The 72,089-nt window shown below is 41.3% G+C and overlaps 4 protein-coding genes across 7 annotated transcripts in view; 2 read left to right on the top strand and 2 right to left on the bottom strand.

Moving 5' to 3' along the window:
- capn5b (calpain 5b) overlaps positions 1–7,628 on the bottom strand; it is a 31,424-nt gene extending 23,796 nt beyond the window's left edge. For both annotated transcript variants that reach the window (XM_084029124.1, XM_084029123.1), the window contains exon 1: positions 7,494–7,628. The gene's annotated coding sequence lies outside the window, so the exon portion shown is untranslated. The remainder of the gene's footprint in view (positions 1–7,493) is intronic.
- A 3,212-nt stretch (positions 7,629–10,840) lies between these two features.
- Positions 10,841–24,104, bottom strand: LOC311026005 (cullin-5). 2 transcript variants are annotated; one of them, XM_084029276.1, is made up of 19 exons: positions 24,033–24,104; positions 21,835–21,944; positions 21,641–21,740; positions 20,771–20,947; positions 19,960–20,101; positions 19,597–19,742; positions 17,985–18,065; positions 17,397–17,490; positions 16,420–16,550; positions 15,811–15,918; positions 15,655–15,719; positions 15,439–15,571; positions 15,051–15,182; positions 14,821–14,944; positions 13,873–14,048; positions 13,141–13,302; positions 12,918–13,036; positions 12,245–12,368; positions 10,841–12,066 (listed from the first exon to the last, which is right to left on the bottom strand). In XM_084029276.1, the coding sequence occupies exons 1-19, from the start codon at positions 24,054–24,056 to the stop codon at positions 11,872–11,874; spliced, it is 2,343 nt and encodes a 780-aa protein (XP_083885402.1). In that variant the 5' UTR covers positions 24,057–24,104; the 3' UTR covers positions 10,841–11,871. The 2 variants fall into 2 exon arrangements, with proteins under 2 accessions (XP_083885402.1, XP_083885401.1); XM_084029275.1 differs by having other exon boundaries at positions 17,352–17,490.
- A 1,431-nt stretch (positions 24,105–25,535) lies between these two features.
- On the top strand, positions 25,536–31,111 carry LOC311026096 (solute carrier family 35 member F2-like). Its single transcript, XM_084029430.1, has 9 exons — positions 25,536–25,655; positions 26,272–26,379; positions 27,192–27,364; positions 27,771–27,898; positions 28,277–28,436; positions 28,837–28,993; positions 29,626–29,678; positions 29,756–29,910; positions 30,474–31,111. Exons 2-9 carry the CDS (start codon positions 26,291–26,293, stop codon positions 30,693–30,695), a joined length of 1,137 nt encoding a protein of 378 aa, XP_083885556.1. The 5' UTR covers positions 25,536–25,655; positions 26,272–26,290; the 3' UTR covers positions 30,696–31,111.
- A 1,574-nt stretch (positions 31,112–32,685) lies between these two features.
- On the top strand, positions 32,686–40,124 carry elmod1 (ELMO/CED-12 domain containing 1). 2 transcript variants are annotated; one of them, XM_084029003.1, is made up of 11 exons: positions 32,686–32,756; positions 34,826–34,971; positions 35,241–35,269; positions 35,412–35,509; positions 35,791–35,920; positions 36,144–36,277; positions 36,394–36,462; positions 37,482–37,502; positions 37,969–38,019; positions 38,741–38,874; positions 39,111–40,124. In XM_084029003.1, exons 1-11 carry the CDS (start codon positions 32,740–32,742, stop codon positions 39,284–39,286), a joined length of 1,005 nt encoding a protein of 334 aa, XP_083885129.1. In that variant the 5' UTR covers positions 32,686–32,739; the 3' UTR covers positions 39,287–40,124. The 2 variants fall into 2 exon arrangements, with proteins under 2 accessions (XP_083885129.1, XP_083885130.1); XM_084029004.1 differs by lacking the exon at positions 37,482–37,502.
- Positions 40,125–72,089: the final 31,965 nt, after the last annotated feature.

The raw sequence follows: 72,089 nt of genomic DNA on the forward strand, positions 1-72,089 counted from the left end.
ACATCTATATGCACATCGATACAGACTTACGGGCTTCAAGGTTATTTAGCTCTTTCTAATTTCTTAATAGATGAATTACAATCAGTTGGAGGACAGAAATACCAATTCTTGGTCACAATTGTTTAACAAAAGAAATATAAGGGAACTGAGATGTTTATTTATGTTTTTTTAACTCTTGAATACCAATATTGGCTTAAAAAAAACCTTTCTTCTTTCTTTTTAAAGTGAACACAACCCTTCCTTTATCTAAACCAAGTTGTTTTTGTTATCTAAATGAATGTATTGATCAGTGAAAAACAATGTACAGGATAAAGCTGAGGGATGGCTCCTCTAGACCTCCTGCTAAGCTCTCAGACGTGATGTTCCTCCGTCAGTCACGTTAATAACAAAGCAGGCGCGTCCCATTTAAACACTGGTATTTAAACATGCTGTCTTTATCGGGATATCTTGATAGGCAAAAAAACGTTGTAGATGCACCAGAAAGCAATCAGATCTCAGTGAGGCATAAAGGGTATCTGTGCAGCATGACCTCATTCTTAAAAAAGAGTTCTCCACCTTCTTTAACATGATTGGAGTTAAAAGAAGAATGATTAAAATCGATTCAGCAGGTCCAGATATTGTCTCATATGAGCCACACAATCTTCTTACTTATCAAAACCTGGTGCCGACATTACCCACAATGCAACCTGACTGGCGACGGTCAGAGATTTGAGGGTGTATTATGGTAGTAAAGGCTAAAGTAGCCTGGAGGTGCTGGATGAGGAGCTACAGAAGTCTAGTAAACTTGCTTTTTCTCCCCCAAACTCTACGCCCCCGGATGTTTCTCAGAGTTCACACAGCTCCCTCTGAATCTCACATATGCAGCAGCTCTCCTCGTGACCTGCTAACAGACTTTGATGTGTGAAAAATGGAGTAGCCCTAGTAAAAATATCCCAACGTGTTGAAACATCACCTAACTCCTTCTCCGCCTATCTGCTAAAAAACAAATACATCGAGTCTTGAAGGGACTGTTTCAATGTGCAAGACGGGTCACATTCTCACAGTATAAGTAACGTTAGCCTATCAGCCACCGAACAGCCTACAAATACCATAAACAAAAAACAACACGTGCATTTGGTACATCTTAATAGAGTATGATTTAACTCCAGCAAACCAATAAAACTAAATCCAGATGGAGTCTCTTGATGCCACATTAATACTGACTAAAATCTTTTTTTTTAATGGGCTTGGTTGACCGGTTTACCTCCCATCGGTGCTCACTGACATCTAATATCTGGGAAAGATTCAAATGTACGGATGCAAAATCAAAAGAACAACAGAACCAACTTGAAATCTGATGAAAATGTGATTATAATTAACTTGAGGGCATTAAGAACTAACTTTTCCTAACAATTCTGTAGACTCATGTTGAATCCAAACAGGCTATGGAGCAGCATTATAACCTCTAACCTGCAGTCAAAACAGCTAAATTCCAATATCTTCTTAAATATAATAATTACACACATTCAAAGTGCATTAATCAAATATGTAAAGGGATGCAGAAAAACTGGTCACAAAAAATAACACCTGGTCTACATTGTAACCATGAACCCAAGCCTCGAGTCCCTAATACTAAGTATTACTACTAACTTATACAGTAAATTCCTGCGAGAACGATGGAGGTCGCAGTTGGGGAGCCTAAATGTGACAGATGGCCCCGGTGTCTTGGCTCGTGACTGCAACGGGGAAAACCATGCTGTCATCTGGCCTCCGTGGACCGCCGACAGCATCACCTGCAGAGGGTGAACCCTGAGAAGCTGCTGCACTGGACGCCTTCACGACTGCATCAAGCAGGAAAACACACGCTGCTCCGGATTCAAGCTGAATCAACACAGTAGTATATAAACTGTATTATACACACATTCTCCAAATGTCCCCAATCATCCTATGCACCAGTCTTAACCGCCACTGCACAATATCTGGCATTATATGACAACAGTTTCTGTCAATCCAATAAATGCAAGTCCATTATTCATGATGTTTTTACCACATTTTGGTCTCCACCAGCTCCTGACCAAAAAAAAATCACTTTTTTCACCACCTAGTTATTAATGTGCTGAAAACTATTTAGCTGAAATAAACTCCCTGCTGCTGCTGGAAATGAGGAAAACAAAACAATGACATAAAAGGCGCTAAATATTTGATTTGTTTGTAATTGGTTGAATGGTATGCTGTCTCTGCTCCCTCTGAAAGTATTTTTTAGGATAAATTCCCCAAAAATCAATTGTTTTTAAATTGTTAACATGTCTCCATGCTCACCGTTTTTTTTTTGACTTGAGGAAATAATAAAGTTTGTCATCTTGGTTCAAACCATTCAACCTTTTAGTTGACAATGATCTTATAATCCTTACTGAGAATAAATTGGAGGAAAAGAAGAAAAGGCCTTCACACATTGATCACACTGTTTAATTAACGCGTTTACAGACTGTGTCAACATCTCTGCGATCGCTTCTGCAAACACAGAGAGGTCTCCTCCCCAGAAAGAAGGCCGAGATGTCACCAGAAATTCAATAACGTCGCTTTGTATCAGATGGATGATATAAGCGTGGCAAAATGTGAAAGCGCAAACAGTAATATAAAGTGGGCACAGATGCTTTAAGGTGGAAAAGATGCTGTTGGACTGCGGACAGATGTTTGGGAGGACGTGATCTGCGATGATGTAAGACTTCAGCACACATACAACAAGTAGGGGAAGCTGGGAAAAAACAGATGGAAAGGAATGAGGTGGAAATACATTTAAAAACTGCCCACGTTAAGAAGGAGAACGGGACTGCAGCAACCCCCCCCCCCCCCCAGGAGACCAGAAGGAACCTATTAATCACAAAGTGGCTAAAAGTGGCCAGTTTGTTTACGACATTTTCAGAGCTAATGGCCAATAAGGACGGAGGAGAGACTCGGGAGCTGGGAAAGTGTGGATGTTGGCAAGATGGCATTCCCATCATTCATCATAGAGTCATTCATCATGCAGGTGAACTTTATATATATATATATATATATATATATATATATAATAAAGAAAGGAGTGAGTGAAGTACGTCTATGATGGGTATTTAATTGCACATCATAACTGTCAATGGGAAGACTGTGTTTAAAGGAAAATGTAGAACATGAGAAATAATACGTTGCAGACGAGGAGAAACTTCTGCCGAGGATGAAACGATTATAAAACGTTAAAGAATTCATGAGTGGCAGACTGTCTGCGCCCCAATTGTGTTTCAGAAATGACAGCAACTGCAATGGAGAGAGGTGAGGGGAAAAGCCGATCAATCAATGATCGATACTCTGGGAGGAAACAGGAGAAGGGAGCAAAGTGCCTCTTTCCAGCAAGACGGGAATGTAATAACACAGTGTGTGATATTATTAATCATCCGCTATCACTTCGGCTCCGACGTGTTGATCCGGGTCAACAAATAATTCATAATGCTTACGCTCTCGTCATTTCCAACTGTGGCAAAGCTTGTGCTCGGCTGATTGTTTGCTGAGCAGTATGAAGACGCCTGAGCAGTCTTAATAAACCACGATCCGCGATCTTCGCTGCAACTAAATCTGAGCCATCGGGTCCAGACTGCAACCTGCCCTCGCTTCACCCGGCCACGCCTTTCCTGAGCAGGAGTAACCGCCGGTCAGCAGATGTCAACATTCATCTCATTCCACGCTCTGCACATACCGGCAAAATGGACCAGAGTTTTGATGACGGAACAATGGCAGATTTTTTTTTTTTTTTGCAGAACACGACTGTCAAACTGATGTGTGGCTAACAAGCAGACTTTTCTTTCTATAACGAGCTCGTACAATGCTGATGTGACAGTGCCGGTGTGTGCGTGCAACAAGCAGTGGGCATGTAGACATGCAGAATTCACAAACTAGACATGAAGAGGTGACAGAAGAACCGCCGTCCTAATCAAGAGGACGCCTTAAATACAACTCGACGGCCTCAAGACACAAGTTTGCTACAGGATCTCAGAAGATTGTACATTTATATTTATTTATATCGCTCATTTATGTCGTTAGGGCTGTTGGCAACTGTAAACACAACTGATGTATCTTCTAAAAGTTGACAGCAATGAGTTGCTCACATCCAGCAGTTACAGAATAACATTAACATTAAAAATTCAATTAATGATTTAGTTCATTAATTCTCCTTTTAGCTTGTTTTTTCCCCTCGAACAAATCCTGAGGCAAATATCGAACTTTGTAAACTTCTGTAAAGTCGCTAACTTTTCTGTCTGGGGTTCACAGAGCATGTTTGCTGCAAACTGTTTCCTATTGTTGATGGCAACGACACTATAAATGTGCTGATGGGAATCCAAAACAGCACTAAACTGCAAGGAATTAAAACTTTTTGACTAAAAACATGGCTGCCCACTCAGGTCCTTTCAAACTGTTTGATTTGAGGAAGAATTCTGACGTTACGAGGACATTTTACTGGAAATGTTCAGCCAAGAATGTGTCGATCAAAAAAAAGAAAAGGTTTTTCATCCAATAGTCAACATGAGCATCCAAAACAAACTTAATGATGATGTCATCGCTGCATATTTCTCTTAAAAATCCTTTCCTTTTCCGACACCATTGTTAACAACCCACAAATTAGAGAACAGTTTTCCTGTTTTTGGTACAATATATAAATATAAACACACAACAAATGGACAGCAGAACTTAGCAAACATGCACTGCAAATATTTGTTTGTATATTTGTTGATTAGTGATTCAAATATTGCTGTTAAAGTCAGGAGCATTTACTAAAGTGAGCACAGGAATCCTGCTGACTAAAGACGGCAACCATATTTTACATTTTTAGCAACCAAACCTAATACCCATTTTCCAGCCGCACTTCACTGACTTTTAAAAAGTAATTGTTGAACCCTGCAAATCGTAAGTTTGCCTGAAGAGGTTGTACAATTAAAGTATGACATATGACACCATACCGATTGCTACCATGGTAACAAGGCTCTTGAGTTCAGAGTTAGCCTGGGGGACGGGTAACTAACTTTTCATGCCTTAAAGTAAGTCTGTTTTTGTGCCACAGCGTAACTTTCATTAGATTCATCCAAAAACATTTAGGACCAGTCCAACGTGACAGACCAGACTACAATGCATTTTTTGGGGGGTGAAAACACCTGATGCAGATCATCAGGTGTGGGTAGAGAGGGGAAAGCTAGGAAAAAAAACAGTGGTGGGACTTTTCAGGACCACGGAGAGCATTTCTCTAAGCAGCACACTGACCAGTACCACGGACAGCTCCTGTGCTTACAACGCCTGAATGGGAGACTAATGTCCCCGCGGGCATCCAACCTTCCTCTTGACCAATAAATGGGGCAGGAAAAAAAAGTCAAACCTACTTATCCCCCTTGGAGGAAGTATTACCAGAGGATAATGGTGGGGCAAAACAGTTTTCTCCACACTCTCCCTGGGATCACGAGGCGAGAGCCTGTTACTTTAACTGTTTTATTCTGGGTATGGTGTTGCCATGTTGTTGCTAGAGGCTTCAGGCTACTGAGTTTCTCCGGAGTGACCATTTAATACTGATGTACAGTGAGCGAATCAACGTTAACTCACACTAAGAAATCACCACGGAACAAACAAATCAAGCAGTTAGATCTGCACGTTTAAACAGCATGTTGGCATGCGGGAGGATAAAAATTAAATAATGATGCAAATAGACAAAGCGTGTGAATATTTGGCTGCAATAACAATGATGTCATTAAGGGTAAAGAACACCACAGCTCTGTAGAGTCCCCGGAAAGGAATATTACAGCGATCTGTTGTCGGGGGAGAATGTGTTTCCTGATTAGATATAATGATGATAACTGCTCACACAATGGTGTAGCACATCATTAATGTGAACCACTGGCGGCAGCAGATTCTGGCAACTGGTCAGAGATCAGGGGGGGGGGGGGGGGGGCTGTGTTCGGGTGGTGTTGGTGGAGGTGACTGATTGAGTCTGCTACTGCTGAGAGACTGATTACACTGTGAATAGTGAGCAGTAATGCACCAGTATAGCAGGGAGGAGAGAGACAGAGCCAGAGTGGGAGAAAAGAGAGAGAGAGAGAGAGAGAGAGAGGGAAAGGGGAGGGAGGGGTGCGCCAGACCATCCTTCATTCTCCCCCCCCCCCCCATCCTGCATCAGGGAGGAGGCTATCCCAGCTTCGTGATTTCCTCTCTGCGGTATCTTCTCCACGCTGTCAGCCACACCGCGGGCTCGGCCATGACATAGCCCCCCGAAAAAGTCACTTTTTTCACCTACCAAAGTCCACTCGGCTTGATTATTATTATTTTGTTGCATTTTAAATTCCCATTAGCACATAGTCCTCTGGCATTATCCACCCCCCCCCCCCCCCCCCCCCCCCCCCCCCCCCCCCCCCCCCCCCCCCCCCCCTGATATGAGCTCACTCACGTGTTTACAGTTCTTATATATAAAAAAAAATGTGCAGGAAATACAACAAAACATGAAGTTACTGACTCATTGGAGTCTCATCCTCAGTATAACGCATTGATTTAACAGTATAACGCATTGATTTTTCTTCAATCACGTGGGATGTTATTTTCTCTCTAATGAACAATAATGCCAAGAGGCACATATTGGGGCGAGACCATTATGTTTTCACATTGTTTTATCTTGATATAACTTAATGTGCACTAAGAGGAGGGGGAAATGACTGCAGTCATTTTAGCCAGCCATTATACCTGGTTTATAGCAAGTGGCCCAAACTGGAGCCTACACATGGGATAGACTGAACTGTGCATCACCCCCCCTTTATGTTCTGCAGAACAATGCACTTCTTGAATCTATTAATGTTGCAGAGGGGGGAAACGGGCTGCATGGCATCAGACAGAGGCAGTAACGTCCAAAAACACAGAAAAAAATAAAGTCCATGTTTGATTTCTGCTCACAATAAAAAAAAAACGTGCAAATGATTTGTAGTGCATGCAATATTTTGATTTTTTGTTCCTCAACTAAGAGCTGGCTGCTGGATGCTCCACTGGTGTAATCCTAGAGGCTTTGCAAGTGTGTGTTTACGTTTGCTATAATAAAAAAACATTGTGATCATGTAAAAACGAGATCCGTGGACGTGAAAACAAAATCTCGGCAGCATTATAGCAATACAAACAGCACACAGCGGGAAAAGCAGCGCTCCGCGTCCAATATGCCGCTATTTTTTTTTTTTTTTGCGCAACGTAGAAACGTATAACACATTTTAAACAGTGGTTTAAAAAATAAATATTCGCTTTCATCAACCTCCTACACGTTATCGGCTCAGCCGACACCCGGTACACAGAGAGAGAGGCCATGTAAGGCCACGACGGTAAGTAACGGTTACACGGATCTCGGATCTCCGGAGATTTCGGGAGCCGCTTCGTGCGACCGCCGCCGCCGCCTCTCCATCTCCATCTCCGGCATGCCCGACCTGCCTGTCCCGGGGAAGCAGTATGAACCAGTTCCACAGCGCGGTTACCTGGTCGGAGGCCTCTTCCGTGGCAACGCGATTCACTCTCGGGTCCTCCTCCGGGGGGTCCAGCCGGTCCGGCTCTCGCTCTCCTGGGGGGGCTGCTGGGATTCCTCACCACGCTCTCTCTCTCTCTGGTCCGCGCTGGAGCTCCACTCTCTCTCTCCCCCCTTCTCTCCCCCTCTCTCCTCTCCTCATCACCGTAGCAACGTCAATCTGCCGTTGAGGAGACGACAAGGAAAGCAGGAAGTTCCGTTTCCCACCTTTCAAAATAAAGTTTTATATTAACGACTGTAATGTTGACGGGTGAAATTCTACAATTTATTATATCAAATAAATCAGCTTTAATCGACTTTGTAAAATCCTACACATAACAAAATAGTGATAAACGTAGATTCTCAGGTCTAAGCTAGCTGTTTTCTAGCTAACGTTAATCGTGTATGATTCTCCACCCTTGACCATTTATAATTTTAGTTCACTTTTGGCATGTTTTTTTCCGGCAAAATTTAGCTAGGGCTACAGTCTCAATACTTATCTCTAGAGTTAACGAAATATATCAGCTAATAGAGCTATACAAAATTGTGAATAGTGTACTTACATTTGCAGAATGTGCCAACTCCAACAAGAATGCTAATGTTTGACGTGTTAATACATGTTAGCTAACATGTTACGTCTGTCTTTTCAATTTAAAAGCCTTGTTCACAACTGCTTCCGCCCTCAAGTGGTTAAATCTATGGCGGTAGATTTATGTCTTTATTATTCAATCAAAAAAAAGGTTGCTTCAATCAAAATATTTATTTTCAATAAAAAAAAACCCTTTCAATCAAAGAAAAAAAGTGTTTGAATGCAAAAATATGGTTGAGACTAAAAAAAATTGCATTTGAACACTGTTGGGTCACAGCGACACTGTTATTATGAATTACGCATTAGAAAAGCTGTAACGTTACATTGGACACCGTAGTTACACATCCCTACTGAGGTGCCTACATGCATGCAAATAAAAATCACTAGGGGATTGCACCATTTATTTCCCCGCATGTTTTTTTTTTTACTTCCCATTCTCCCCTTATTCCCCCGTGCCACATTCGTATTCTGTGTTTCACATCCTTTTGGTACACTCGATTGCAAACTTTTGAAGATGTTTAATTTTGAAGGTGGGAACAGGAAGTAAGATATGTCCTATACAAGTACGTGACAGTGGTTTTCAGGAGGCAGGGGGGGTTGCTGCAGACTGAGCATGCGCCCAGTGAACAGGACTGCTGTAATCCCCTTTGTCACAAATAACAAGAGGATGCAATACACTGTAATTAAGAAATAATAGATAGATAATTAACCTTTTAAAATGTACCGTAAATAATAGCCATGTCGTGTGCATGTGCAGCTGCTCATGCATGTGGTAAATGTGTCGATGTTGTCATGTTGTTCCACTAATTATAAGGTAATGTTCATAAATATATAAATAAATAAATGCACATACTTTAAAAGTAAAGAGCTCCTGTCTGTAACTGATGCCAACTAGTCACCCATTTCACTTTTCAACAACCCGCCTCGAAAAGCTAATAGCAGGTTTCTCATGATGTGTGATGTGAATATTCATGGTCCACAGATAATAATCCACATGTTATGGTGAGGGTCGCCCTAACTTTTCCTCCTGAACCCCAAATATCAGCTTGAACACATAGGGGAATACAATAAATCTAATGAATGGTATTTGCCGAGTACGTTCATGTTTTTCCCCGGAGGATAAACAGACACACATGAATTGTAGGTGACGCTGGTGGATTATTGTATAGGCAATATTGCCAAGTATAATCATTATCAGATGACAGAATGTGACAGGTGTAACACTAATAAACATATATTATTATTTTATAGCCAAGGTTGTAAAATGAGTTATTAGTGGGAACTGCTCAGATGGAAACTCAATGTGTATAATTATAATTATTATATCTTTAATGGATACAGTGTAAGTATCTTATTTCTACTCAATGCAGACTGTTTAATAAATATTCTGATTAGCATCAAATCAGATTAAAGCCGATATTCACGAGTCTTATCTTTCATATATGATCTTTTCAGACCTTTATGCAGTACAATAAGAACATATTAATATATTTACAAACACATGAATTTGAGATGTTGCGTTTGATTTGTTCCCGTTAACAATCAATATAGTATTGAAGAACTCTACAATAAAAATGCTATCAATGGAAGTGCATCCCATCTAAGAGGTGACCTACAGTAAACGGGGTGTTTGCAGGTCAACACATCGGGCAAATAGGAATCTGTGTAATCGACTACAATCCTTAAAAATGTCCAGACGGAAAATCCATATCTCCAGCTTTCTTATAAAATCCATATCTCCGGCTTTTTTTAATAGTTTATAGTATAGTAAGTTGTACTAAGTTAATTTAAGTTACTGTATCCATGTTTAATTGTGTTGCTTTTCAAACTAAAGGTTTGTGGCGCCATCTGCTGGCCAGCCATCATTTAGAGGAGTTCTCATCTCCATAGAGAGAATTATTTATCATTTTAAATAAAGATGTATACTTCTCTGCATCTCTACGGGTGCAACGTGGCACTGTGATTCAGGATTAGTCAGGAACCTTGAATCCTTCATGGTGATGCTGTGATTTCAGTCACTGTACTAAAATACAGTACATTTTAAATACTATCTGAACTGACAACCACTGTGTGGCTCATTTCTAATAACTAATGCCTCTATTGAATGTATGAATCCTGCTGAGTGTAGAGTTAAATGTCTTGACAACTATTGGACTGACTGCCATAATTGAGCTGAATTCTGACACTGAAATAAGGTTCACATTTATGTTAACATTTAGTGTGGCTTAGTCTTGTTTTATATGTGGATCATTATGGGTTTCCTCCCCCAGCATGCACTAGACTTTTTAGATGTTTTGTTTAAAATGGTTTCTTATCCCCCTACTGGTTATTTTACATGACTTAATAGCTTTAATGTCCCTCTGTAAGAAGATATAGCCGGGACGGTAGTGAGCATATATGTGTACTTATACAGAGAAGTATGCACGCCACAGAAATCATGATGGTCGGATGGTCTCCGAGGGTTACCGTTCAGCTCTAAACACTTTCCTGTAGAAATAAGCATTCATCAAATTAAATTGCACCTCTGAATCTCGACGACAATTTGCGAGCAACGCTAGCCGTTTCCCCATTTCCCAAGCTTTATGCTAAGCTAAGCTTAAGCAGTTAATTATCACTCATTCTTATCTTGATGGAGGTGCCCTTTAAAACGCGCCCTGAAAGAGACACACAAACGCATAATAAAACAAACATTATGGGGACCTGTTGACCTGCGCCAGGATGAAAGACAAGCCTGCATGATTTTTGATTTTATTTTTTATAATAAGGTGCTGTTTATTTAATCATTTCATTATTCACATCTCATGGTACACTCTGCTAAAGCTCTGACCTGTAGTATTCACCATCTGTAATACTGACCTCAGCCTCTTCCCTCAAGGCTTCCTGCAGAAAAAGAGCTACTGCAAACATGAGCTGACCTCCCAGTGCGACTCCCAACACCAGCACCTCGGTCCCCGGCTTCAGTAGAGGGAAATCTAGATCATAGCAAAATGCTATTGTTGTGTTTTTTGTGTGTTTTTTTTGTAAACCCCAGGGACGGAGGACTCGACAGGTTTGGAGTTGGCTCTACGTCGCTGTCTTGGTTCAGTCCAAAAACTGTGAAGTGCTTATCTGGCTCTACACACACACACACATACACACACATACACACACACACACACACACACAGAGAATGTCCGGATTAAGTGCTTGATCACTGTAACGATGATTGCAGAGGGTCAGGGGTCGTATAGGGCCGTATCGCCCCCCCAAACCAGCTTTGAGTGAAGAGGGCAGCGTTTTTTTGTTCAGGTGATTCTGGTGTTTTTGACGTGGAACACAACAGATATTTTGAGATCCAGAGCTCCTCTCAGCTGCTCCCGTCAGCGTGTCTTTTAGAGTTGCACAAGCATCGAGTGTTGTAGAAGCTGCCCAGATGACGAAACCATGGCAACAAAAACAGCTGGCAGCCTCATCTGGGCAGCAGAAGGAAACTCCCTTGGACTAAAAACAGTTATTACCACTTGGTGCAGACTCCTGCTGCAACTTTTTTTTTTTTTTTTTGTACAACTTTAAGGCAGGAAGTTCCACTTTTTTTTTGTTTTTTTTTTTTGTTTAAATAGGTCTGAGTCTTAAATTCATGCCTCCCTGCACAAGAACGGATTGTATTATTTCTTTTAAATAGAGGACGGGGGGGGGGGGGGGGGGGGGAGCCTGGAAGTATCCGAGTGTCCATCAGGCCTAATCCACAGGAACCAAAGTCAACACGAGTCATCGTCCCGCCGTGCTACGCCATGTAGATGAAGGTGTTTAAATCGGTCTCATCCCGCTTGATGTACTTGTGATCTATCAGCCACTCGATCTGCTCCTTGATCATCTTCTTCTGTGGTAAAAACATGTTCTTTAGGATCTCCACCAGCTCCGTCTGCAGCTGGGCGTTGTTGATGCGCTTCCTCATCTTCATGATCTGGATTATGGCCTCCTGGAGGTGGGAAGCACACACAGACACACACACACACAGTTATATATATTATTGGGTTAATACAAACACAGGTGTCGGTTGGACCTCAGTGATGGGAAATGGAAGGTGAAACCGGTTACCATCAGCGGGTGGTGTTGAACAACAGCAGATTCATCGCCTGCATGCTGCGAGCTCATACCTGCGTTCTTAGTATCCTGAGCTGCACGATGCCCTCGTTCTCCTCCTCTCTCATTCGCTCTGTGGTGAGCTGCAGCCGGCCAATCAGGTTAATCTTCCCTCTCTTCTGGACCTTTGAGTTCTTTCTGCGAAGTTGAATTTAAAAGCACAATAATCAATGTCAAACACAGGGTTATAGATCTTCACCTTAGAGGTACATTGATGTTGAAACAACCGTCTGTCGAAACTACATTAAAAAGCATGTTTGTGGGGTTTTTTTTAAAGAAAAGGTACAAGAAAACAAAATTTGACCGATATAGACGAAGACAACTGAGTCTGATCATTGATCAAAGAAAATCACAGTGTAAAAATGTAGGTAATTATAGAATTGTACTGTTTATTTATTAAAGCATACATATTTGTTTTTTGTTTATGACATATGACGTAAAGTAGGGGATTTTCTAATATATAATATTATAAATAATTCTATAATATTCTGCTTCTGTCAGCTCCTTCTCAATGCGTTTGATTTCTGAATGAATCTGATTCATGTTTGTATTTCTTTTTCTTTTACAGTAAGTTGAATGCTTGAGATAAATAAAATAAAATATTGCAGAAAACGTACGTCTTTTATAAGCCATGTTTGGCACACAGTTTAAAGGTAGAAGAGGCATCCTACAGGCAGGTTTGCTTACATGAGAGAAAAGTCCTGGTTGACGTAGAATAGCGTTCCTTCTGCGAAGTCTTTGGGCGACGACACCGTCGGCTCGTACGACAACACCTGCCGCTTGAGTTTGGGAAACGCCACCAGAGACTTTGGGAGGGAGGGAGAAGCATAATGGTTCAGAGGGAAACGAAAACAAGCGTCCGACAATCACGATGGAGCCAGATTACCAGTTTAAACATCGAGCTATTTACCCAGAGAGTGCGTCGCAGCTCAGCATCCGGCAGCTCGGTGGCCAGCTTGAGGTTTTCGAAGCTGATCCTCTCCCTGGGCCTCTGGTTCCAGGCAAACAGCACGGCCAGCTGGAAGGTGGTCACCTCCAGGTCGTACTGGCCCACCTCGTTCTTGAAGGTGATCTGGAGGAACCAGGAGCAATTTGGTTTAGTCCCTTTTCCCCCAGCTTCTATGCCAGAGACATAAGCATAGATATAACCCTTCTTTGAAACTATTTCAGGGATGTTTTATTTTAAACTCTAAACATCCACCTTCAAAATGTGTTAGATGTCTGAACCATCTGTAAAAAAAAACAGAAGTTCTGTAGAGTTGGTTGTTCTATGTTCTCCTTTCATATTACAGTAGTTTGATCCAAAATACAGATTAGTTGCTTTCAGCTTGATGCTAATGAAATCTCCTGCTTGACAGACACAAATCAAAGAATAACGGCATCCGGGTACAGGAAAGATATAACAAAACTATTTAATTAAAATCTGCGTGGAATTGTATTAGTAATTTAATAGACAAGTGATGAATACATTATTGGGTTTATTGCTACCCAAGAAAAGGCCGAAAACAGGATGTATGAAATAAGGATCTGTTGGTCCTGGCAGTTACATATATCTGCTTGGCATGTTTTAGTTCAAGTTCTAGTAAACCAACTGCAACGATGTGATTTAATCTTTCTAAGGTTTCATGTCTGCTGTACTCACGATGCCGTTGGACATGAGGTGATGCCAGTGCAGCTTCCGGCCGCTGTGGTTCTTCTTGTAGAAGTCTTCTACCTCCGGTATCAAATCTTCCAGCTCGGTGGGCAGAGAGACGAAGACCTTCTCGCTGCTCCTCGACCACGCGCCGGCGTTTAGGATCTTTATGTTGACAGAGTCGGCTGCAGAGGGGAGGAAGAGGAGGGGGGGAGACATACACGGACATCGTAGTTACAGTTTGGCTTAAATGGGTGCAAGAAACAGTGGAGTTATCTCATTAATTTGCCTGTGTGGAACTATTTTTGGACTACTTCTATTTTGATAATATGCATGTTTGCTTTCCTCCCAGGAGGGAGCCTAATTAACATATCTGTTCATAAATGTAAAAAAAGCCACATTATATATATATATATATATATATATATATATATATATATATATATATATATATATATATATATATATGGTTGAAAGCACTTATGGAGAGTTGTAATGGATGAAAGTGCCAACTAAATGATAAATGTAATTAAATGTAAATGTGCTGCGTTATTTCTTGGCGGGGCACAGAGACCGTTTATGTAGGAATGAAACAAACTGAGGTATAACATGTTAATTAGTGAGCTTCAGAAGTGTTGCCAGGTTTGTTTTTTGTTTTTTGTCATTTAAGCAGAGCCGAGTACGCTTTACGCTAAACTAGGCTAATCGCCTCCTGGCTTCATATTCAGCACACAGACATCAGAGTGGAACAGATCTTATGGTGGGTTGAGAGATTTATAGTATTAAATAACCACATATTTACTGGTTACAGCTGCTCAAGGACAATCCCCTGCAAAACTGGTGTACAAATAAACATGACCTTCTGCTAAAATACATGAAACCATCTACTGTAATTTACTGAAACTACCTCATATAACCACCAACTTACACGCTCTTACACGCTCCTCTCCCTCTTACCTGGTAAAGCAAGCTTGTTATGTTTGTGCATTTCTTTGAACGATTGGTTGAGGTCCTCCGACACCTTGATGTCTTGAAACATCCGGGCCAGCTTGTTGACGTAGTCAGCTGGCATTCCTACTTCCTGTTGAATACACACCACAGGGAGACCGTTTAATGCTTCTGATGCAAATAAATAAATTTAAAAAACTACACACACATATATACATAGCCATCCACCAGAATCGTACCCTGAGCCACTCCACCATGTTCTCCTCTATCTCGCTGTCCGCCGAGATGTCCAGGATGAGTCGGCGGGTCAGGTGGGCTTTGTGGTAGCGCATGAACACGTCTTTGTTCTGGACGTACTTCAGCACTAACAGCTGCAAAGAACAGCTGGTTACCGAAGCTCAGATTCAAGATTCAAAGATTATTTATTTATTATCAGATGCACAATAAAAAACAACAACATTTATGTATAAAAATAGATAAATTACATTTTTTCACTTGTATTTATTTTTGTAAAAGAAAAAGACAATTATGTATATATGTTGTATAATGTACTCAAATAATACATTTTAATGATTCAAATGATCTTATTCAAATCCAATAAGAAGATGAAGGCGCCCCGGAACGTACCACTTCCTTGAGCTTGGCTTCGATCTCCTCAGACGTGAGCTTCTTGCTCAGTGGGGTTTTCCTCAGGAGCATGTCACAGTAGTTGGCCAGCAGCTCTGGACACTTGGACTCTGGTTGAGTTTTCAGACCGACCCTGTGAACACAGCAGAGGGAAAGAGTCACACATCATCGCCTTCAGCAGACAACACTGGATTTCATACGAGGAGCACCTCTTACCCTTTCTGTTTCAGTGGAAGCTCTAATTTAAATATAGTGGCGTCGTTCACAACGGCTTTATATGCCTGCAAAGAAACGTGAAGATCTTAATAAAAGCGCTTCCTTCAACGACGCCATGTTGTTCACGGAGGAGTTTAAAGTAAAGGTTGAGCTCACTTTGTCTCGAGCCGTCAGGAAGCGAGGGTCGTCCTGAAAGGCCTCTTTCACCAGGCGACTGAAGCGTTTAAACAAGGTGAGCAGCTGCTCCACATATTTCTCTGAGTCCTGCAACGGAAAGGTGATGAGTGTGAAAGTTCGTCCTTGACCTCGGAAATATTTACCTTGGACAAATTATCTTTGTGTGGCTTTTTAAACTTCATGTCACAGGTTTCATCATTTGATCATGAGGTGCGTTTGGAAGCGCCACAAAAAGCTAGTAAACAAGGACTTTGAGTTCGGTGAGATGTGATAATTCCACTAACAGATCCACAGAAATATAATCACCACCTATTTTCATCATCAAAAGTCATTTTTCATGCAGAAATGTCAGAAAATGCTGTTTTCAGTCCCTCAAATATGGAGATCTTCTTTTCTCTGTGTTACATCATATGTCATCACATAGAACAGATATTTCAAGCACTTTATTCTAAATCCAAGCACTTTTCAAACCTTGAAAACAACTGAATTATAGTGTGGTGGATTTCCAGCACCCGTACCAACCCTGTAGATGACACTCAGCTCGTATTTCTCCACCCGAATCAGTAAATGTGTGAAGGTAAGACTCACGGAGGTGATGGTCTCGGCTGTGGCCACCATGTCAGCGAGGCCAGCGCTCATGATGTGCTCCTCCAGGTCCTTCAGCATGGGCTCGATGCCGCTGGGCACTTTGTCCATCAGAGAGAACATCAGGTGAAGCTCTGTGATGGAGGCAAACGCAAAGTTGTCACTCCCAAGAAGTGGAAGCAGCACATTGAATGTGAAAAGCTTCAATTTGGGGAGCTGCGTCATAAAACTAACAAGAGATGAGCTACTTTAAAATCCAACACACACACACGTAATGTATCAAGGAATATTTTTGTATCTGAGATGTACCGTTTCTGCTATCAAAATCTTTTCAAGAGTCTTCCTCCTTAAAATTTCACTAATAATATACAACATTGTAAAACTATCATTTTTACTATAATCTTTATTTACTATTTTTCTCAAAAACTGAAGTTTACGAATGCTGGAAGAAAATACTGGAGAGAATATTGGAAAACATGCTCATACATTCTAGAAATCTACGAGCCTAGGTCAATTATTTTATAATAAAAAATTAAAATTAAAGAATAGTCAAAGTATCTCAAAAAATACTGCAGCAGAAGCAAAATAATAAAAAAGGGTTCCCGAAACGCATCAACTTTAGCCTGTACTTATTATTTTTTTATTTTATATAAAAATATGTAAAAATAGCTACAAGCAGTTCATGTTTGCAATGAACTCATGGATGTACATGCAGCTATCACTGGATTGTTTTGATAATGAATAAATCAAAAATATGATGATTCTAATGCAGGTTTTGGAGTTTCTCTCCAGATTATCAAGGACCCTCTTGGACTCTCCTCGGGGCATCGTCCCACATTGCTTTGAGAGGAGGGGGGGGGGGCAACAACACATGGATTACGACAGGCATTCACGTGCTGGGTAAGGTTTGGTCAGGGCTATTTCCTGGTGCAAACCTGAGCTGGCTGAGCCTTTGGTGGGAGCGGTCCGGCCGTACTCACTCTCTGTCTCATTTCGCTTGATCATGCCTGGACACTCGGCCAGGATCGTCTCCTTGAACGAGGTGACCAGCGCATTGACGCAACACTCCATTAACTGGGAAGACAAACACAGGAGACCATTCAGCAGAAATACGTGAGATGTGTGCAGTGCATTCATGAAATGGAACATTTTGGGAAATGCGTTGAATCGTTTCGGACAGTGAGATGAGAAGATCGGGTCTGTTTGTTGTAAAATAACAATGTGTGGCTTTAGGGGGAGTTGAAGAACTAGAACTTGAAGAATATTTTATCCCTTCAATCAGCACTTCTATGCAGCAGCTCCTGCTATAGTGCAAGTTTCCAGATTTGTGAGCAAAGCTTTTGGTTTACATGGGTGCTGGCCATTATTTTTACCCCTTGCAAAGGCATCGGTTTATGTAAAAAAAGTATAAATATATTCATAAGCATGATAATCGTTAACTAGTCCCATTTCTTTCCTTACTGAACAAAAGACTTGTACTTACCAACAGATCACAATAGGCTTTTAAACCGAAATCGAAAATGCCAAATAAATAAAACCGCCAGCAAACGGAGATATGCCGAACTCACCGCTTGTACGGAGTTACAGTCGCGCCTCGTCTCCAGGTATCGCAGCGCACGTTTCTCCTCTTCCCTCAGCTTCGAGTCAGCCTGGTGAAAACACGTTTATTCAATATTTAATACATTTACTCACACAAAAACAACACCATCTCAAACCTGATAATAAACATTGACACTGAAAAATAAGGGAACATTCAGAAGTTAGGAAGCTGATGAATTCTCCTCAATCACTCATACAAGCAACTTAAGCACAAATCTGTTGGTACAAGTTGGTTCTTGCATGAAGTGGATCCCATAGAAACGCATGAAACCGATCCAAAGCCAACAATAAGACAAGAATCCAAATTCATACTAAAACATTCTTTAACAGGGTAACTTCAAGGTTGCTGCTGTGGGAAAATTCCTCCAGAAAAAAGAATTACAGGGTTCAATGTTCACTGAATATTTCTGGACCATGCTGTGCTTCAATAGACACAATGCTTCACTTTTTGTTTGAGTAAGAGAGATAATGTGAAGAACACAAGATAACGCTCGCTGTCTGACTGTTTCTCTCTTTTGATTCATCCAACTGGCTTATTTCCAAGATCGTCAAAATAAAAAACGGGGTATAGGAGCCTCAAGTTTCTGCTCGGTGTTGTTAAAATGCAACTTTAAGACGGCCGGTATTATCTTTGTTACGAAAGAGAACTAAGTGTGTTTTCTTTCACACAGCAGCAGAGAGCATGCTGGGAGCACCTGGATCTCAGGAGAGCCATACATAACAGTGGAGAATTCAGCATTTCAAACCTTTCACATTATCAGCTGACTAGCAGGAGATGATTATTGTAAAAATCTAAAGATTGGCAGGAGAAGAACATTAATCAACAAAGAAATGCACATTTCAAGTCCATAACTGAGGTGAAACTCTGACTTTATCACAGCTATAAGATGATACACTGACACATCGGCCAAAAGAGAATCATCTTTCCTCGACAAATGAAGTGGTTTAATAAAATTTGGCATGTCTACAAGAGCCGAGCACATGCTCTGGAACCGGCTCAGCTGGAGGCCGACTCCGGTCTCTGAGGCTCCACTGGCCCAGAGAACCCAGAAGCGGGGGAAAAAAGACCTGTGGAGATTATTTTTGGCAGATAAACCCAGTGAGCAAACTTTCAAGAGGAAGGGAACGGGCCGTCATGTTGGAACACATCATCCAGGTCTGCTTACAGATGTATAAAAAGACCTGGATGCAGCGTTGGAGGGCTCATTGCTATGAAAGTTGCTGAGTGGCACATTTTGACTGCCAGGTATAAAAATATCCTGATCTTCTGTATCCATGAGCACACAGAGAGTAAGCACACGCCTTAAGCTCCGCCTCCCAGCCGCCGGGTCTCTCTGCTCGCTCACATCAACAGCATTACTTTGGGAAATAACGATTTCATTCTACACCTTTTTGATTTATTAAGGGATATTTAAGTTTTTATTCTGGGGAGCTAAAGTACCTAAAAGAAAATGATCCATTAATTTGCAGATGTCTCATTCCCAATGTTGCTTAAAGCCAAATAAAAAGTAAGGTATCATTCATTAGGGTGTGTTTAACAATAAATAAAACTCTGCTAATGCATCCATGAGTCACACTCACATATTTCATGTAGTTCTGGACCCCGTTTTGCTGCAGGTAGGCGGGCGCCTGTGTTCTGTAGAACCTCTCCGTAGAGTCCATGTACGCCTTCTCAAAGTTGTCCCTGTAGATCTGCAGCTTGTCGTCGGGGTTGGAGCACAGGTTCACTGTTCAGAAACAAAGCAGTGACATCACAGAGGGAGAAAGTAAGAAAAACAGAACGATTGTTAGTTTCACGTGACGATACTCGAATGAAAATAAAGTTATATTCTATTTGTGCTAAAAGATCCCCCTTAAAATGCTGCCCACTTCCCTTTAAACATCCAATTCAGGTGGTAAACCGGGAATGAAAATCCAGTCCATGAAATATTTTTAATTTCTCACCGTAGGATTCTCGCACTCCGATGACCAGCTGGGAGTCGAAGGCCTCTCCCAGCCTCTCGGCGTGGACGAGCTTCATGGCGCTGTCTTGTAGCCTGTTTTTGATGTTGGAGAAGATTGACTCGTTCCACGTGTCCAGCATCAGCTGAAAGAGAGAAGACAGAGAGTCAGGGGACAGAGAGTCAGAGGACAGGGAGTCAGAGGACAGAGAGTCAGAGGACAGAGAGTCAGAGGACAGAGAGTCAGAGGACAGAGAGTCAGAGGACAGGGAGTCAGAGGACAGAGAGTCAGAGGACAGAGAGTCAGAGGACAGAGAGTCAGAGGACAGAGAGTCAGAGGACAGAGAGTCAGAGGACAGAGAGTCAGAGGACAGGGAGTCAGACGACAGGGAGTCAGAGGACAGGGAGTCAGACGACAGAGAGTCAGAGGACAGAGAGTCAGAGGACAGGGAGTCAGAGGACAGGGAGTCAGAGGACAGAGAGTCAGAGGACAGAGAGTCAGAGGACAGAGAGTCAGAGGACAGGGAGTCAGAGGACAGGGAGTCAGAGGACAGGGAGTCAGAGGACAGGGAGTCAGACGACAGAGAGTCAGAGGACAGAGAGTCAGACGACAGAGAGTCAGAGGACAGAGAGTCAGAGGACAGGGAGTCAGACGACAGGGAGTCAGAGGACAGGGAGTCAGACGACAGAGAGTCAGAGGACAGAGAGTCAGACGACAGGGAGTCAGAGGACAGGGAGTCAGAGGACAGGGAGTCAGACGACAGAGAGTCGGCGACATCCACTAACATCGCTTATTAACTCCGGCCCCTCCTCACCTTGCGGACGATGCTGTCCTCCACGTTGGACTTCTTGTTGCTTCCCTGCTTGCCCATCAGAGTGATCTCCAGCTGGCAGAAAGGCTTGGGCAAGATGTCACACTGTGTGAAGAACTTCCTCCACTCTACGATGTAGGCCTTCAATAACGCCGTGTCATCCTGGTGACTCAGCACCCGCTTAGAAACAGTTAGAAACACAAGAGAGGGGCTGATTAACACCTGCAGAGTCTAACTGGCATTAAGAAATGTTATCAAGAAACACAGGGTTCCTACACCTTCTCCAAACTCAAGCTCTTAAGCATTTCAAGGTGCGTTTCCATGCTTTTCCAGCCCCTTCCAGCTGTGGTAAACTACATATTTGTATCAATCCAATCCTCAGTATTCAGTCTACTTATTATGTCACTTGTTCATCACATTAAATGAGATGTTATTGTCCTCTAAACAACCAACATGATGTTTGGAGACAGCTTTTTACAGAAGGATCACAAATGAAAGGAAAACTAATTCCACTAACAGATCCACAGAAATATAATCACCAACTATTTTCATCATCTGTTCATCATCAAAAGTCATTTTTCATAAAGAAATGTCAGAAAATGCTGCTTTCAGTCCCTCAAATATGGAGATCTTCTTTTCTCTGTTATATCATAGATGTCATCACATAGAACACACATTTCAAGCACTTTATTCTAAATCCAAGCACTTTTGAAACCTTGAAAACACCACACTAAAATCCAAGTGTTTTCAAGCACCTGTATGAACCCTGAAATAGGAATGATTTTTAAGGAAGAAGAATATTTTGTGACACGCAGCAACAGCATCAGTTACTTGATCGTTAGGAAAAACATGTAATCATCATCATAGTCTTACTGCTTGTGCTTGTTTGATGAAATCTAGGATGTCCTCTTTGAGGGCCTGGTGGATCTTAGCTGGACCTTTGTCGTCCCACAGGCACACGGCGTGGACGTCTCTGCAGAGACGAGGGACGGGTTAAAAAAAAATGAGGAATTGACAAATTGACACGCTTGTCCGTTTTGCCTTCGGATGCACCGCGGTGAACTTACGAGAAGAGGTCAAACCACTGCTGTTTGGTGACGGACTCCTGCCGCAGCAGCTTCAGCACTATCGGACGCATCAGGTCCCATTTGTCCTCAAATTGAAGGGAGCCTTTGTTCTGGAAACAGACAGGAGGGACGTGAGCTACGTGCTGAGTTGCTGAGGTAAGTAAAAGGTGTTCATGCATTTGAAACATTAACACAAAAGGCAAAACACATGAGGGCAAGTTCCAATTTAAGTTTACAAATTGATATTTTATAATAAACAGTGTCAGAGTTGTTCCAAACTCTCTGTGACAGCTGTTTTTGGCTATTTGCCTAAATAGAAAGTGAATTCTCCAATTTGAGAAGCTGCTTGAAAAAGAAAAGTTCAAAACCGATGTCGGACTTGAACCCCCCAGGACTATGGACCAGGCTCCAAAGACACTGAATCCTAGACTACATTTCCCACAGTCCAACATTGTTTCCAAACCATCCCTTTCTGGTAAATGCCAACAGCTTTGTCCCCTGTCATACAACACACTCAATCTTAGTTTAGTGTGTTCACTGCAAAAGTAACTCATTTAAGTTAATTAAAAACAGTCACATGCAGCCTATAAAACTTGACTTTTGAGTGTTCAGTTGATGCACACAACCCTCTCACAGACAGACCGTAGGAAACATAAGTATAACACTATTGAGTATGTTGACTTCTTCTATAAAACTGCAAAAACTATAAACCGTAGCTTAGATAAGAATCAACTTCAGTGTCATTTCTCACAGTAAGTGTCAGTACAATGAAATGCAGTTTGGCATCGATTTAAAGAGTGCAAATCAATAAAAACAAATGTAAACAATGAACAATAGAGGAACGAGGGTTTCTGTAGAGAGAAGGGATTTAACAGTGATATAAACAAAATAGTGTGATAAACAGTGTGCACAGAACTACAGCTATAACAGAGTGAGATATTTTATGTGCTTTAATGCTATTCCAGCCTGTTTTCAATGCAAATCAATTTGCAAGTGTGATACAGGATTTTCTAAAATCCTGTTTCATTATTCTAGTGCAGTGAAGTGCCTTATACACGCTTGTTTTAGGACACTCAGTTTATTTTAATTAAAAACTGTTTGTAAATCGCTACAGGGTTATTTTACTCACGTGCATAGGTCTAGTCACATTATTATGTCAATAGGCTCACTATTTACTATATTTATAGGCTCTTTATTTACTGTTTATAGGCTCTTTATTTACTGTTTATAGGCTCTTTATTTACTGTTTATAGGCTCTTTATTTACTATATTTATATGCTCTTTATTTACTATATGTATAGCCTCTTTATTTACTATGTCTTAGTCTCTTTATTTATGAGCACATGCGTTCTCTCTCTTCCTAACTCTTACGGAGCAGCTGTACAATTTCCTGTGGTATTCAAAAAAAGTTTTCTGATTCTGATAAAATAAATTGGTTTATTGGTTTAGGACCCAATCCTGTAGCCAGAATGGCGTTTTGCTCTGAGGCTCTTTTAACATCTCTGCTGTTGATATGGCTCTTTAAATTATTATTATGTTATATAAGATGACATACATCTGATGTTGGTGAAGTGCAGTATAGTAACCGATGCACTGATTGTTTAATGTAACCGGTAACGTTACACACAGCTAGCTGCTCCTACAGCTGTTGTGTGGCTCTCCTGCTTGACGTGACGTCATACATATACATATACATATATATATATATATATATATATATATATATATATATATATATATATATATATATAATCGTTTCTGCTGCTTTTGGCAGCGTGTCATGTTGTGGGGTTGGTCATCTCCAGATTGCTGTCCCACTGAAGTGACAGATGATATAAGAGCCAGCGTATGAATACGTAATATTTATATATTTTTGTATCGCAGCGTTAAGCTAACGATATAGCTCTCCCTCCGCCGTGTTCCTCTCTATTTCTGTCCGCGTCTGCTTCCCTTTCACATGTACGTAGCTGTGCTGTAGCTACTCTTATTTAGCTTAAATCAGTGGTAAGTAAGCTAATGTTAGCAGAGATTGTAAGTTAACCGCCCGCAGATCAAGTCGACGCCGGCAGCGTAATCGCGTACGGTCGCTGCGTGGCGTTCGTTAACTTTGTAGCTAAATGCCGACTCCACGCCACGCAGGTGACACGCACTTTAGCGGGCGTTAAACGCAATAATAATTGAATCGAAGTGGATCCTACCTTTAGCAAATTAGACGTCGCCATGTTCCCCCCTCAACTTATCCTCTCGTAAAATCTCGCGTGAACTGCGCGGAGCTCGAAGATTATAACATCACATCATCGACTCTCTCTCGAAAATATACATAACAAAATAACTAACGAACTAAATAAGTAAATAACCGTCAGAGCCATAGTGTTGATTTGTTTCTTTTATTTGTGTCGCTTTATTTATTATTAGAAATGAAATAAATAATAATGATATATAAATAAATACATAATAAATAAATAAATACATAATAATAATAATACATCAATCATAAAAACAAATAACAATAATACATGATAATTTATTTATTTATTATTTTATTTATTTTTATTTTCATTATTATTTTATCACCATGACTTATTAAATTGATGTTTTCACATTTAAGTTTTATTATTACGTAGTATGTCTATACATAATAATTTTGCAGGCTAAATATAAATTGTTCTTCATTCCTACATTTCCAACAGACAATGTGGTGTAATGTATTATATTTCAGTACACATTTGAAAGAAAGTACACATTTTATGTTATGCTATAATATTTCAGAGATAAATAGAGTACATTTTCCTCCAGTACATTTATTTGACAGCTTTATTTGCGTTTTCATTTCTTTATGGCATTTATATTCAGATTAAAATGCCACATAAAACACATTTCATACACTTTTAATGAACTATAAGAGAAGGATCTGAATACTTCTTTAACTACTGAGCCGTTATCACAACCAGTACTTTGCTGCTTTACCCCATATTCTTATTTTCTTTTATATAATTTAATGACCTTTAGCCAACTCTCAGCACCATTTGTAGGCTGTGCTGTACAGCTGGAGGCAAGAAAAGGAGTATGTGCATGGCTTCAAGGACAGTTATTGTGTTTGACAATCAGTGTGTGTTTGTTATCATTCTGTTCCTGTACGGCTATCTTTGTCAAATGAACCGGTGCACATTAGAAGGGAGGTTTTTTGTTCAACAGGGCACACAAACATTTTACTTGAAGAAATGTTTTAACAGCATTGTTGCAGGTTTAGCTAAGCTTTAAAAGCACGGTGTAGTGTTTTTTTTAATGTTGCTCTGTGGTCATTTTGAGTCTCTTCCTGTTAGGTCTCTGACACTTTGGGCCTCTGGGCAACTAAGTTTGTACTACAAGTGCTACACATTTGATGTTTACAGGCAACAAATGCACCATAATTCAAAAAGTGTGACATGAAAACTCGTAATTAGTTAAGTAACTACAGCTCTTTTAAAAAGTGCAGTAAAGAGTACGCTGTGATATAGCATACTTGAAGTATAAAGTAGCATACAAATGGAAATACTCAAGTAAAGTACCTTTGAAAATGTACTTAAATCAGCTTCCTTCCACCGTCGATTCTCATCAGCACCAGACCAAGTTTGACTGCACGGCGCCGACGTCATTCAGCGTCATGTTTCGACCAATCAAGAGCACAGGAGGCGGTGCTTGGTGACACGGGGCTAGGTTGACTCGCGCGGAGAGTTGTGGTAAAGGCGGATGTCGGCGCTACTTCAATAAGCAGCATGGGGAATTCATCGTAGCTGAAGCGTTTCCCCGCACTCTTCATGACTGAAGAAGAAGAGCGAAAGGTTCGTACACTGCCATTGTTCGTACACAATAGAGCTTCCCCTCGCGTGACGATTTATATCCTGGTATTTGTAGTTCTGGGGGAAGCCAGAATGTATGACGCTGTCACTCGCGCGCAGCTAAACTACCTTGATAAATAGATAGTTTCATATAACTGTTGTTAATGCTAGTCGTTCATGCCTGTTTACGCATTATTATCGCCATATAACAACGTGAGACGGACGACATTCAAATTCGGCGTACATTACATGTCGTAAATAGGTGTAATTCTTCCCCAAAACGTGCTTACCTGTATATTTTAAATACCTTTATTGTAAGCCAAACCTATAAGTTAGATAACGCACACTGCTGTAACTTATGCCGAACTGCTCGAAACAAGGTAAACCAGGTTGTCTGATGTTTTTTTTTTTAACTCATAATCCTCCTCTTTGACGTGGACCATTATTTTAAATATAATCATATCAAGAGTCACATGGGGTTTGGGTCACATCACATTCATGTGGGGATTTGGTACCATGTTATCCGTGAGTAATCTTAGTCTGATGAAGACACTGAGCGCCAAGGACACTAATCCCATCCCCGATGGTTTTCATCTCTCATACTTTCACTAATTCCCAGGTTTACAGCTCCCTAAGATATGGACGTGCACGGTGAAGAGAGACTGTGTGGGAAATGGAGAGTTACCTGCGGTCTGCACAGTTACAACCTGAGGGATGTCTTGACATGGTGAGTACTTATCCGGCTGTCTGCTGCTTAAAACCCGCCAGTTACTCACAGAAGACATTTCAACGGGTCGCGTTGAGAAGCAGGTGTAATAAAAAATAATCATGGCTGAATTCCATTTAGATGCTTACATTTCAGGGTCCTGGTAGTGTGCATCATGCACGCTAATGCCTCAGTTTAGAGGGACACTTGAATGTAACAGATGCTTTAATATCATTACTAACAGCTGTGGGTTTCCTATGACACATTAAAACGTCTGCTGAGGAAAAAAAGCATGTATTTATTGCAATTAGTTCATTACAATATGTGCTAATGTTTATTTTTTTAAGTGAACGCAGGAAAATAATGTGACCAAAACAAGATAAAATTGAAATTCTTGTGCCAGAGGTCAATCACACAGGAGAGGAAAAAAGAAAACACCATTAAGTAACAGCATAAACCAATGGAGTAATAATATAAAGTAAAGTTTATGACAAGAGAAAGTCCAGCAGTAAATGAATATACATTTAGTGAAATAAGTAAACTATAACAGAAGAAGTAAATTACAACATCATAAGAATAAAAATATGCAAAACCAGACGGAAAGTGTCTGTTGACAGTATTAATCTCGTTACAATGATGAAGTGTACTCTGGGATCATTCGCTACACTGTGACATCACAATGTGAAAGGAGCACCCTTCTGCCAGCACCCACATTAACTCTGGGATGTAGGTTGACTTGTGAAGAGCTTCACACCCTCACGACTTTGACAAAGAGCCACCAGGTGGGGCTGTTGGGACGTAGTTGACCACGATGCTCTCCCTGACGCCCCCAGGCACCTGCTGAAGACCATCGTCATGGGGCAGGTCTTGTCCCTGCTGATCTGCGGGACGGCGGTGAGCTGTCAGTACCTGGCCGACGCCCGGGTGCAGACGCCCATGCTGCAGAGCTTCCTGAACTACACCCTGCTGCTCCTCATCTACACCCCCATCCTCTGCACCCGCAAAGGTCAGAGGACCCCGACTACTCCTTCTCTCTTTACAGCTCCGATGCAACGTTTGAGAAAAAACTCCTGAGAAAAATACCTTTAGTCTCTTTAGTCTTTAGTGGTTCATTGTTTCATTGTTAGCAGCTTTAAATTGAATGGTAATTACATCATAATATAAAACAAAAACGGTTGGAAATTTTATCACAATTTGATGGACAAGCTGTTACAAAAGCTTCATTTTGGCCTACAATAATCACAAAACAACTCAGCAAGGCCGTGGAACTGGTTAATGTCATTATATTTGCAAATCTATATTTAAACCCATGAAAAGGACAATTTGGGCCATTTTCTTACCAATTTTTTTTAAATTAAGTGTGTTACAAAACACTTTTCCTCCTCTGAATCAAACCGTCTCGGTTTCTACAGGTGACGGGAACATCCTACAAATTTTAAAAACCAAGTGGTGGAAGTATTTGGTGATGGGTCTGGCAGACGTGGAAGCCAACTATACAGTTGTGACGGCTTACCAGTTCACCACCCTGACGAGTATCCAGGTGAGAGAAAACGGTCTCGATGCTGCTGCTTCAACATAAACAGGAAAGTAATCCGCTGAACTAAACATAAGTCATTTTTCTTTAAAAATGGCACTTGCTCTAATATGATTATTTGCTGTTTTTTGTGTTTTTTCCTTCCTCTGAACTACCAAAGCAACAAATTACCTGCTTTTTTATTGAGTAATGGTATAAACATTGGGAGGAAAGAAAGCTGGCAGTATTAGTCGAGTAGCCCACAGATTCCTGTTTATTATGATGTTATGATGATGAGAATGTATTGACTTTATTGTGATTGTAATTGTGAATTTCTGCTGCTGGCAGAAATATCTTGTACATGAAGTGCCAGTCAGCCTTTGTGCCGTTTACCGTGTGTTCCAGCTGCTGGACTGCTTCGTGATCCCGGTCCTGATGGTACTCTCCTGGTTCTTCCTGAAGACCCGCTTCAGGCTGATCCACTTCATAGCCGTGGCGGTGTGCCTGTTGGGGGTCGGGGCCATGGTGGGAGCTGACGTCATGGCTGGAAGAGACCAGGGATCCTGTAAGGAAAATGTCTTTAATATAGGTTTTAAACGCTGGCTTTAGTAATTGAGAACCAGCTAGCACGGTGGTGAGGCTTGGCCGAGGGTTTTAAACACTGGCTTTAGTAATTGAGAACCAGCTAACACGGTGGTGAGGCTTGGCTAGGTGTTTTAAACGCTTGAGAACCACTCATTAAAGTCAGAGCACAAACTGGGCTGGATTGGGTTTTACTATTGTAAAGTGATGTGTTGAGTTTGTGATGAGATATTCGAAGCTGCTCACTTTCTCTACTACTGGATTTAGGTCAGGACTCAACCATCACTGGGATCGAGCAACAACCTTAACATTGCAACTTCTGCTCAAAGGTTCGTATGTTATGAACCCGTAAATCAGCTGCCTGTCTGTCCCTCTCCCTGCAGCCACTGACGTCGTGCTGGGAGACGGGTTGGTCCTGATCAGCGCCGTCCTCTACGCCGTGTCCAACGTGTGCCAAGAGTACACGGTGAAGAACTTGAGCCACGTGGAGTTCCTGGGCATGATGGGCCTCTTCGGGACCCTCATCAGCGGCACGCAGCTGTGGGTGACTGTTTAAATCCCTCACGTATTCTGATGTGCACCAAAACCTGATTTACTGATTTATTTAGGTGTTAAAACGTGGAGTTAACGCTGTATCGGCTCCGTTTATGGATCATATTTTAAGCTTCTGGATTGTGTGACATCATTCCAATATAGTCATAAACTGCCAAGAGGAGTTATAAAGTAGTGACTGTGGGGATGCCAAATGGTAACGGGCTTAATGGAATCATTAAATAGGGCCTGCATATTCTTATTTCATTTTTCATTCAAATTTTTATTGAAATCCAAATTTTTTTATAGGGAGATAAAAAAAAATAAAAAAAATCCCTCCCTCCCTAGTATATTAAACATCACAACTTACATCATTTTATTTTTCTTTAAAAATATAAATAAATACAAATAAAATAATAATAAAAAATAATAAAAATAGCACCTGCATATTTTAATAATAATAAAAAAAATATATTTTTTTAATAATTTTATATGATGTTTGGTGCCAGTGTATCGATGACGTATCCCAGCAGGGAGTATCACGATATTCCTATATATCGCCCCACCACTAATGTAATACTCTTGATTGACAGCAGATAATGTTTTCGAAGGCGTTTTGCTGACTTTGCTCGTCTTTACAGCGCCGTGCTGGAAACTCGTGCAGTAGCGGCCATAAAATGGGACTTTGACATTGGTAAGTGCGTTTTTCCTGCCTGGTTAAAGTCGTGTGTTGACCATCTCTCTCTTGCTAACGTTCTCTTCATCGTGCAGCCCAGCTGTTTGCCGTCTACGCCCTGTGCATGTGCGCTCTGTACAGCTTCATGCCCGTCGTGGTGAAGATGACGAGCGCCACGGCGGTCAACCTCTCCCTGCTCACCGCCGACCTCTTCAGCCTCTTCTGTGGCATCTTCCTCTTCCACTACACGGTGGGTGTGATCACAAGAGCAACGTAGAGGCTTCCTCATTAAACACAGGGCTGGTAGGGTGCTGGAAATCCTTGAAAATACTTTAGTGTGGTGGTTTCAAGGTTTGAAAAGTGCTTGAAATGTGTGTTCTATGTGATGACATATATGATATAACAGAGAAAAGAAGATCTCCATATTTGAGGGACTGAAAGCAGCATTTTCTGACATTTCTGCATGAAAAATTACTTTTGATGATGAACAGATGATGAAAATAGTTGGTGATTATATTTCTGTGGAATAAGTTTTCCTTTCATTTGTGGTCCTTCTGTAAAAAGCTGTCTCCAAACATCATGTTGGTTGTTTAGAGGACAATAAGATCTCATTTAATGTGATGAACAAGTGACATAATAAGTAGACTGAATACTAAGGATTGGATTGATACAAATATGTAGTTTACCACAGCTGGAAGGTGCTGGAAAAGCATGGAAATGCACCTTGGAATGCTTGCAAAGTGCTTGAATTTGACTTTGGAAAAGGTGTAGGAACCCTGTAAACAATGGAAAAACCTTGTGTTTCGTCCTCAGTTTTCGACGCTGTACATCATCTCGTTTGTCGTCATCACCGTGGGCTTCGTCCTGTTCAACGCCGTTCCCACGTACTCGGCTCTGCCGGAGTCCGGCTCCCTCGAGGACGAGCCCGCAGCCGAGCTGTTCGCCGACGCCACGGCCGAGAGCTCCTCGGACCGCTTGCTGTCGGCTGGTGGAGACGAGAAGACGGAGACGGTGGTGGCCGTGGCGGCTCTCTGACCGAAGACGGACGAACGTAGCTGAACGTTGATTCACTGCGACGCTCAGAGGTGTGTTTTTCCTCCATTGGAGTTTTTTAGAGAGATTTCTTCATTAACACTCATCAAACATCCTCTAATGCTGAACACGTACTGGATGTCAACGTGTTAAACTGCACTGCTATTTATTGTGCCCAAAAACTGTTACTTCCTCTTTCCCCCTTTTTTAAAATCAACATATTTTATATTTAAAAAAAACCTTCTCTGCTGTATTACGTCGTTATTTTTGAATAAGTTGTATTTTTTTTTTTTTGTTACCTATGCTGCTGTTAACATTTTCGATGGGGAATCTACCAAATATGCTGTAAATGCTGTAAATCACGCATGATGTCATGCCGGAGTTTCACTTTTTACTATTAAATTAATTTTTATATTCTCTTGGGTCTGCATCGTTTTTCCAATTACTTTACATGTTTCTGTTTGGTTGTTGTTTTTTGGCAAATTTAGTCATTATGAACTCATAAACACATTTTTGGCCATAACTCAAGAATTCTTAATTACATGATTAGTTAATTATGACAAATTCACATAAAAATATCTAATATAAACATGATTAATTGATGGATGTAAACTGCATCTTGACTGGTGAGGTATACAACCACGAGGCCGTAATTGATGAATACCTGACGTCTCTACACCGATATTGTGTTTTTGCATTATTGTATATTTGGCTATTATAGGCAGAATAAGGATCTTTGATGGATGAATTCTCTTTTCGGTTACGGATGAAGTAAATTCCATTCAACACAATCCCCGATACTGGGTTTAGTTTGGCGAGTACATGATAAATTGATTGATGCCTTCATTCATGTTGCAAAAGTGGAAAAAACGGTAATATTTGCATCCTGTGCTCATGACAAAAACAACAGTTAATACACATAATAAAACATTTTGACATGAAAATTACTTATTTTATATATTTTTTTAACCTTTTACTTTAAATGTATGTTTATGCTTGTTGCACTGCCCCCAAGTGGCAACAAAATGTTATTGCAGGTTAATTAAAATGCAGCTTTGAGACAGAGCAGGGTTTTAAATGGTGTAGAGCAAGATCTTTGTTTGTTTGTTTGTTTGTTTGTTTGTTTGTTTTTAAGTCAGACGACAGGAAAGTGCCCATAAACTTAAACTTAAAAGCGAACCACACACACACTCTCACACACACACACACACACACACACACACACACACACACACACACGCACACACACACACACACACACACACACACACACACACACACACACACACACACACACACTCATCTGAAGAAAGTGTGAAAGAGATGATGCATGAATTGATTTGTGATTGCTTCGACCCTTTGTGTGTGTGTGTGTGTGTGTGTGTGTGTGTGTGTGTGTGTGTGTGTGTGTGTGTGTGTGTGTGTGTGTGTGTGTGTGTGTGTGTGTGTGTGTGTGTGTGCACTGCATCGGCGCGCTGTAGCTTTTAGAAGTGAGCCTCCTCCGGTCGGTGACTGTCATCATGGAGGAAAAGCAGACGACTGGAGCCGAGTGAAGAGCGCAGATCTCCGCATCCGCATCTGCCTTTCGTCGTTATTTGAACCCGGTAAGAGGAAAACCGTGAGAATGCATCGCATGAATTGTTAGTATTATTGCTTGTGTCGTCTGCAGAGCCGCTGTTTACAGACGCCGTCTGTCGCTCCGGATTACGCTCAGGGCTCCGGGCTTTGCTAATCGGACCGGAGACGAACCGGGCGTTAATCAACTGGTTTTTACTGCGAAATAAACGTTATAGCTCCGAGCGTGTTTCTGTTTCACGGCACTGATTGCTAGAAACGCCGCATACCGGGGGGGAGGGGGAGGAGGGGGGCAGCAGCAGCAGCAGCAGCAGCCGCAGATCAGGTGCGCGTTCACGCTTCAGCACCGCGAACAGCTCCGGAGCTGCGGGCCTCGCGGACACCAGATCATCCCGGTCACCTGCTCTCTCTCTCTCCTCTCTGCTTCCAGGTGATCGACACGAACAGCCTCGAGGACACCTGAGCGGCCGCCATGAAGCATTTCCTGAGGTAAAGACGCTCCGTTACATCGACGTGGATGAGTCCATTCACCCCCCCCCCCCCCCCTCCCTTTCCTGAGCCCTTCTTTCCATGTTTATCTCCACTCTAATGTTGTTTGTACTAAATACATTCCCAGTTCACCCATTCAAGCCCAATCTATTTTGAGACTGCTGCTGGTGGTGTGAACTGGTTTGAGTGGGTCTGATAGAGGAGGCCTCTTAATTATGAAAACCAAGTCTCTATTAATAGATTTCTGTCTTTATATAATAACTATTTAAATGTTACATTAACGAGCGTTGTTATTGGTTATAATAGTTTGCTATATTTGTGCAGCAAATCTAATTTTCTCGTAGATGTGTATGAATTACAAATATTCTATATTCTCAGGTGTTTTCTTCTTTGCAAAGCTGTACTAGATAAAGGAGGCTAAGCTAAATAGATTTAAAACAAGACAATAAAGTAAATAAAACATAATAGAGGATATAGAAATGAGCTTGGATGAAAAACACCCCAGAGAGAATTAAAGCTGCAGCGTGCAGTGCATGATATGAATATAATAGCCCCTAATTTGATTTAATTAAAGGCTTTGGTAGACACAAAAGTACTACATCTTTAAATATTCTGGATGTTTCTTCCAGATATGTGGTGCATTAAAAACTCAACCCCGCTTCTCCACGTTTACTTTGGACCACAATCAAAATATGTTTTAGTCCTTTTTGCTTCGGTTCCAAAGATATTTAACTTCGATTAGCTTTTAATGAACGACAACGGAGCCCGGCTTTCACAGTTTGTTTACAGTAATTAAACTAATGTTCTGAGATGAATGTGGTATTTGTAGATTTAAAATGATTCACAGTCCAGCTAATGGTTTTTGGCTGATCAGAGTATTGGGAAGGATTTAAATGGGACTTGAGTCTTGGAGCGAAACAAAAGCAGAAGCAAAATAAAGCAGAGGTGGACATATCCTGACTTTCCAGAGACTGATATATTATAAAAATAATGCTTCCTTGAAGGTTAAGAAAATGACAACGTGTCTATAGGAGCTCTTTAACATGCCGGTCTCATCCCCACGACTAGCGGGTGATGATGTTACGATGTGATTCCTCAGCATCGGACGGGGATTTTATTCCCTCTTTGAAAGGCTGTAAACTCTATTCCACAAAAAACTAAACAAAGAGGGAAGTGACCCCCCTCCTCCTCCGCCTGTGTGGCTTTCCAGGTTTATGCTGATGGATTCTTCGCAGCTTCATTGCCAATTTCATCCCCGATAATAAAAACAAATCTTTTACAAAGATTTTACATGAAAAACAGCAAAGACACAAGTCTTCCTAGCGGAGAAGGAAGCAGGCAAAGGCTGGAAATCATTTAGACTCTTAACAGGTCGCTTTGCTTTTCCCCGACACACACACTCACACACACACACACACACACACACACACACGCACACGCACACGCACACGCACACGCACACACACACACACACACACACACACACACACACACACACACACACACACACACACACACACCTCCATTTTCATTCTCAGTGTCACCTTTAAAAATAGCTCCGTCTGATCAGCTGCAAGTCGACAAGTACAACAGTTTTCTGACTGTTTGAAAATGTATTTAAGCGATTCATTGATTATCAATAATATTTGGATTTATTGACTTATTGTTGCGGCTGAAAAACATATTGATTAGATCTTAGTTTTTACTCAAAATGAAGAACAAATATGCTATTATCATGGTATATGGGTTAAAAAAACATTTAAAAACTATTTAAAAATAATAACTATATATACATCAGCAAAGGGAAGACATCAACCAGGACCTCCTGACATATATATCATGATATATTATAAAATATTATCATATATAATTCAACATATTAACATTTATTAAATGTTTTCATTTCAACAACCAAAAATTCCTCTTTGAGAAATACTGGATGTTTTTTTTAAAGACTCTTTTTAAAGAAACTGGGGTCACCAGAAGGTCATTAAAGCCTCCCAATCAGCGGCTCGATTCTAAAACCCACATTCAACATCTGAGTCTCTCCCCTCCCGTCTCCTCTCCAGAGTGGTGACCCAGTTCTTCCTGTTCCTCTACTGTAAATGTCTCTGGCGAGGCCTCAAGTTCGTCGCCAGGAAGTTAACGGGACGCTGCGAGCTGCAGCGAATCTGCTACAACAACAAGCACGGAGCCCGCCGGACCCTCAAGATAGGTAGACCCGCACACTGCCTGTCGTTTATCTGATAAATTCATGTTTATCTTGTTCTATTTATGCACAAAATACACTTTACAGTGTCTCATCTAAAAGCATATTTTAGGTGTTAATTTGCCAAAAGGAATAACTCACCAGTTTGATTGAGATTCCCTGGAATCCACAGAAAAACATGTTTTAAGGAGATATCATGAATAAATAATATCCGTGATAATAATTTAATATTAAGACATGCAGTTGTCTAACACTTTGCCACCATTTCCTTCCAGAATCATCTCTGAGGTACTCCAAGAATGAGGTAAGTGATCCCTTAAAGCCATGAATATGCAGCAGAATAAATATCATCACTTCTCTAGCTTCAAGTTGTTTACATCTCCCAACTCCCTCCTCCTCCTCCTCCTCCTCCTCCTCCTCCTCCTCCTCCTCCTCTTCCTCTCTAGCTGCTGCAGTCTGCCCTCAGTGTCCATCCCGATAAAGTGGAGAAGACCATTGATGACATCATGGCGCTGAAGAAGATCAACCCCGACACCAACCCACAGTGAGACGCGCCGCATTAACACGTTCCCGTGACGTTCTCACCTCGTGGTTTGAAAATTACCATCAACACATTGAAACGTCAGACTAGCTGTTAACACGATACTTTCATCCTGAATGATCCCAGTCGCTTCCACACAGTGAGACACACAGCTTATTAATTAAATACACTAGATAACGGCCAATAAGAGCCCACATTCACATCCGTGCATCCCTACACAAACACCGGTTCTTGTACTTTCCTGGTCAGTGAGTTCCCCGTCCTCTTCCCCGCGTGTCTCCCAGGTTGGGCATCTCTCTCCAGGCCAGCCTGCTGCAGATCGTGGGCTACAGGAGCCTGGTGGCGGAGGTGGAGAAGCTGCGCAGGGAGCCCTACGACTGTGAAAACCCCGAACATGAGGAGATGCTGATGAAGGTAGCGCAGCTAAACTATGTGGAGTGTAAAAAAAATATTTCACCATCAACCATTTTGAAGCATTTTAAATGTCCTGGCAACAGATGAATACCTGCAAAGGTCTTTTTAATGGGAGATGCCTTGCTAATTATTTACTGTACTAAGCGCTCTCTCTCTCTCTCTCTCTCTCTCTCTCTCTCTCTCTCTCTGTGTGTGTGTGTGTGTGTGTGTGTGTGTGTTGCAGCTGTGGAAGGAGCTGCGTCCCGACGCCCCTCTCACGGGTCGCATCTCCAAACAGTGGTGTGAAATCGGTTTCCAAGGCAGCGATCCCAAGACTGATTTCAGAGGCATGGGCCTGCTGGGCCTGCACAACCTGCTGTGAGCCGCCTGTCAAAAACACTGATCCAGAGCCAGCGCTGCACTCGTTCTTTGGGAGAAATGATTCATATTCTACGTATGCACTAAGCCTTTCTTTAATTCCCGTCTCTCTGCAGGTATTTCGCCGAACACGATAAAGCCACGGCTCTGCAGATGCTCCACGACTCCCTGCAACCGAAGCACAAGTATGGCCGCCTCCTCCCTTTTTATCCACTTTTTATCCAAAACGCAATCAAATTTAAAGGAATGCACCGAGTGTTTTGGTAGAAAGTCTGTCCGGGTTGACCGCAGTCTTGACTACACGGTAACTGACCTTACAGCAGAGGAGCTCAGTCCAGGATACATTTATTCAAACATAAAATCATGGCAATTATAGAGCTCCATCAATCAAATAATAAACCAGGTTGGAAGCTCATTCATATTTAATTTGCTTGTATATATTACATGCAGAAATCTACAGCCAGGTCTCCTAAAAATATGATGTTCCCATCCGAGGAAACTGCATTTTTTTAAATTTGATATAATTCTTTCATATATGTGATGATAGACATTCGACATGAAGAAAAAAAAACAACATATTGATGTATAGCCATGTAAAAGAGACTCAACTAAATGATAGCTACACAAGAAACGAAATTAAAGTATAGAAATACTAGAATAAATATATACAATGGTGTTCTGTATCTAACCTCATATTTTCAGCATTCTCACAATTAAAGCTGCACCATTTCATATTTTATATACTAATATTGGAGGAAATGATGACACCCATGTGCGGCCATAAACAGTGGACTCTGCTGGATGTGTTAAAGTGCATCTGCTTGCTAACAAGTTCAACTTTATGAGGCGATAACGCAACAAATGTTGGGGTTTTTCAGCTTGTTATGCTGCCCCCTAGTGGCCAAAATCTTTCTACCTGACACATGCGGTGTATCCCTTCATCATTAATGTGCACTCAGTCATCCTCGACTCTGCATTTACCACACTCTGCTTGATTATATCCATTCTTACAGCTTGAAGTCATTCACTGCGTCTTCTTTTCTCGACTCCCGCCGTCGCCGCTTGTATATTTTGTCATCGGCATCTCAGTGAGCTGTCTCATTTCACAAATGAAGGATTCTTCTTTTTTCTCCTCCACCTCCACCTCCGCCTCCACCCTTTATGCCCATGCCTCCCTCTCTGACTCTCACTTGCACTGTTGTAGGAGCACACTCAGAACGCCAAGGTACTGGATTTCCCTTTCATTCTTCTCACTGCATTCTTTTTATGCATTTGAAGCTCCGCCGAGCAGATTTATGAATATGTTTTCTGTACTCGGTCATCTCATATCACACTGACAGAGGCTGCTGGGAAATGTATTTATTTCATAGAATCTACACATGGATAATATGTTTACGGGTGTGCCACCACATTTTAATTCATATAAAAATAGTAATAATAGTTCAGGTTTAGGTAATTATATTCTATACTTTTCACTCTTGAACAGACAAAAAAAAATCCCACTTAATATTCTAAACCCATTATAAGAAACTAAGACATACGTATGATGTTTTTTCATACTCTATATAAATAATCAGTTTAAGCTCATTCAAATGTGTCTTCGTGGTGATTTAAACATTTGTCAGAAGGTTTCATGGTTGGTGTTTTCACATGTCGGCGGTTCATGATGCGAGTGTTGTTGTCCTTCACAGTGAGACAAACAAGCCTGAATGGGAGCAGAAGAACCTGGACAAAGCTATCGGGTGAGTTTCTGCACATCTGGGCTGCTGTGATGTTGCCATGGAGATCAACTGTGCACCTTGCACCTATTTGAGCTCTCAGCAGCGCCGACTGTTTTTTTTTCTGGCATTGTGAATAACGTTGGTGCAGAGAAGATAACTTTCAGAGTGTTTTTTTGAATGGTGACTAGCTACTGATGCCATGGCAACAGATTAGAATGGGTTGCGAAATGTGGAAGTATGTATAATGTTTTAATTAAAAAACAGGCAAATACTTCAATACTTAAAGTTGCATTTTCGTTGACTTTGAGTGGCGCTCCGTTGTAGTTTTTCAAGTAGGAGGTCAGAAAAAGTGAGACGACCCAAAACAAGAACACACATTTTGTTACCCAATAAAGGTAAAAAAAAAAAAAAGAACTGACTTTTTTGTTCTGAATATTGCCCCCCTCTCTCGGCTCTGTTTTATTTCCTACAGTGGCCCTGAGCCGTTGTAAAAAGAAGATATTTATAATGAATATAATTATTTTTAAACATGTTTTTTTCCATATTCAAATACAAATTCCACTCAAACACTTGAATTATTATTTCATCAGCACACATACAAAAAAAACCCCACTTAAACTCCGGTAGCTACTTTTATCTTTTGGCTTTTTGGGGGGGTAAATGAAAAAACAAACAGCCCACATCACCGACCCAAACCATGAACCAAACCAAAACGTCTGCATGTGTCACCGCCTCCCTCCAGATACTCCTTTGCCATCGTGGGCATCAACATCACAGACCTGGCCTTCTCTCTGCTGGTGAGCGGAGCTCTGAAGACCCACCTCTACAACGTGGCCCCAGAAATGCCCAGCCTGCTGCACTTCCAGCAGACCTTCTGTGAGTTTAGTTGTTTTCATGTTTATTTTCCATCATGTTATCGAGCTACCAGCATGATATTCTTTATTGTAATGGTTTTCCCCTTTAAGGTACGTTTGTTGGGAAAAAGTTGGTCTGAAAACCAAAAGAAAGAGCTGAAAGACGCTTTAAAGCTCGTTCCTCACTATAAGAGACGCATGCAAGTGACTGTGATATACTATAATAAATAATATTAAGGATTTTCCCCCTCTTTGCAGGTTACCTGATGCAGGAGTTTCACCGTTTCTGGGTGGAGGAGGATCCCAGCGACATCATGGAGTTCAACAGGGTCCGCTCCAAGTTCCACCGGAGGATCCTGCGGCAGCTGAAGAACCCAGACATGGCTCTGTGCCCCCACTTCTCCGCCTCCGACCTCCACCTGGTCAACCTCTAAACGAACGCCCCTGACCTGTGACCCCCCTCCACACTGACCCCTAATTACCTAATCACCCCTCCAACGGAGATCTCCCCCGGATGTCCGGTAAATCTGAAAACCTTTAACGTCGACGGTTCCTCAAACAGCTGGACACATCTGGGGAGACTCTCCTCCTCCTCCTCCTCTCCTCCTCTCCTCCTCCTCCTCCTCTCCTCCTCTCCTCCTCCTCCTCCTGTTCCTCTGCTCCGCCCACTCTGTCCCAGCTAACGTCATGTCGCGTCACTGCCAAAAGCTCACTCAATCACTGCACACACACACACACACACACACACACACACACACTGCCTCTACGCCCTCACTGCAGCGTTACACCACCAGCATCAGAGATGACCATAGCGATTGTAGCTGTGCATGAGGAGGCTGCACCACACGACTCATCCCTTATCCGTCGCTTCAGTGATTTAATCATGATTGTATCACAGCCATCACGCCTCAGTTACGCTTCTTCTTTCAGAACAAATCCAAATATTACTTTTTCTCAACCAAAAAAAAAAAAAAAGCAATGTAGTGCTCATCAGTTCAGAATATTTTGGCAATTAGCTGGTCGGGCTTTTCAGATGCGATAATGTGTTTAAAAATGAAGAGCTATGAGCATAAAATGAATATTGCTGGTGCTGATTTAAACGAAAGCTATTCAACAATAAAGTTAATCTCTTAGCTTTGTATTAGCTAATCGAGAAATAGATTGTGCTCTACTTTCTATGTCAAAGTGACATCAACACCGAAGACTTCTCCTTGCCAAAATATTGAATGTTTTTTTTTTTTTGTAAACCTGTAAACCTGCAGAGTTCATGAATATTTACAAGTTGCACATGTTGAATGTGTAGCATCACAGTTCCCAGTTTGGATACAAAAAAGAGCTAAAACTGTTTTTATTTGCGCAAAAAATGTTTCCTGAATTTTTCTTTTTTTTACAGGTTTGCAAAAAAAAAAGTTTCTTTGACCTTTGACCCCCATGCAGAGATTCTGTTCTGAATGTTTCCACGATTGTTTTAACTACTTTAATCCACCGAATGTGTGTCACGCACACTGTTGTATCAGCCAAAGCAATAATTTACATTCACCACGTCACTGCACCTTTTATTTGTGTATGTATTGATTTGCACTAAACGCGTGCCTAATTATTATATTATCTTATATCACTCGGAGCTGGAATGCTAATCACTTCATAGCATCGAGGGGTTAAAATGATTACCACCTTTGAGATGTGAGAGTAAACTAATGTCTTCTGGAAGTCGCTGCGTTTTACAACGTCCAGATTTGGCGGTAAAATCTGCTGAATTCAATAAAGCCAAAGACACGGAGGACTGACAGGAAGCGGTGGATGTCCGTGATTTTCTCTTTCTCTAAAGTAAAGTAACTTTCTTCAAAATGCTCCACATATAACAATGCATGCAACACAGTAGACAGCTGACAGTGGAAATGTCAGGCTAAAGACGGAGGCGTTGATTGGCCAGTCAACGCAGAGTTTTGTCACTGTCGGACACACCCAGCACCACCCATGGGTGCTCTGCTGCACCACTACACCCAACATGTGCTGCATTCGAGAAAGACTTGAGATCGAGACCATAAACCGATGTTTACAATGTTTACTGAGGTAATACATCAAAGTGAGAAGTAATTTTCTCATAGACTTCTATACAGTTTTTAAGGCACTTCAGCTTTGGCTTCACTTTTCAGACCCGGAGGTTGTGACCAAAGAGTGATTTTCTTTTGATGATTGTGTTATTTGTATCAACATTAGAGTAACAACAAGTATCTAACAAGAAAAAGTCAAAGATTAGAAGTACAATATTTTTACTTTACGATTTAAACGATAAAATTTGCTCACGATAAATCTTTCAAAGACGACCTGGATGATTGAGAGTTCAGTCACACTACAGAAGATGAAAAAAACCCCCAAACAATGACTGATTGATTGTCGGCGGAGCATCATTCTTGATTGTTATCTCAGCTCTGAGTCACATTCTCATTTTTCACTAAACAGATGAAATCATCTTTACGTTTTTTCCCCCTCGACTCGAACAACTGTATTTAACATTCACGAGCATTCGTGTGACGCTGACAGCTCCGACAAATGTACGATATCGTTTTTAACGCCACGCTTGCACTGTTGATTGTGTTTGAACAGTATTGAAGTGAACGTCAATGCTTTTATTTTTAGTTGTCAGTATCGAGCAGCTGTTTACTTCAGTGAATGTCAGTGTTGGTTTCATCTCCCGCTCGCATCTTGTTTTGCGTTGCTATGGTCAGCTTTGCACTAACTGTAAAAAAAAATAATGAAAAATGCAGTTTTCCTTTATGATAATAAAGCAGTAATTTGTGGTATTAGGAGTATACGATACTGTAGACGAAGTAAGGTGAATGCTGCTGTATATTCTGCTTTAAAAGACCACAGTCTGCATGATGGCATTCGGTATTCTTCAGTCTGAGCCTAAAGTACTAATAGATATTGTATTATATTGTGGTCGTGTGCTTCATTTGTCTGTGCTGTACATTTTGAGACCACAATAAAGACTTAATGTCAGGTAAAATTGCACAAAATAATGTGTTTTTTATTTACATTTAAGCGTGTGAACATGTTGTATTGTTGTATAGTATAAACCCAATAATTCGCATATTTAACCTTTACAATATCAAAAGCATATACAGAATGGTTCTTTTCAGAGTGTAATATTATTATAGATTATTATATTATTTCTGTTTTTATCACTGACAAATACAAATACATGTAAGATTTAATCTTGTAGTTTGTCAATCTGGAATTTATTTAACATAATTCATGGACTTCTGCATCATATCATATTACACATAAGTTGTCAAATGCTTGATGTAAAATCTTAACCTGAAAAGTGATGAGTAACTATAAATGTCAGATAAAAAGTGGAGTAAAAACAATGTTTTCCTATAATGTGTTAGAATAAAATGGGATTTCTCGAAGACCTTAAATTAAAAGTTTATTACAGCACTTGAGCAAAAAGTACTTTATTCCCCATTTACTGCCGTGAAGTCTTTTGTTCTCGGTTAATGAGCAGACAGCCAAGGAGCTAAAAATCAATATTTTTCATATTAAAGATGGCTCACACTGCTGTGTGTCATTACCACCAGAACCCACAGAGACTCGTCACCCAATTCTCCTCTCAGCTTCTTTTAACTCCTTTATTTTCACATTTCCAGCCTGCAAATTTACACGTGAACGTGCAGAAAATCATGACCTATTTACTTCCTAATGTGATTCAAACATACGACTTTATGGATGAACAGCAGAGGGCGCTGTCTCACACATGATGTTGGACAGACTGACAGATATGAACTCAGAGTGGAGGGGGGAAAACATGTACTGTATATCCGGTTTAAATGGAGAAATGTTGACTTTGTATGGTTTGTTTCTTCGCTGGATGAGGGTTTGAAGTCGTAGGTGTTTGTTTTATGTACCAGCACAAAGGGGGCGGGGTTACATGTCATGCTTTTAATCCCCGCTGACGCATTGCAGCAGCAAAGTGATCCAGAAGATAAGAAGAACAGACGGAGACGAACCGTCGATCCCTTCTTTTTTAAAGGTTAACTCATATTATTCCATTGTGGCAGAAAAACAGAAAGACCCTTTAATGCTACGATTTGCATAATATTTGATTTACATTACAAAATGAATACTTTAAAATGACCCAGAAACACAAACAAACATTATTATGGATCGTAAACCTTGAGCAAAGCCTTCAGAAAGGCTCCACGAACAGTCGACACGTAGAAAACAAACTGAACACGTGTTCGTCTGTGTTTGCAGAGAAGATGATTTATCTCCCCAAACAAACAAACAAACAAACAAGCAAACAAACAAACAAACACACAAACAAACAAACAATAAGAGAGATCACGTCTCGTCTTAGTGAAGCATTTGTGTGTGTTTTATGGAGCTAGAGGAACATTTAAATTATACTTTGCCTTTATTAGTGGCTAAAACAACCTTCCGACTGTGATGTCACCATTTTTATTGATAAAGTCAATTTAGTGTGATGTATATGAATGTTTCCACTCATCGTTTCTCAGATGGTTCGGAGTCATAATTGTCCATTTAACAGGAAATTCAATTCATCATAGTGACTTTATGAACGTCCCATCATCCTGGAGTTTAAGGAACGACCTGTTTTGCTCTCATATTCTGGTTTCTCCATTTTTAAAACAAAGTAAAATAGACCGTGATTCAACATGACCTCCTCCTCGGGATGAACTCGTTACATCTGGAAGAAGGAGTAGAAAAAGCAGAATCAGCAGTCCGGCCTTCGCTCCCGGGTGAGCATAATACAACATTTTCAGCCTTGTCAATAAAGCTTTAGAGTCTTAGAAACTCACTCGTCAGTAGGATGTTTTTGCCGTATTGGAGACATGCCTGCAATTTGTTTGCTAACATCAGAGAGCGAGAGCGGAGGCCTCGGCGTGGAATGATAATGCAGCTCCACGCAGACATCACATCAAAGCGGGCGGATTAGTGCGGATCAGCTGCAGACAAACTCTGGTAATGAGAGCTAAAGTCAGAAAACTGCAGGGCAACCGATGGAGCTCGGCACATTAACGTCGGCTAGACACACACACACACACACACACACACACACACACACACGTGAGTCAGCACTTCTTAAGCTTTCCCGCCTGCAAAAACTACATTTCACCGATTCAGACTACATCATGTTTGCAAGGGAAACATCTGGTAAATCTAAAGCAATAACTTCCTTTTCTTCAGTCCCATCTCATCATAAAGGCTCCTGTCGGGGCCCTGCGAGCGTTTACACACGTTTCTAGTGTTTCCCTCCATGCCTGTTTGGGCAAATACACCTTTATTATTCTGATTAATGCACTCGTAGTTCCAGTGGTGTTTACTTTCAGCCTGAGCAGAGATGAAGTCAGCCGGCTATGATGTAACGAAGAATCACTTCCAGAGGCAATTATTGTACTTTTTTAAACTCCAAACGTTTAAACGTTATGGGCGTTAAACGTTAACTTTTCCCAATTTGTAGTGTTTTTTAGGTGAACTATTCCTTTAACATTGCACCGAAACCTAAATGCTGACTCTGATGGATTTCATATCTCATGCAAATTTCTCCTGGAACTTAATGAGCTAAAGCATGAAAAGTGCTTTACGTCCTTTTCAGAGTTGAGACAGACGATTCCTGCGTTTCAAAGGTTTCGGGTTAAGAACGTGAGCTCAGCCGTCAGCATTTGAGGGCGAAGGGGATCCGGCGTGTGATGAAGATGATATTTCAGTCTGCCGAGCCGCCGCCACACCTCTCTCCCCCGTGACCTTTTCCCTCAGAAAGCAATCTATCAGATGAAATGCATACTGGGTAAACTCCTGACCTACCTGCCCTGTGTGTTGATGTTCTGTTTGGCAAGGATGGACCGGATTGTTCCCGAGCCATGGCTTGCTGTTCCACAGTCTTCGTCAGAGGCCTTCAACCACCCAAATCCACCAGGGGAGGAAGCCAGAAGGCTGAAACGCCACTGAAAACAGTAAAGTTGCACATTTTAGCTCACTGATCTGGTTTCTACGACACCCTCAACTGTTGGATCTCAAGGCTCAGTCGAGGTCTAGGAGAGTATCTGCTTTAAGGACCTCAGAACTGTCGGCTCCATCGGACCGCGACCTTCAACGTCTTTGTCATACTACTCTTCTTATTCACCGAAATCCACGAAAAGCTTGAGTTAAATAAACTCAAGCTGCAGTACCTCAAGGCGTCCACGTGGAGGTGCTAGTGGGCAACATAAGTCCATCCCTTCACCTTCAGATGACTGCAGCAGCCTGGCCAACATGCAGCATAATGCAAAGTGTCAGAAATATGAGTCCACTGCCCATCGGTGTTACACACTGTTTGTCTCGACGCTGCTATTTCCTTAAATTCTCAACACACACACACACACACACACACACACACACACGCACGCACACACACACACACACACACACACACACACACACACACACACACACACACACACACACACACACACACACACACATTAATCTGCTGGTTTTTAAACAGCCTCTTCAGAATGCAGAGATGTCTTTGTGTTTTCCCAAGAAAATTGATTCTCTCGACCAGTCCAATGCCAAGAAGCATTTTTTTTTTTTTTTTTTTTTTGCATCCAGCAGCCGTAATTATGTTAAATTCATCAACGCTGCCTTATTGATTAAGCACAGGCGGCCACAGCCCCTTCAAGGGCTCCGGGGCTCTCATGCAGATATAATGTTATACAGCAGAGCGATGCAGCACATTCATGAATCAAGCTGTGTGTGTATATCAAACAGTCACCAGCACAGCAGGCTGATTTATACTTCACTATATATACGAGGCCAAATGGGTTGATGTCTGAGGGGCTGTGCCATGAGTTCATGAATACAGCAGACACACCACAGCGTGTTTGGGATGGCTCCAACAATCAGTGACGTCATCCACAGAAATTCAGTCGACTCGAGCTGGAGGAAAAAAAAAAATGCATTCTTTTGAATCCTGCAAAGCTACTAGTGGAGTCCCAGACTTAATATATTGAGCTGGCAATGGAGCATAACAGGGCTCCTTTAAACAGCCAATTGCCGTCTGGGCCAAGACAGATTTCTGTCTCCATGGGACTCCGAGCTGGAACAATCCCTATCAAGGAAAAATGCATTATTTGTTGGATAAACCAATGCGTTTGACCTTGTTACAGGCTTGTGCCACTTTGAAAAATATATATTTTATGACATTTTATCAGTTCAACGATTGAAGTTCCCAAAATAAAAGACTAATCTCCAGTAATAAAAATGATCATTAGATGCAGCCCTGCAGTCAACCCACATTCCAGTACAGAAGATAATCATAGCAGAATAATGTGTAATTATATGTAATTAAGGAAAATAATATGCTCGTTTGGATTATTGTGACACTTAATCGTGACTAGTGCAGCGGCCAATCAGAGCCAACCCGTTGGAAGTGCTGCCTGCAGATCGGTGGCCAACTGCTCATCACTCAGCGACTCCAGGGAGGCGAAGGAGATCCATCCAGCATCCAGCAGCAGGAGTGAACTGCAGCCTGTAAAAGACCACATGCTAGAGTCCCTGAAGCTCCGCCCCTGCTGCCACATAGAGCAATATGGCTTCTTCAGTGTTCCTGTGTGTTTGGAGAAGATTTGGGCCGGATGATGGTGCTAGAAGAAAAGTCATGGTCTCACCAAAATGAACAGAGAAGTCTGAACAGAAGTTTTTTATTGTAGGGGGTTGGTTGAGCAAAGGTCAGGGGTCAACAAAACATTAGGATTCATCCTATCAGGACGATGAATATTCATGGTGATCCAACCTTTAGTTATGTCTTTCCTGCCTCGACGGACTAACTTGTGTCCCTTCAGGTGGTTTCAGATCACAAGAAGTTGAGGTTCTGTGTTTTGAATCTCCCCGGATACGGTCCAGGATACGGTCCAGGATACGGTCCAGGATACGGTCCAGGATTCTGTTCAATTAACATTTTCTTTGTTTTAGAGCCTTCAGTCATGAACCAATAAAGCCGCTCCGTCACTATGAAGCTCATATGTGCTTTCCAGTAACAACTTCAACATTTGGTTACATGGATATGAGCAGTGATGACAAAATCAGATGCTGAGAAAAACTGTTTCCCACCTAAATGCTATTCCCTCCCCGTCCACCAGATGCCCTCGGACTCTTTCACCCGACCCGTCACCTGACCCCCAAACACACACCTGTTCCTCATTCCCTTATTACCCCTATCAGTATTTAAACCGGCCCCCTTTCCCCCACTCGCTTGCCTGATTGTCAGTCTTGCTTCACGTCAACCTGGACCTGTGCAGGTATCTGTAACTCTCACCTCGCCTCTATCTTGACTTTTGGCAATAAATTGCATGTTCAACTTCAACAAATTGTTGAAAGTGCATGCAAATGATTGTGTTTAAGCATGAACTGCTTACGTGATGTTGATTAAAATGCATTATACTGCTCCTCTGTTGACTTCAAAACGTCAAGACCCTGCATGAGTCATTATAAAAATGGCAGAATACAGTTGTCCTAATCCGTCAAGCATATTTCAATTTTTTTGTAAATGTGTCCAGAATTGATTAACTGCTCACAGGCGCGTGCACGAAGCGTTCAAGATCAACCACAAATCGCCCAGAGGTGCATCTGATTGTGCAGGAAAACCTGCAGCTCCTCTCGTTTAAAGGCCACATGCATAATTCAACATGGACCTGGTCATAAGAGTCAGTTTTAGTTGTTGTTTTTTTGTTTTGTTGCCCTGATACACTGAGAACAGAATCTGCAGCGTTGGTATTGATCTGCCCTCGAGGCTCCGTCGTCGTGCCGACGGTCTCTCGCTCTCGCTGTTACAGGGAATACCAGGTGTGATGGTTTTGGCAGGAAAAGGGGATCCGTGTTCCAGGTCTGGCCAACAAATTCTCTTTGATCGTCGTCGTGTTGCACTTCTTTACCCCCCTCCCCTCCCACAACCACCCCCACCTCATTCTCCACTCCTTTAACATGCCTTTTTCTACCATTCTGTCACCTTCTTTTACTTTTTTTTAAAATTTTAACCCACCTTCTTCCTCTCCCTCTCTGCCTCTGATTAAACTTGCTGGTGCATTAATAAAGTGCACCCCCCTCCTCCACTGGGATTAGGCAGAGCACTAATTCCATCTCCAAAAGCTTTGAAGTCGACTGCCGGGGAAACCGCCAGCTTCTTCAATTTTTTTTCTTCTTCTTCTTCTTCTTCCCCAATTTGCATAATCCCACCACTGCACCCCATACACGCTCATCAGAGTGGCGGATGAGCTAATATGCTGGATAGAGCTGCATATTGGCATTATAATAATCCGGTCGTTTCCCCCTTTTTGCAGCATGGCGTTCTTCATCAGTGTAGCCATCGGGGATCAATGGACGACTGTCGTTATCGCCATCAAGGATGTCATCATTGTTATGACCCACTTCCTCATCGCTCTCGCTTCATTTTGCCGCCCTTATCATAATTAGTAATTAGCATCTGCAAATGCTAATTCCTTTTTTTTTTTTTTTCTCGTTCATCGGCTGCGGCTGATTGTATTTGTGTTGCATTATCTGCCCGAGCATGAGCGATTCCCACGTCTGTGGCGAGGCGCTGCAGTGATCCAAGAGAGTGTGTGTGTGTGTGTGTGTGTGTGTGTGTGTGTGTGTGTGTGTGTGTGTGTGTGTGTGTGTGTGTGTGTGTGTGTGTGTGTGTGGTGTGTGGTGTGTGGTGTGTGGTGTGTGGGTGTCACATAACACAGCAGCAAAAACTAATCTGTGAAAACACCAGCGCCAGAATAGTTTTGACAACCAGACTTTTTTTGTCACCCCCCCCCACTTCTGAGTGTTTATGTAACAACGGTCATATAACGTTGGGAATGTCTATAGCATCTAAAATGTCGGAGTTTTATCATAGTCAACCCCTTTATTAGTAGCTTTATTCAAATGGTAAATGGACTTCAGGGTCCGACCCGGTCTTCCTTACCATGCTTTGGGTGTCATCACCATTCATATCTATACAAAGTGTTTACTGGAGTAAAAGTAGAAGTACTTTATTCAGGTAATTATCTTAATTCTGCTCTAGATTGATGCACTGAACCTTAAACTGTACGAGCATGCCCACCACAGTCTCACAAAGTCCTTTGGGAAACCCTGTATTACCTCATCCAAAGCTGGATTAACCCCCCCTTCTTTCATTCCGGTGCTGCTGTAAATGTATGAATAATCAATTTTGAAGCTTTCGCTGTGAGGAGGGGAGAAAAAAAAAAACACAAGTTGGGGGAGAAATTAAAACACGGTTTCACACACAAAAAAAGGAGTTAGCTACCAGTATGTGTTTTCCTAATCCATGAGTCAGCGACTTTATAGTCAGGCAACCGTAACAGTCATTTAGGGACAGCAAGCGTATCCTATTAGTTTTTCTAACGGCGTATGATTAATAGAGGAGATGTTATTTGTAATCACTGCAGAGGTCATCTGTGGAAAAAACCCTCCAAGGCCAACGTTTGAAAAATAATTTATTTTCTGCATTATTTGTTTATGGCAACTGTTAAGGAAAGTTAATACACCTCATTTTTTCTCTTTATCTGCCAATTCTGATCGCTAAATTAATTGTGATAATTTAAAATAATTTAAAGACAAATTTTCTCTCTCTATCTATCTATCTATCTATCTATCTATCTATCTATCTATCTATCTATCTATCTATCTATCTATCTATCTATCTATCTATCTATCTATCTATCTATCTATCTATCTATATCTCAAACAGGATCTTTTAATTGGCTCTTGGGGAGCTGCTAATTCGTGGTCAAACAGAAACCTACTTTGTACATATTCGACCACCTGACGACTTAAATGCTTGTGCTGACCAAGTGACAAAGTGGGATTAGAACGTGCTGGTAGACTAGCCAGGGATTGAACCATCAACCTTAACCATTAGAGGAAGCCCCACTTTATAGCAGCACATTGAACGTTGGTAAAATGGGTCTAAGGAGGGACGTAATGTCTCAGTCGTATCCACAGATAATCCTTTGGGATTCCGGCTGTATGTTTGGCTGAAAAAGCCTCCACGCCTTTAAGAAAAGAGAGTTTGCCTGAGCTGCAAGAAAAGGGGCGACATCAGAAGAGCCACAATCAGGTACAGGAGGCTTTATTGCTGAGCTATCAAATAAGAAAAATACTGTAGGCCTGATCCTTAGAATCCAGCAAGCAATTTGTTCATCAAAGCAGCAGGAAGCATCAGCCGAGTCAGCCGAGTCAACAATCCCTGACAGTCGGGGTGTTGACGTCCGAACCGTCATCACAGTTGAATGTGTGTCCGACTTCCAGCTGGGAGGACATGATGGCGGAGGGCAAAGGTTAAAGATGTGGTGGATGAGGGCTGAAGGACGGGATAATTAGTCAAACAGTTTCTGTGGCGTGGCTCAAGTGATGACAGCGGTATGTCAGTCAGCCACTCGGGACCGAAATATCTCAATTAACTGTTGGATTTCCGTGAAATATTCATGATCTTCGAAACGATGGATCCTACAGATTTTGGTGATCCTCTGGCGCCCTCACCAAGCCAAAGTTTCAGTTCATTCAACTTGGATTATGACCAATTATTCACATTCCCATCAACCTCAGGTGTTGCCAAGTAGCAAATGTTAGCATGCTAACGTTAGCTTGTCAGCTCTTATGGGAAAAGTTTACAAGCAGGTGTTTGTGAGCAAAGGTTGTTAGTTCGGCAGCCATCTGAGAAGTTCAGATCTTTTCTGTTTTGTTGGAAGAGAATGAATTCATCAAATCATTTGCAACATTAGGTAGAAAAGGCTTCTGTCGGAGGGATCACACATGATCTTACAGTCGGCTATTAAGTCACAATAATGAGATTTGGGGCTGAGGGACGACGAGGTCTGGAAGCTTACTTTAAAAAAAAAATGACAAAATCGAAATCTTACCAGAGGCAAACTCAGCAGACACTTTACCACACTGCAAATTGTAATTGATGCACTAGATTTTTAATTTGGACCTTGACAAAAAAGAAGTGCTTTAAATAAAACAGGGAGCAGCTGGCTGGTGGGGACACATTAGCATTCAGGAGTCAGAGAATGAGCTTTAAATGAGCACGGAGCCAAGAAAAGGCAGTTAATAGTGGAACTTAAATAAGTGAAAAGAAAGTAGTGTGTACGTGTGTGTACGTGTGTGTGTGTGTGTGTGTGTGTGTGTGTGTGTGTGTGTGTGAGTGAATTAAGGGCACTCGAGGTTAGCATGTGGTTATTTTAGCTTAGCATAGAGACTAGAAGCAGGAGGATCAGTTTGGGTTAGCATTTAAAACATGTTCACAAGCGTCGGCAAGCTTGTTATCTTCGCTGTCATGGGACGTGTTCACATTTTATTTAAAGACATACCTTTTAAAGCAACACCAAAGCTGAAGTCAATACAGATTTTGGAGGAATGTTCTCCTCTCCAGCGAGGGGATACCCAGTGATTTAAATTAGAGGAGTTATTTTACTGCTAAACGTTGCTGGTGGTTTAACATTAAAACCACAAACTGACTTTTTCTCTTTGTGTACAGATTGAACCAAATTGGATAATATGTGTAAATGAGTCAATCCTAGAGGGGCTTGTAGATGTATTATATTAATTTCAGACAGTTAGCGGTGTCCCATGGCCTTGGGTCTTTATTGCTGGCTAACCACATCTCTGTGTATAGAGAGAAAGTGGAGTGTGTTTCCCGAAAATGTCTAACGAGATCCTTTAAGACATGTCTTGAGCAGAAATTTGGAATGAACAAATAACACTTTTGGTGCAGAATTGTTCCTGCAGAATAACAGAAACAGCCTCAACAAAAAGAGCAAAACATTGCATCCCTCAAAAAAGGTCCTCTGGGCAAATCACAGTATAAAAAAATTGCCACTCTGTTACCCATCTGACAGGTCTAAGTGTGACCAAACACAGGGATGACCTTGATAAAAGGATTCCTCTTCTTCACGGTGCTCTTGCTCATCTCTGTAGCTCAGAAAAAAAGCTCTACCTGCTCCGAAGCGATCAAAGGAATAACTCGACTCACGCTGTCAGCTTCCTGACATCTCATCCAGGACTCAAAGCCCTCCCCTTCCCCTCCCTCCCCTCTGCCTCATAAAACTGCAAACTTTACTGTTAGCGCATAGAAAGAGTTAAATGTGTGTCGAGTTCAAAGGGAGCTGAGTCAGGAGAAATTAGCTTCTTGTATGATTGTGTACAGGCTGCTCTTTAACTCTGCATGTTAAGGGAAGGCAGTGTGAACAAATGGGATTTCTGTTCCTGTAGCTAAACATGATGGAGTTTCCTGTTCGTCCTGCTGTAAAGAACCTATTTGGTGTAAATATCAAGAAAGCAAAGCTTGAGTCATGTGACCCTGCCCCCCACCCATCTGTATGCATCTTTTCATCGGTGGGCAAAAGGTCTTTTAGGCTCTGACACCACATTTCATAAGACAATACTAATATATATGAGTTTTGTGCTGAAACATCATCAGTACAAAAGGTGAGCAGCAGCTTCGGAAAAAATATCTGGTTCTTTGTTGAAGAAGTCAAAGGTACAAACACAGTGTGCAAATAAGCGAATATGCTCCCAAAATGCATTTTATTAAGAAACATCCAAGTGATGAAAAGTATACTTAGTTACCCTGAACAGAGCCAAGCTACGTGTAAATGTTTCCCCATGCTTTATGCTAAGCTAACCACATGCTGACTCCAGATCTGTACTTAATGCACACATGAGAGCTTGATCACATCTCTCATCTTCCCCCCTCATAAAGAAAGTGAAGTGTCCCAAACATCCGCAACATTATCCAGACAACGAACCCCCATTCATGCAGGGTGACTTTGTTAAAAACTGAATTACAGGTGACATGTTAGAAAACCATATTTTCTATTTTTTTAGTTCGGATGGTACGACGGTGTCGTTTGTGCCACTGTAGGCAAAAAAAAAAAAAAAAAAAGCAGAGAGAGGTATATATATTCTGTGAAAAAAGTCGCAAGTTGAGTTATAAAGTCGCAGATTTGCTACTTTATTACAATGCTAACAACTGGCATCTATGCTAGCTAACTTCCCATGAATGTAGCCTACGCATTTATGTTTCTAATGAATCCGTCATTTGTGACAACGCCTCGTTAAGGTCCTTAGGGTGATGATGTTGATGCTTGTCGTTGGATTTATTTATATGAGGCCAAATTGTCATCTTATGTATGTTTATTGATCGGGCGGTTGGGCTAAGATGCTAGCGGTAGCTTTCACTTGTTGTCATAGCAACAGCAAACATCTGGTCAAGCAATGTGTTTACTTCCTCTATGACCTCTATAATAAAGTAACAAATCTGCAACTTTATAAAGAACATTGCCCCCCTCTCTCGGCTCCTTTTCCCCCCCTACAATAGCCCTAAAACGCGTCGTACAAATTCCAGTGTAAACAAAAACAGAATGTTCTTCGCTTGAACATATTGAGAAAGACGCTGCCCTTTTCTTCCGAATGCCGCCTGCTGTCAGCGTCTGTCTGCCATACTGGAGGGCTTTACAGCAGGACAATATAAAAGTGCCAGCTGGTCCAAAAGTTTGAGGTAAATTCAAGTGTGCAAGTGTTGTTTTCATTTTTCTTAACCTTTTCCACACAGGTTTCTTCGGCTTGATGTTTTGTCATGCAGTCAGGGTCGCGTAGGTGAGGTCTTACTTGTCCTTCGCTGCAACATTTCTAAAGAAAATCATTCGACCATCCTTCTTTGAGATGAGTTTTCCTTTTATAAGGCAAAATATACACCCTGTTAGGACCTGAATGTTTCTGCAGACAAATAATAAATTGAAATCTTCAATGTACAAATAGCTGAAATGAGAAATCATTCATCATTCAATCATGCATCCTCGTAGACATAAAACAGACAGACTTCTTGCGCACAATATCATCAAATTATAATTTAGCCTTAAGCACAATGTCTTTGAGGGTTTCATACAACCACATATTCTCCATAGTCATTATGTTTTAAAGACCAAGCTGAGATTGATTAATATGTTTGCAGAAGAGACGGGTGAACAGCACCTCTCCTCCAGTTACGACACTTTCCTGGCATCAGTTTCACACCTTTCATCTGATTAAGCGCCCGTCGTTCCCTCCTGGCGCTGGCTGTCTTGTTGACAAGCTCTGTAGGAGGGCACAACGCGGGGAAACACCAGCACCGCTGATATTCCTGGACTGCATACTGGCTGCCAGTGGCTGATGCATTATTCAATATCCTTCAGTTTCACTAAAGGACATAAGGGTGAAACTGTTTGGACAAAAAAAAAGCCCATCATTATACTGCTAAGAAAGTTGGAAATCCTGCCTTCAAAATGTCTCATTAACTATAATAATGAAGCTATATTGGTATGCTGCTTATGGCGGGATCAGGCTTCAGAATACTTTTGTCTTTTTGAAATGCTCATTGCACAATTCATTTAATTAAATCACCCTCAAACTTGCATATGGTATTACGGTATCTAATTATGGACCAATGGAAGCATTGCTGTAGAGGGGAGAGTGTCTATGTTCCCAACCCCCTCAGCCCTATGTTCCCTCAGCCCGATGTTCATTCAACCCCATGTTCCCTCAACACAATCGTTCCTCAGCTCTATGTTCCCTGAGCCATATGTTCCCTCAGTTCTGTTCCCTCAGCCCTATGTTCCCTCAGCTTTATGTTCCCTCAGCCCTATGTTCCCTCAAACCTTTCTTCCCTCAGCCATGTTCCCCCAGCCTTATGTTCCCTCAGCCCTTTGTTCCCTCAAACCTTTCTTCCCTCAGCCATGTTCCCTCAGCCCTATGTTCCCTCAAACCTTTCCTCCCTCAGCCATGTTCCCTCAGCCCTATGTTCCCTCAGCCATGTTCCTTCAGCCTTATGTTCCCTCAGCCCTATGTTCCCTCAACCCTTTCTTCCCTCAGCCATGTTCCCACAGCCTTATGTTCCCTCAACCCTTTCTTTCCTCAGCCATGTTCCCTCAGCCCTATGTTCCCTCAACCCTTTCTTCCCTCAGCCATGTTCCCACAGCCTTATGTTCCCTCAACCCTATGTTCCCTCAACCCTTTCTTCCCTCAGCCATGTTCCCACAGCCTTATGTTCCCTCAGCCCTATGTTCCCTGAACCCTTTTTTCCCTCAGCCATATTCCCCCAGCCTTATGTTCCCTCAACCCTATGTTCCCTCAACCCTTTTTTCCCTCAGCCATATTCCCCCAGCCTTATGTTCCCTCAGCCCTATGTTCCCTCATTGGAAAAAGGAAGAGAGGAAACACCGGCAGAGCGTTAACATGGAAACCTCTGTATTGATCAGTTGGACTAGAATCAAACTGTATCCGATCACACCCAGAAAACCAGTGAATAAAAGGTCAATATGATCCTGACATTCCTCTGAATCACCGTATCTGTGTTAGCCCGATTCTGTTTCCTCTCTGAAAGCAGCTCCCCATGGGAGATCATTATGAAGGAGATTCAAAGGGAAAAGGAGAGTGCACACTTTAATAGACCAAAAGGGGGAAGGAATGATTGGGTGGGAGAAGAAAAGGAGCAGAGAGGCTGCTCGTAGATGATATACGCCTCAGTAATCATCAACATCTCGGAGAAAACGTGATCCAGGAAGAGACGTGCCAGGTCCTGAAGCCAGCCTTAACACACACACACACACACACACACACACACACACACACACACACACACACACACACACACACACACTACTGCTAAAAATCAAAGTCATGCATGAATCTCAGAGAAACTTTTAATTTGTTCATCACTGCTGAATATGGCAGTATGAAATGTCCACACATTCCAAATTGAAATTTTTGTTTAATGTATAATTAATAATGTTCAGGCTGGCTGCCTGCACAAACTTATGTGGTCACGATTACTTTAGCATATTTCTTTTTTCATCACAGGCTAGCGTTATATTGATTTAATTAATTAGCTCTTGATTTACAATGTTTGAACTACAACTACTGAGAAACTGTCAGGCGTCAGTAGGAGGACCTTGATAACTGCTTGGAGGCTCTGTGGGAGGTGGAGCTGCATATGGAGCTGTTTTTCTGCTGCTTGCACATTCAGGGCAACTCCTCTTTATTAATAAAACGCTGGTATCAGATCCGAAATAGTATCCATGGATAACCAAAAAATAGATATCAGTGGATACACAAAATCAATCAAACTGACTTTCTAATGCAATTCTCACTATAATATGCATTAACAAAGAGAAAGCAAATATTCCTATTTTTTTAATATATTACTTTTTTGGTTGAATTTCTTGTTTTGCTGGCACAATATTATTTCTTATCTTCTCTTGTAAATGAAACCTGAACTATATTTGAAGTAATCCCCCTTTACACTTTTACCACACTTTAAAAATGTATTTTTACGTAGGTAATTCATATTTTATTCATATAGTAGTGCATTATGATCACACTGGTGTATTGTATTGTAAACAGTCATTCATTTTAATAAGATCAGCCCACATTGATTCCTTTTTCTTTTTGTACGGTCAAAGCATTTATTAATTTAACTCCTCACCATATACTTGAAAAAAGCCTGAGATCACCACAATAAAATAGCATCAGCTACATATTTGTGTAGTAAAGAATAACCCTCATTCCTCTCGTGTTGCTGCAGCATGAAAACGAACCCCGTGGTCCCCGTAGACTTCATCTGCTTTCATAACCTATGTTGATTTTCTGCCAATCGCTGTCCGGTTAGCCCAGCGCTCTGAACCCTGTCATGAGATGTCACCCGGTTCGCCTTTGGAATCTCCTTTTCAAGCAGAATCAGAGCCAACCTTTTTTTTCAAAGGCCTTCTGAAGAGATAAGCGTATACGCTGCCAACCTCGCTCTGGAATACAAATGCCCTTTTTTAGCATCGGTAGGTGAAGAGGGAAAGATAAGGGGAATGTGTCAGAGAGGAGAGAGACAGCGTGGACGCTATGGAGAGGTAAGGAAGGAGGGATGGACGATAGTCAGGAGGGAAACACAAATATGAGAAGAGAGAGAAACAGAGGTTGGTGTGATGAATGGGTTGGCTGAAATATATTGGTTTTGACATTCTCTTTAATAGATTTTTTCTTGCAGACAATATTTTCTGCAACGTTGAAAGGAAACAAGCTTCTTTCATGATCTAAGTTGCTGAAATCCAGTAAAAATAAAGTAAAATAATCTTTCCGTGGTTACAGTAACTTGATGCATGTTTGCAGGCACAATCATAAATTACACAGTTTTAAACTCTGTTAATCTCACTTTCTGATTTCATCTGTTTTAGAAGAACAAGGACTTTAAAATGTTAGAGTGCAATTTGTTCAGTCTTTTTTTGGCCTTTATTGTGAAAGGCAGCATGAGAGTGAAAGGAGGGATGGCAGGCAGAAAACCCACGGACACTGCACCTTCTGTACACGTGGCGGCAACGCTACCACTGAGCTAGCCTGCTTCTCAAATATTCTTTTGTATACTATAATATTGCAAGTTTTATTTAAGTAAAACATTTGAGTAATACTAACAAATGTATTTATATAGCACCTTTAAAAACAGCAGCTTACAAGTAAGTACTTTTGACTTGTTTTTGGAGCAAAACAAGACACATACGGGTCCACACACATACATACATACAGATATTCATATAAGCACTTATACATATATACACATCAACAGAGCAGGAGAAACGATAGGTAGTGTTGGTAAAATAAGGTAAAAAGACAGTAAAAAGACAATACAACGTAAATAATGAATACAATTAAAAAAAAAAATATATATATAAATAATATTCAAAGTTAAATCACAGCCAGTCTATAAAAGTATGAGTAGGCTTTTTCTTCCATAAATTAAATGCTCAAAACCAAAAATGTCTTCATGAACGACAGGAAAAGTCACCAAAGTCATCAGGATGAAGTGTTTCAGAGTCATGAATGTTTCTACGATCCAACATGTGAGATCATCCCGGCCGGTGGACCGACACATTGCCATTCATGGAGCCATGCAAAAAGAAATGAAAGAGATGAAGAAAGCGATAGAGAGACCATATAGGGAGCAGAAACGACAAAAGAGGAGTACAGATCCATCTAGCCCGAGGGCAAGACGATCAGTCAGCTCTTCAGAACTTTAGCTCCATACAGCGCCGCCATCCTGAGAGCCGCTCCCTTTGTGCTCCCCTCTCACATGTCCGCTCACCCAATCCCATAATGCATATCAAATCACCCGGTGAATAATGAAGCCAATCTCACGTAAATTAGAGCGACACGCCGAATTCCCCCTCTGGTCCAATCGCCGTGAATATTACAGCAAAAGTCCCCAAGGTTACCGGGGAGAAAATGGCAGACATGAAGACGGAGGAGGACGATATATAAAAGCAGAGCTCCTGGCGAAGAGCAGTCGTTGTACATTTACATCAGCGATGACCATGTAATCACTTTGCTCGCATCTTTAAAAACAGGGTTAGACAAGGGGGTAATTAAATTGCCAGATCTGCGAGGCGTGTCACTGATGGATGTGCAAGGTTGTTCTTTGAAGGCGAATGCTCTTTAATAAGCAGAAATACATGTAAAGTTGTCGCTGTGTAAAGCGGCTTAAAGGAAAACAGTCTCTGATAATTGCATGGACGTAGAGTGATGGTCTATGAAGTATAATTAGAATTGACTGTAAGGAGCTTATACTGGTGCAGTTTTGGAAGAAATGTTTTGAAGTACTAGTACATTGTAAAAGTACTCCACAGTGAGTAAAAGTCATGCATTGCAAACCTTACTTAAGTAAAGTATTATCTGCGAAATGCGCTTACAGCTACTACAAAGAACTTTGTTGTTTTGGTCGATTTGGGCGTTTCTTTGTCCACATGGACGGCCAAAATCACATCCTTAGAACATGGAGCTGTGGAGGGCAGGAACCATGCATCACACGCTGGTGTAATGGTTAGCAATGCTGACTTGTATACTGGTTACCAGGGTTCAAGTCCCGTTGGTTGCACCTCAATGTAAGGGAATTAAACTATTTTTGAGTTGGGTTCAATCCCATGGCAGCACAAAAAGAACTTTGCCGCAGCTGAAAATGAAGCATAAGAATATTAAAACAGGTGGCATCAGGCATGTTGCTTTAATAATATTTCACATATTAAACAAAATAAATACCTGTGGCTATTTCAACTTTAACCCCAACAGGATGCTGCTTCAACACAGAAATGTCCTTCAACATAACAAACTTTATTGATCCCGAGGGAAATTTAAACCAATCCAAGAAGAGTCTGCTTTGGTCGGATATGAAGGTGAACTTTCTGTCTTCTTCAGCACCGCGGTGGACCAGTGGTTTCGGACGCCGCTTTCCAACGGTGACACGTGGGTTCAAACCCCGCCTCAGGTACGTCACACGGGAGTGTGTGTGTGTGTGTGTGTGAGCTCAAAACAACAACTAAAACAACTTGCGTGTGTTCAAAAGCGTCGTTCCTTGCGATTCCGCGTCGATTTCAACTTCGAATTTCCGAATTTCCACCGTCAACCAATGAGGAAGGATCAGCGAGCAGGTAAGTCCACGTTAGCCTGGGTGGTTGAGCATGCTAGCTTGGTAAGCTAGCTAGCTTGACAGGCAGATTTTTTTTGTAAAAAAAACGACACTTTTAATTCGTATCTGTTATGTTGATGCACTTTGGAGTTGAAAGTCAGATTGCGTCCCATTCAGTTCCACATTATTGTACAGAAGTCTCCGAATATGAATGACTGTCCTGAGAATAAAAACCTCCGAGCTCCTCTTCTGATCCATTCTTGCTGAATTACAACAAATCTCTTCTCTTCCCTCCTACTTAATCGCTCCATTTTTATTCTTTTTACTCCCCCCTCGCCTTAATGAAAATCAAACCAATCATTAAAATAAAATTGCGTCGCACAAATTTTGCAGGCAATTGTTTTTGTAATTACAGGTTTTAATATAATGTGAAATCTCTAGCTGAGTGCCCCCTTTGCTACAATGGAGTAATCCATCCGCCCACCGGCTCATTCAAGGCTCCGACAGAAAGCAAGCGGTTCCCGTCCACAGAAGCCTGTGGAGAATCGATTGGCTCTGGGTTGGGAGAGAAGAAACACACACACACACACACATGCACACACACACACACACAGTCATATTATAGTGGCATAGAGTCATAAAGAGAGACGCTGCTCAGAGGGATAGATTTTTCTTTTCTCAGATCTTCGGAGCCAGCCTTCTCTCTGGTTTTAAAGTCGTTAAGAATGCCCTTCTTGCCTTTTTTTTTGGTCATTCGTAAGTCATGTGACTGCAAAGGCATCTGTGTGAATATGCGACATTCACATGATTTATAAAGTGGAAGAGACGCGACAAACGCAGGACTTTCAGGCAGGAGACCCATGTTTCGAGTGTCCCAAAGTGTTTTTCAAACAGAAGAATGAGCATTCAGTTGTTTTTGATTGTAATTCAATAATTCAAATTATATATCTGGACAACAGGAAACGAGCTGGGATTGATTTCTTTTTCTAAATTAGTTTTTAAGTGGCGTTCGCTCTCTGATGGTTTCACTGATTGGCTGCAGAAGCTTATAAGCCACCCGAGAACAGATTCTCCTCTTCCTTTAAGGTTGTTACGGCTACCGTCGTCATCTGTCCCTGTGTTTCACTATTTTTTTGACTGTTTTTGGGTAATTGTCACTCAGGGCCAGCTGTGATTACCCTTGATCAGCCCACCGTCGTGCTCCGTGTGACTAGAAACATTTATACGTTGAGTATTGTGGGATTACCTTGGTAACTGGGCCGGGGTTAACCTTGACTGATTCTGCTTCACAACCTGTTAGATACAAAAGGGTCAGAGGTGCTGCTCAGCTTGGGTTTCAACGTGTTAGCTGGATGTTGCGTTGTATTTGTATTGATGTAAAACTCCAGTTTTAAGGAGACCCTTTTCAGTTATATTTGTTTCTTTGTGTCCGTAGCACCCACCAGCCCTTTTTCTTCATTTGTAGTTGTTTAATCAAGTTTGTTATACCATCTTAAATCTTTGTTTAAAAAAATTACTTGCTACACCAAAGGTTTTGTGGTCCACACGTTTACATGCTGCTATTATTTCACTCAAAAAGATAGCATTACAGCATCGAGACGTCCTTCCTGGTGAAGCCCAATCCGTTCTGATTAGCTTGCGAGAAACGTATGCTGCACCTTTGCAGATTTATTATTATAGTTTCTCAGAAGATACTCCAGATACTCAAATGTACAACTGTAAAAGGGAGTTTTTGATGTTATGAGCAATGCACTCCTGCATGAACACAATCTTTCGTAAAAAATATATCAAATATATTTTTAGCAGCTGAGGGAGTCTACTTTTTTACTTTTGCCTCGCTCTAATTTGGAGACAAGACTCTTCTGTGAAAGTTTGCAGGTATCCACGCTGTTTTCCTGCGTTTTTTTTTTTTACAAAATGAGATTCAGCGACGGAGTTCTCGACGGACGATTGTAATCATCGATTTTTAGCACGCTGAAATGACAAAGGTCTTGAACGATTTTGAAGCAGGATCTTTGAGGTGATATTAAGCGGGACCCACTTTAGGACCCTTGTTATATCATCCGTGAAGCCTGGAGCCCCTCAAAAATATGTGGAGCTTCCCTCACTTGAGATTCCTCCACTTGAAGGTTTTTGACTGAAGCTCTTTAACTGGATTCAACGCTAACAGAAATAGTTTTGGTTTTCTGTGCTTTTACTTGGCGAACATCTGGAACACATGAACACTAACGAGTTAATTATCATAAAAATGAAAGCTACTTTGAATACCTGGGTCCTATTTGCATTTTCTAAAGACAACGATCACTGGATTACCGTGATGTGATGAAGGTTGATGCCGTTTTTGGACGCCGACTGTGGATCCCGGACTCCAACATGTGGCACCTTAATTGGCTCCAGCGGTCGCCTGTCACAACCACTGCTGCTGCTGCCATTGATGTGTTGATAAGTAAGAACTTCCTGTTCCTTTCACATCACTATTGCTTTTCCTCTTCTGCAACCTCAGTTTGATCCTGTAGGTTAATACTTTTCAACATAATGCACTTCCAATCATGTTATTTTGTAACATTATTCACAAGCGTTGATCTTTAAGAGAGAAGAGCGAACGTCACGGCCGAGCTTCTGCTTTCTCGGTTGTGGCAGCGAGATGAGGGCTGGATGGTGAATTTATATGCAGCGTTTAATATATTGATCTGAGTCAGCCTGACGTTTGAGATTCCACATTAATGGACCGACTCTCTCGGATTTCATTTGGTGGGATCAGAATCCTTAACAGGAACACAGCCGCCGCTGCTGCCGCCTCATCAGCAATGCCGATGGGAAAGAAAAAGAAGGGGAAGCTGGGATGGGACCGGAGCAAATCAGCTGCAAATGACTAGATTAGATTTTTAGACTTTAGATTTTTATTTCAAACATGTCAAAATGAATACAGAAAGTGTCATACAGAAAATAAAATATTACACAACTAGAAAGCATAGAGATATATGAAGAACATTTTTTTTTACTTGTACTTGTACTTTTTTCACTTTACTTAACAAGAGAGTCTTTTTTTTAAATTTTTTGACATTTTATTTCTCATTTTTTTTTTGGCCATGGCGTCGCATTCAGGGTGAAAATAGGAAAAGGGCTACCATTCATTCATTAGTATGAAATATAACTTAATAAGTGTTTTGTGCAAATGTTTTACCGCCTGTCCACTATATTCAGATGGATTCATTGTACTTTTTACGCCTAATTTAGTGTCAATAAGCTGAAACTATCCCCATTCGTTCCGTATTCAAATATTCATGGCGTTGTATTCCGGTGTCATAATTTGAACTCGGTTGCCGTGACAACCTTTTTGTTTATGTTTAGATCACAGTAGGTAATTTACCAAGATTAGTTGTCTGCAGGATATCCTCAACCATGGACAAACATCGTGTCACGTCAAAAATGCGTAAGTTGGTTATTGATTAGTTTTTCGATGTTTTGAGCAGATTTGAGCTGAATAAGAATCACACATCTGCACCTGTTGCCTAAAGATAAAGTTAAAGTGATTTGTGATGGTGTGATGGGACTACATATCTTCTCTCTACCTTTTTATATTGTAGTTAACGATGTAAAAACAATTAATATTGCAATGTTTATGCTTTTATTCGTCTCATTTGCTGCTTAGTGCTTAATTTATTTTCTTTCCCTCTTTTACTGTCAGACTTGATTTTTCTCTTGATTTGATCTCCTGCAAAACTGTTTTTGATATTAGGGTGATGGCTGTTGATGGTTATTGTTGGTTAATTTTATATGGGCCAAATTGTCATCTTATGTGTGTTTATTGATCGGGTAGTTTGGCTAAGCTAGCGGTAGCTTTCGCTTGTTGTCATAGTAACGGCAAACATCTGGGTCAAGCTTTATTGTTTACTTATGCTTTGACCTACCACTTAAAAGTGACATTCATGGGAATTTAGCTAGCATAAATGCGGGTTGTTAGCATCATTATAAACTAGCGAATTTGCCACTTTAATCTAGCAAATTTGCTAGTTTTAAAGTCGCAAATTTGCTAATTTTAAAGTCTGAAATTTGCCACTTTAAAATAGCACATTTTTGACTTTTTATTCTCCGAATATTGCCCACCTCTCTCTCGGCTCCATTTTTTTTTCCTACAGTGGCCCTAATATATCTCTGCTTCGGTGTTGTAAAAACACCTGAAATGTTTGAATTTAGAGTGTTTTAGTCTGCTCTGATAGGCTCCTGAAACACATGATGCACCTTTTTACAAAGGTAGTTGGATGAAGATGCTCAATGGGAAGGGCTATATTATAATGAAAATGCAAAAACTGCATAAAAATGATTTATCGTTGATGATATCTTACTGATAATACTGTGTTTTTGCTATCATTTTGCAGTTTCTGCACCCAAACACAAATACGTGCTGTATAAGATGCCGGCAGCCTGGGCAAAACTACCGATGCATTCTGGTGTTCAGGCCACACCGCAACGCGACTCTGTCGCCGTTTACACAAAGAGGAAAAACAACCAGCTGGCTTATAAAGGCTACGTCTGCCCGGATACGTCTGAGAAGATGTCCATGTCGGCATTGCAGCGGCCACCGAGAGAGGAGAACTTCATGCCGAAGTACAAACGACTGCTGGAGAAGATCAGAGCTGAGGAGGCCGAGGCTCGGGAGGAAACCATCCTGCAGGATGAAAGGAGCGGCGTGGCAGAATCTGCGTTGAGGAGCAAACCAGGCGATGTCGGGGCCGAGCCGAGAATCACACCAGAAGACGGAGCTGATGAATCCATAACAGCAGCAGAAGCTGCAGCCTCGAGTGAAGGTGGAAACAAACTGGAGCGTCCGAGTCCGTCTTCACCGAAGACAGAGTCCGACCACGATTATCTGCTTCCACTGGAACTCAGAAGGGAGAGTTTACTCCCGGTTGGGTTTGAAGATGGGGAGAACACGATGGACGAGGATTTACTGAACTTTCTGGAGAGTTTTACCAAAAACTATACGCCGACCTGAGTTAGGCTGTGAATCTCTATGACTTTTGTGAATAAATACTTTAAGCTGTGATTATATCGTGCTTCACTTTAGATATTCAAACCGAAGATCTTTGCTATTAATCTCAAATCAATTTAAACCTCATTAGAGTTGACATTTTGTCATACAAGTTGTCATTCATTTGTCTTGTGAGTCATGTGACTTGTTAGTCAATCAAGTTCAACTTCAACCACAATCTCGTCCTGAGCCCTAACGAAGTGCTTCTGTTGCTTAAACCCAAACTTCCTGTGGAAGACTGCAAGGGGGTCGACTTAGTACATCAGGTTATCTTCTCCAGTTAGAATAAAATGGAAAGTGCTTCCTTCAACTAAAGTATCTGCCTCATATAGTAAAGCGTCTCCAAATCTTTGGTCCACACCTTTATACTTTTTTATACTTGAATAAATTCACACAAACTCCCACAAAACACAGAACCGAGTCGGCTCGTCGTCCTTGCCGGCTCCGGCACTTTTCGACCTCTTAATAGGGATTGATTTCCTCCGAACAGGTTTGATTGATTGTGGTCGTCCTCACTGAATCAGGAGACCGGAGATTAAAGTCCCGACCCAAGAAAACGCACTGATTCACTTGTGATGCCAAACCAAGACTGTAATCTCCTTAAAGGTCACGTAGTGAGTCCCGAAGGACCAGTAATCCCTGTGGGGGGTTGCAGAGATCTTGGTGCTGTGGTTCTCTTTCTCATCTCAAATCATTGCAAATCGTCATTTTCTTGTCCTTTTCTGTGCAAATGTGATGCATTTTAATTTAGTTTCTCTATTTGGCAGGAAGAGATTGTTGCTGCTGAGGTCTTTCATAGTCACAAGGAAGTCTTAACTCAACTCTTGCACTCAAGTCCCAAACTTTAGTTTAGGACTTCCAGAGTCCTAAATCCTAAATAAGTCATGCCAACAGTAGCTGGTGCCAACTGGCGCTCAATAATGTAGCTTGAGTTCTTTTAGATTCTCTCCAACAACTTTATTGCATCCTGTCCGATCGGTTCAAACAAAGTGGATCTGGGGAATTAAACGTTGACACTCTGGTAAATAAAATAAAAAAAGATTTGATTCAGGGAATGAAATGAATGGATTGGTGGCAGCAGCAGATTGCCCATATGTCCCTTTGGATGCCAAAAAGAGTTTCATTCGGATTTGAATGTTTAAAAAAAAAAATGTTTATGGTCAATCCCCCACATGGGTCCATAAATCAGTGTGTTTGTCATTAACCCACGTTGGTTAAATCTCTACCACCAGACAGAAGTAACAATGCAAACTCAATACAAGTCTTTGTGTTAGAGGTAAAATGAGAGACTCTGTAATATCGACTGATAATAAAGTTTTAACAAAATAACATTTCAGGTATTCCTCATAAACAACAGAAGATAAAAATTCAGTTTGTTCAGGTTTCCCCTCCCCCACGAGTAAATGCTCCTACCAAACAAATAAAGGATCTCTGTTCAGGATGTTCTGTTAAGTTATTTATCCCGAGAGTAAATCCTCTTCTCGAACAAATCAATAAATCACACAGGGATGGAGGATGGAGTCATCCTGTACAAGATAAATAATCCCCACATCTCTGATGCTCAGTTTGTTTTGGACTTGCAGGGAAAAGTGTGAAATAGTTTCAAGTCAAAAGGCTCAAGTTCGAGTGAAGTCATGAGTTTCTGTTTTTATTTTGTCGAGTCTAAAGTAATCAAATTTATGACTCGAACAGTTAAAAAAGTGGAGAGTTGCCTTTTTACAATTAGCTCATTGCTCCACTATATTTACCGGCTAATATCCTCGTCTGCAGTTTGGTGCTGGACAGGTAGACTAAAGTATTAAAGCGCTTTTAATGAACACCGCTACCTGCTATAAAATATATAGTGCTGTCTGTAAAGCCAAAACAACCAGCTAAAAGAGGCTAAACCTACGTGGGGAACATTACATCTTAACATCGCATGTTAGCATGTAATCTAGAGGTATTTTTCTTTTGTTATTATTTTGTGTTGGACATAAATGTATTATTCAGATTTGGATAATGACTATTTCACAGAGATATATGAGCTTTATGTAAATGAAGTGATAATGTAAAGAAGCAGCAGGACATGATAAGCTTAGCTTCCAACTCTCCCGCCTCTAACTTGAATGATTTCATTGTTTTATTTTTTTGTCTTTTTCATATTCGTATGATGTATTTTATGACATGTAACTATTCTTTGTATTTGAGGAAAATAAAGATCAAATTAAATTGAATCATTCAGCTAATGTTAACACAAATGAGATGCCCAACACTCATATGTGACCATCCTGCAGCAGATTAGCTTGGCTAAAGGCTAAAACAGCCTTCTTTTACACTAGTGAGATGGTACTGCTGACATTTATTTATTAAAAATATATTCCCAATATCTTTGGAGCAACCAAACACGGATTATTGTGTCTCTCCGGATCTAATCTGCCGTTGTTTTCTGTCTCCAACCTGAGTTAGACTTTTTTCAGTTTTCCAGCTCCAAGGTCAAAGATAATAACTAAAAAGTTGTAAATCAATTGCTTGTTTGTAAACAAACACAAACTTCGTCGTCATCAATTAACTCTTAAACACAGTCCTGAACCACAAACTTCATTCCGAACGACTCAAGCAATCACTGAATCAGGCCAGCTGAAGTTTTTTCATGATTTATTCCTCTTTAATTGCCTCACTCCAGTTTTTAATAAGTTTCCTCAGCTGTGCCTTAATCCCCACGCCGAAATGTTTTTAAAAATGTTTTTTTTATCAAGGAATAACATATGCTGCAAACAAACCTTTTATTTTAAAGAAATAATTAAATATATAACTTTATAATCCATCAGAGGAATACAAATGTCATTTCCCGAAACAAGGCCGCGGCTGTCAACTCCCAGACACTAAATCCATCACGATGTTCTTATGCAAAGGCTCAGCCGAAGACTGAACGGCTGCCTACTGTTTAGACGCCCCGCCGACTTTCACTGACGCATCGACATCACAGTCACGATTTACCCCTCGTGTTTATGCGGTGTGTGTTTTAGGTGGTATTTGCCTAATGTGGAATATAAATATCTCAAAGAGAAGACGTTTCCTCTCGTTACACGCAGGGACGTCACAAGGATTTAAAGACAGGCAGGAAGCACAGATAGCTGAACCAAGCAACTTCTTTATATCGGTTATATATATTTATAAAGTGGTACATTTGTGAGTTTATAAAGTGGCGATAGTATCATATAATTATAATTAAATATTGCCCCCCTCTCTCGTCTCTTTTTTTTTTTTCCTACAGTGGCCCTCATACGCTGTTGTAGAAACTTTATCTGACGTACGATTATAAGCAAAGCACAGCAGGGATCTATCTATCATCGGCCTGCAAGGTATTTTTACTTGCACTGGAAAATATAATTACTAGGATTGTGATTACATCCAGCTTACATAAGTTTGTGCCCAGTTAAATGCCTCTAATCGTCACTTTGAAGTGAACCTCATCTCCTCCAGGCCACGAAGATCAGCATCTGAACAGAACCTTCTCTGCATTATCTGCCACCAACACTTCCACGCTGGACGGATTGTTTGTTATGATATAGTGCAAAAAAAAAAAGAAAAAGAAAAGAGGAAGGCTTCTGAAAAGCCCCAAAGTTCTGCTCAAATGGTTCTTACCATCATCAAACCAGCAGCTGTCTCACCGGCTTCTTCTTCCCACGTCTGGTCATGCCTGCCCTGCTGACGTCCGCCGCTCTGAGACCCTCGTCACCCTCGTCACCCTCGACAGCTCGTCAGCTTTTTTAAAATCAGTGTGATGACGACTCATTCATTGTTAAATGTGAAGTTATCTTTTTTATAGCCTTCAGTCGCCAACTCCAACCTCCGCTGAGACACGCATACTTCCCTCCCAATGCATTGTGGGTAGCGTGACGCACTCGCGAGCACTCTCATAATCGCTTCTGTGTTGCACCATCACAACGCGGACCTATCATTATGGGCTTTATTTCCCATATGATTTATTTAGTGTTATGTGTCATGTTGTGACGCATCGGGTCGCCCACTTTGCTGATCCGATTGAAACATAAAGAGTCGTCGTAAAGCGGCGTTCCGATCCTCCGATGACAGCCGCTTGTTTGTTTCTGTTAATGTTTTAAAGATGAACATGAATTATCTCCGTCTGCATGAATCATCATGGATGTCTCGACATTAAAGGTTGAGTAGGTGATTCTATTCAGAAACACTTTCTGTTAATTTACCTAAAATCGTCGTAATATACCGATGACGACGAATAAATTAATTGCTCTGACATACATTTTTTTTTAAAATATGTCATCTGTGGCCGTGGAAGGACAACGACGGCGTTTAGGGCCACTGTGTTTTATTGATCTGGCGATTGGGATAAGATGCTAGCGGTAGCTTTCACTTGTTGTCATAGCAACGGCAAACTACTACTACTATACTGTCAAGCAACTTGTTTACTTCCTCTATAGGCAGGGCCACTGTAGGAAAAACATGGAACCGAGAGAGGTGGGCAATATTTAATTATAATTCCACTAACACCGGATGTGAAAACTAACGCTAGCATCTTAGCCCAACCACCCATAAGATGACAATTTGTCCTCATGTAAATAAAACCAACAATAACCATCAACATCATCACCCTGAGGACATTAACGAGGCGTTGTCACACGTTGTGATGTATTAATTAGAAACATAACTGTACATTCATGGGAAGTTAGTTAGCATAAATGCCAGTTGTTAGCACCATAATAAAGTAGCAAATCTGCGATTTTATAAATTTGCAAATCAGAATACTGCCCCCTCTCTCGGCTCCATCTTTTTTTTTCTCCTACAGTAGCACTAATACGCTGTCGTAGCGGCCGTGGAAGGACTGTAAAAACCCTGTCCAATATAAAAAAAAAGTCAGCTTTTGGGTTCGCTGATGCGTTCAAAGTCAAAGTATCTGTGACTTTTCCAAATGACTTACTCTGCCTTTAATGTGTAAAAAATGCCTTTGGTCTAACAGCTACTTTAACATTGAACATTTCAGACACTTGGCTGTATTATCTACGATTCTCATAGAAGGTGGATATTTAATACAGTGGAAAAGCCTCTTTGCTCTCTGTCTCTGTCACCCTCGAGCTGAAGAAATGGTCTCGTCTGTGTTCTCAGACTAAATTAGCAGGAATTAGTGTGAAAAAGGTCAAGTGCAAAGGGACTAATGGGATGATGTGGTGTTGGTTCATATGGTAAAACAGGGTTCCCATAAAATGTGTGAGAGCAGGAGTAGGTGAATAAAGGTGATGCATATAAGCAATTGAATATATCTGTGCATATTACCCATCTGTTCAATTTACAATTTATGGGTAAAAAAACCCATCTCTCTGTAGAGCCGTGTTTGCATTTGTATGGAGGGACTAATGAAGGGTTGGCAGTGCAAAAGCAATCAGCTGAAATATGTCATTTTTATGAAAAAGGAATTATTCTAATGCGTATTAAGGGTGAGTCACCACTCCGAGGCCACATTTGCAAATGTTATCTCCTCGCTGTTAATTAAGATAGGTGAACTGAAGAGCCTGGGAACTGGATTTCTCTCTGAATTAAACATGCAAATGTGAATTAGCTTGTAGTTTGGTTTTTTTATTATTATTGTTCGTTAAACAGCGCTTTATATTGTGGTGATGGAGGGGGGAAGGGCTTTTTCTTGAATAGTCCTGCATATCTTATGTTTTTATTTTATTTAAAGATACTAAAATATATATAAACAATATTTATTTATTTGAAAAAGAAAGTTGGACTGCACCCTTCAGAGGGGGAAAGGTCTTAAATGATCAAATGAAATGTGTATATATATAATATTAATATTGTTCGAATTAAATCTAAACATTCCTAAGCTTATAGCCAAACCATTTGCAGTGTCTAAACATAACTATTTTCCTTAAGTGTCCATTATGTGCCACACTGACTGAACCTTAAAGAAACGAGAAGACAGCTGCACACTAAATGATGTAATTATAGCACCATTAAAAGGCTGTTTTGCTGACACATGCTGATTGATTTGCAGCGTCACACATACGCCTACATGGAAATGAGCGGATCGCTTCAAATGTGTTTGAACGACGACGATAAGAAGCAGCGAGGACAAGCCGGGAATGTTGTAAATGACGTCTAAAGGAATTAGGCTTGTTTTATTGTTTCCCGACGGTTGACATGTCGTAAAATATGTCCGTCTCCTGCCAAGACTTAGACGATGAGATCGATACCACTGTAACGTCCGTACTCTAAATACCGAGCTGGAGCCAGAAGATGATTAGCTTCGCATCATAGCGTAAAGACTGGATGTAAGGAGAGGGGGGGAACAGCTCTTCTTGGGTGGTCCCTGAGGCGTTTCCCAGGCCAGATGAGATATGTTCTGGGTCTCTGGGCCTCTTACCAGTTGGAGGTGCCAAGAAAAAACCTCTTCAGAGAGAATCCTGGTCAGATAGGAGAACTCATGACCATGGGTGAGGGTCGGACTGGTAAATCAAGAGCTTTGCAGTAGCCAGAATAAAACCTTTGCATTGTATCTTCCTGAGAACAATACGTTGCAGGAACAAAAAATAAATGTTTATTATATTTCAACATACAAGTCTTCGTTTCCAATCTACATTCTCAATTATGTTTCGCTTAAGGCCTGAAAGGTACTTGAACGGATTTAGGATTTCGGTTAAAAGTAAAGAACGTTACCTTTAGTGTCACACAGGACACGAATGCTGGTCTCCTGTGTGAAAGTCTGTATTCATTTTTGACCCAATATGAAATGAAATCTGGATCATATTTTTTTGAGGGAGTCGATGCTGAAAGGCGACTCGGCAGAGTTAAATCACCTGATGTGGCTGTGCAGGCCGACAGACAGACAGACGAGCCGACAGACAGACGAGCCGACTGACAGGAGCGATGACATCAGCTGCCACTCTGCTGTCGGTCGGCGGGCAGGCGAGTCGAATGCCAGCTCCGTCCTCGCACTGAACGCTAAAATACTGTGGGAGGAGGAGGAGGGCGTCTGCAGCGCTTTGACTTCTACAAAGAAGCCACATAGAGAGACATACATAATGTAGGCATGCTGAAAGTACGAGCGTGAATATGAAGAAGGGTTTTTAGGGGGTTAAAGAGGCGCCTCGGATTATGACACCAGATGCACGGCCGCCACATGTCACATTCTCTGTTGGGAAGCGCAGGTCAGGGGAAGGACATCCGTCATCCTGCCAGCCCGCATCAAACATCAAGGCCGAGGCTTTCAGTGCCATTCGCTCCACGCCTCAAAAGTCTATTCTATTTTTGATTATACGCTGCAGAATAATGTCCTGAAAATAGCTCCAAAAATATGAGGAGGATTTCAGGATTTCAGTATTTTGATGGCTTATGTTTAAACATTTTTTGATGTCACCACTAGGGGGCACTAAAGTTTGATATGTTCTAATCCTACATACAGTGTCTTTAATTCAGAAATAAAACCACGAATACCAACCATGAAAGTGGCAAAAAATAGAGAAGGTGGAGACTGATTGCAGCAAGTGGAAACATAAAGACATCAAAGATTCGTTCAGGTTTCCTGTTTTATTTTGATACTCACCTTCTCTTTCCTTGCAAACTACCTCACTTCCTGCCTTCGTGTGTTTGTGTGAATAACCTGAACTCATAGCACGACTCAATCACAAATGCAATTCCTTGTGTATTCATATGTTGTAGTTTATTTTAAGATTACCAAACTTTCTCCCCCTCCCCATTT

The sequence above is a fragment of the Eutrigla gurnardus genome (assembly GCF_963514095.1).
Source record: "Eutrigla gurnardus genome assembly, chromosome: 15".
Taxonomy (NCBI): Eukaryota; Metazoa; Chordata; class Actinopteri; order Perciformes; family Triglidae; genus Eutrigla; species Eutrigla gurnardus.

Excerpts from the sequence above, each read along its gene's own strand:
- LOC311026005 (XM_084029275.1), bottom strand. The coding sequence starts at position 24,056 with ATGGCGACGTCTAATTTGCTAAAG. Across the intron at positions 21,741-21,834 it reads CAGTGGTTTGACCTCTTCTC|AGACGTCCACGCCGTGTGCC; the intron begins GTAAGTTCACCG and ends TCGTCTCTGCAG. Across the intron at positions 12,067-12,244 it reads TCAGGATACTAAGAACGCAG|GAGGCCATAATCCAGATCAT; the intron begins GTATGAGCTCGC and ends TCCCACCTCCAG.
- LOC311026096 (XM_084029430.1), top strand. The coding sequence starts at position 26,291 with ATGGACGTGCACGGTGAAGAGAGACTGTGTGGGAAATGGAGAGTTACC. Across the intron at positions 27,899-28,276 it reads CCACCCTGACGAGTATCCAG|CTGCTGGACTGCTTCGTGAT; the intron begins GTGAGAGAAAAC and ends CGTGTGTTCCAG. Across the intron at positions 28,994-29,625 it reads CTCATCAGCGGCACGCAGCT|CGCCGTGCTGGAAACTCGTG; the intron begins GTGGGTGACTGT and ends TCGTCTTTACAG.
- elmod1 (XM_084029003.1), top strand. Across the intron at positions 34,972-35,240 it reads CCGCCGGACCCTCAAGATAG|AATCATCTCTGAGGTACTCC; the intron begins GTAGACCCGCAC and ends ATTTCCTTCCAG. Across the intron at positions 35,510-35,790 it reads AACCCCGACACCAACCCACA|GTTGGGCATCTCTCTCCAGG; the intron begins GTGAGACGCGCC and ends CGTGTCTCCCAG.